Source organism: Lepisma saccharinum, chromosome 15, assembly GCF_977018435.1.
Source record: "Lepisma saccharinum chromosome 15, izLepSacc3.1, whole genome shotgun sequence".
NCBI classification, from domain to species: Eukaryota; Metazoa; Arthropoda; class Insecta; order Zygentoma; family Lepismatidae; genus Lepisma; species Lepisma saccharinum.
In genome coordinates this window covers 56,448-128,536 of record NC_139243.1, presented here as the reverse complement: position 1 = coordinate 128,536, position 72,089 = coordinate 56,448, and the positions used below count along the sequence as shown (strand labels likewise).

The window sequence follows — 72,089 nt, the reverse complement described above, 5'->3', positions numbered from 1 at the left end:
GGCTGTAGTATCTTGTTCTGTGAAAGTTTTTAAAGGCATTAGAATATGCTTAGTTGAAAGTCTTAACCTATCTTCATGCACTTTCTTCACATGTCACAACTTCAAGTCTCTTTACCACTTTAAGTTCCTTGTCTTCTTGTACTTGACCACTATGTCTCTTGATTACATTTTTACGAGCAAAGAAAATTACACAGAAATTTTGTAGCTTCTACATAGATAGTATAATTATGAAAATCAATACATGATTTAATAAGATATTATATAAAAAATTGTTGGCTAGTTTTAAAATAAAAATTGAAAAATTACCGATACACATATTAAAATAAGAAAATTCCCTTTATTTTTTATTATTGTTATTATTATTTTATTTTTCATGCACCCTTCTCTTCAACTTTATCTCATCATTTTTAGCTTATTTCATATTTCATTACTGGGCTCAAGGCTTTATCAACACAAGTCTATTCCACTAACACACTTCATAGGTTAGACAGTATTTGCTGCACGGGCATTCAGCCCCTTACATGTGCATACTTAAAACTATAATGGCCACTATGGGCAAACCTTCTGCTCTATGGCAGGAATTATGTCTGCATCATAGGCACCGTCATTATGCTATGTAAAGCATAGTCCTCCTTGGGCAAATTAAAATTAACACAACCCTTATAACAATACCATCCTTGTTATGTGTTGTTGGCAAGTGTATGTGGTAGATGTATTTATTCTGTGTCTTATACCTCACATTAAGTAAAATTATGCAACTTGAGCCACTTAAGATGCAAAAATTTAAATATTCTCGTTATCAACATAAAAACAAACAGTGAATACTTATTATGGAGATCTAGCCTCCATTTTCTCCTGATCAAAGTTAAATGGTGCATGAAACTAGTTATTATAAACACATAATCCTTATTTTACTATACAGACCCAACTTATTTTCTTCATCATACATCACTGGCCGTTCCATGCCTTGGTTGGTCTGGTGTGTCTAGCCTATCAAATATCAACTATAATAAATCAAAATACACATTTAGATAAAAGTAGATAATCAGATAATAATCCATTGATATTAACATTTTCCTGTAAATATTGACAAACAAATGACAAAAAAAAAACCAAAGAAAACTACTTCTTCTTCCAAGTAAATAAAAAGATTACATGGCACTATAATTGTGCTAATTATCCTTAGTAAACAAAATTATAAGTTTCACCACTAACTAGACATTAATAAAACGATAAGGTGACTTACTGAGTCACGTGTATGCATCTATAGATTTGCACCTGATTACACAAGTTTACAAGAATTAAGATTACAAAATGATAAAAACATAAAATTTAAACACACAAGAACAATAGAGGATATGATTGTTTAAATATAATAAAGAAGTTAATACGAGCAAATGTATGAGATTATTACAAACAGATGACTTAACGCCACCTTCTGTTAGTTACATCATAAAACTAACTCAAAAGATTAAAATACATTTATATTACAAGTGTACGCATGTGTACGAATCTTTACTTTTCGGTCGAGTGTAATTGTTGTCTTACTTATTGTTAAGCAATTGTTGCAATGTGTTAGCCCCGCAGGGCTATTTTACGAGGACTACGTAGTTAGGCCCTAACTTCTAGCAGCCAAATGTCGACCTGTCACGTGGCTGATAGAATCCAGGAACCGAACACGTCCAAACCCAACCCGCATGTATATATAAAAGAGTCCCCCCCTTGAATACGACAGCAAGATTATATGTTGATAAAAAAAAATCCCTTAAAGCCTAAAGAAGGCAAAGTGTAAAATAAAATATGTTCCGCGCATGAAAACTGTCGAATTCCGCAATGATTAAGTCTAATCCATATTTAAAATCATATTTAGCTCACGCTGCCATAGCGTCTTATGAGCTGTTGGGAGGACAGGTGACACGCGGTGTGCTCCAGTCTTCCTCTTCCTAACTCCTTAACTTCCACACCAAAAAATATCTTTCCAAGTTACCCGGGGTATGTCAAAAGTATTCCAAAATGGTGGCAAAAATAAATTTTGGGTTCTAGTCTCCTTTGAGAATAGAAATTTTTGATCTTTGAGGTTCTCTATAGTAAGAAATTAACCCTAGGGAGATATATAAAATGAAGAAGTTGGTCTCCCTTTTCATTATAAGTTTTTATTTATCATCAGGTCATCCGTCGCATTCAGCATGTACAGGTAAGCACGCTTGCTGAGAAAAATATTCAAGTTGATGGTTGCAAAAACATTTATAATGAATTGTTACCTAGTAACTATTATACTGTATGATTACACAAGTCACAGGTATGCTGGTTAAATCAGTACATCGAAGAAAGGTGATTTCGGAAAATATTTCCTCGGAACGTCAAAAATTTTCAAAAAAATTAGCTGGCAACACAGATTTTCACTAACTTTAAATGGTAGTTGGTTGCAAAACTTCTTGAACACTTATATTAAATAATTAAACAAGTTTGAAGTAGATATTATGAAATAAAAGTAAAAATTTTACATAAATTCGAAGTTTCTCGGTTTACGAGCCTCCAATACGACACCTTCGTATAAAAACTGGATAATTAAAAATAAAATTATGCAAGTCCTGGTTGATATTTTGTAATTTCCTTCAAGGGTAGTCTATTTATGACTCCAGTGATTAGTTTTCATAAAGATCCAACTGTAATTAAGCATTTTATGGTTGATTTAAAGTTAAAGTTCTCCGCAAAAGTACTAGTTCAGACAAAATTTTGATTTTGATGTCACAGTAGCTCAATTTTATGAAACAATACAAGATTAACTCTTTATATTTAAATAATTTATAGTTTAATTGTTATTATTAAGTTCTAAGTGTAAGAATTTGTTTCAAAAATCGTAGCTTTTATGCTGAAAATTCATTTTAAGTGCCTTATTTAACAGCGTAACGCTTTTAAGTTTGGAAAATGAAAGATAAGCCGAGAATATTGTTTTTAAGAACCAATTTTTAGGTTGAAGGAGAAATAAAGAGCAAGATTCTATTTACGCCATCCTGAGAATCAAGTGTAAAAGAGTCTCCCAGCCTCCAGTCCTTTAAGAGGACTTCCCTTTGAAAAGTATGTGTGTTATGTAACATGTGTATCATTAACATCCTGTGGAAAAAGATCTGGTCTCTTACCCTTCAACATCCTGAGGTACAATGTCCTTTTACCTTCGGTACAGTGCCACAGCTTCATGTTTTCCACATGCTGATTGGTTACCATCTGGCCGGTACAGCAGTCCAACAGCGTGAACACGTCAACTCGCTCTTCTTGATAGCAGTAATAAGGACCGGAGAAGGTATTGCAGTATTTCCTGGTTATGGCATCCAATAAGCTACTAAGAAAGTGTGTTTTCAAAAAGATTAAGTTACCTACAGAGACATTTTGCCTTTGGGACAATTGTGCATTTATCCTGGTGTTTCTTTTGTTTCTTTCACCCGCTGTATTAATACTAGCCATGTACAGCTTGTGTTCCCAGTTCATTTCTTCACCAGCTGGCAAGTCAAAGTGTGTTTTTACTGCATTGTCAATGGGATAATTTAATTGAAGCTCTATGGGTGCAAAACCAGTGGAATGGTTGACACTTCCATTCAACAAGTTAACAACTTTGGTGACATGCTCTGGCCAAGCATTATGCGCGCCTTCACAGACCACTCGCATAAGCCGGTTCAAATCTTTGTGTATCCTCTCTACTAGGTTACTGCTCGGTTTGTATACCGGGGTGTAAGCAACCTTTATGCCTAGAGAGGCTAACGACTGTACATATTTATTTGCCTTGAACTGGACTCCATTGTCACTTACTATTAAATTTGGGATCCCGAAATGTAAAAAATAGACATCAATTAGCTTCCGTAGTATGCTGTCGGTAGTACTGTTACGTAATGTGTAAGCGGTTAGAAACCTAGTTTTTGCATTTTGAATAGTTAGTAAGAATCTTTCACCTCTCTTACCCCTCGGTAATGGGCCCTGAATATCTATGAACAAAACAATATCTCTACCTTCCATACTGTGCATTAATAGCGTTTGTCTAGGTGGATGTGTGTTATCTTTTAGTACTTTGACATGTAATGCAGTCTGCAACATAAGATCTGACATCTTTCCTCATATTTCTCCAATTATACAGTTTTAAAATTCTTCTCATCATTTTATCTACTCTATAAATGTATTAGAATATCTTGGTAGTCTAAAACACTACTGGTACCAATAATTCTGGTATGCAAAGTTTCTATTCGTTCAAAAAAAAATTATAATCATAGTGGTTGCTATGCCATCTTGCAAAAATTTTGTAAAGTACAGCTAATTTGTGATTTAATTTAGCTTTTGTTTTGTAAACAACTCAAAAACTGTATGTTGATAAGAAGTATGGGGTGTTTCTGCTGTTCCGCAGCTACGAAGTTACTGAAAAAAAAAAATAATTTTGGAAGAAATTGTTCATTATTTACACTCATATTGGTGTAATAAGTGTGTACATTGCACAGTCATCATAAAAATCTGGCCTCTTACCTTCTGGTACATTTGTGTACTTTACATCTCTTCTTTTTTCTGTTACCCTTCCATACTTGAAATATTTTATGCATGTTGGGTGTTGTCTGGCCTACATGGTTACGGAACGAGGCGGAAACGTTGTGCCGTCCTTTACCTCTGACATTACGCAGAGACGTACAGGTGTTTCTCAATGCTACATTAGTTTCGTCTACTAGAATGCTAAAAAGATATGCTTTAGTGTCTTGGCTACAGTTAAGATTCATGAATGGTTTCATACTTTCATTGCTGGTTAGGTTAATGCTAGCTTTGGACCATTTACTGCCCTTGACCAGTTGCTTGCTGGCAGGCAAATTAAAGAGGGGTTCCATTAATTCATTCACGTACTTGCTTCCTTGAGCTATCATTAATGTAGATGCATTATTCTTGCCATTATTCTCTACTTTCCCCCTTATTCCCCTTCTCTCATTAATCTTCAAACTTTCAAAGCTACGCAGCCTACTCTTAACCTTCCCATTACGGTACATCCATCCTATTTCACCATACTCAATTAGCCTTAATTCATCAGCAATAATCTTCTTAAAGTGGGTCATATCCCCCCTTACTCCTAGCTCAAAAGTTCTCTATTACTAATAGCAAACTTATGCTTCTCAGCTCTATTGAAATCCTTAACAATAGCATTATCCTGATTAGACCTAACTTCTGCCTGCTGTACCTCACTAACAATTAATTCATCATTTTCTCCCTCTGACTTCTCTACTCTTTTCTCTAACTGGTCTACTTTCCCTCTTGTTGCTTCACATTTCTTTATTTGTGCCTCAATCCTAGCATTAGTGTCCTCCCTGTATTTCTCTATCCTATTTCCCAATTCCTCATTTAATGAGTCTATTCTTTGGCTCAAACTTGCTTCTAACTTCCCAAATGTAACTTTCAATGCTTCTTTTAAGGTAGCTCTAATTGCTTCTATTGTCACTGCCATAATTGCAGTTACAATTTCACTTTATTTAGTTATGTAGCAAATCTATCTCTGCCCCCTGGCATTTAAAAACAAACAATAGAAATTTGTAAAGCATGGTCGTCTATTTATTTATCATTCTTCATTTTCATGGTAGCGATTAAGTTATCTCGCCCTCAAAATTAGCTTTTAGCTCCATAGTTCCCCTTTACTTGTACTTTCACTTTTTACATATGTGCTTTTCAATAATATTGTCAACTCGTTGTTTCCACTCTGTTAACTTATGCTACTCGGAAGTTAGTTCACTCGCGAGGCATGCAACTACTATTGTAGTGTCCTGATTTCTTTTAAAATTTAGGGCAAATTTAGAATTTTAGCAGTACATAACAAATGACAACTTGGCTTTGTAAACAAGTCCCTGTTCGGGAAAAGCCATTTATAACGAATGATTAAAATTTAAATAATAAAGAGAGGCGTTTAGGGTTCGATCCTAGGCTACGTTACTTATAAGGCATGGATGTTCTAATGTAAGGGGAAATCAAAATGTACGAACAGAATTTGAATTAGATATGATTAGAAACGTACATTGCGTGAACGGTCACTGGTTCGGCCATTGGAGGAGGACGATGATGTTCCTTCTACAATGGTCTTCGTTTACAAGCCAAATGTTGTTCTTACATGTAGGAATCAAAAAATTGAAAATTCAGAAATCAGAACACTGAAACATGTTACGACATAATATTTTAATACATCACTGTAGAAATACTTACAAACTCTGTTCGCTCACCTACGCAAGACAAAACACTCCCGGACCCATAATGCACAGGGTCAAACAAGTTAGCAGCGCAGACCGCTGATGGTCGGCGATATACGTACATAAACGCTATGTCTCCAGCACCATACCTAACCAGTTAAGTTAAAGAAGTTGAAATCACAAAGCTAGGAATTTAATCATGGTCTAGAGAGAGAAAACAGTTTCTCTCTGACCTACAAAGGTGCTGAAAAACAAAGTTTCTATCTGAAACTTTTAACTGTGAATGAATGTTCTAAGACTGTCTCTCTAAAATGTGAATGTCGAACTCTCTATCGCACTGCCTAATCGAACTGCGTCTATCGAACTGTCTCTATCGAACTGCGTATCCAACTGCGTCTGTTAAGTTCTTACTTCCTCTTTTCTCTTCGTTCTCGGAAGAATTGTTCCTCTTCTCTATTGGTCGTTGAACTTTTTGCTCCGCCCACACGTGGTCACTTCTGCATGTAGGGGCGATAATCGTAACACACGGGGGTGATAAGGGTGAGAATCCCTTAACATAAAAACACAATAGCACCTTGTTTGAGAGCTGATCTCGAGAAAGAAAAGTATTTTGTTCTAATCAATTTTAATGCTCACAACTCAATCTTTATTGCTCGCAACTGGGACACTTCGTTAAAGTTATGCCTTCCTTGTCTGCCAAAATCCCATCGAAGCGACGACATACTAAGAGAAATGTTCTGGCAGGGTTGGAGTTCAAAATTCCGTACTAATCACTCTTGTCACTGAGCTGTCTATGAGCCGAGACTAGCGGGCGGTGGTCGGAATTTATGCGTCTCGTGGAGAACACCATGTGTAGGGCGATTGTCTAGAATCCGAGCCTGGACACCTGCAAGGTCTCACGAGAACAGACGTTCCTTGTTGAAAACGGGGAAGAAAGTTTTTAAATTTTAAATGCCTGAAGTTCCAGGTGATTAACTCCTTCTCGGCCGAAATTATCTTGACGTGAACCAGAGTTTAGATGAATTTGTACGGGACAGATATGGGAGTTTATTGCCGGACACACTGTTTCCTTCACCTTGAAGTAGAGGCGGTGATATATGGGAGGCTTCATGGGAACGAACGCTCGGCGAGGCAGCTGGGTTTCTTCTCAGAGAGCAGAAAATTAAGATCTTGGGGGAAAGCGTAGAAAGACCGATGGGGATTTGTAATTGGCACATCGGTTATACATCCCCCTGCTCCCGAATAAAATTTTCTGAACTGTAGGGAAGCAAATTTTTCAGCTAGCTGTTGCGTTGCCTCCTGCAGGACTTCTGATGTATCTTGCTTCACGATGTTAACTTAGGTCAGAATATAACCCTAGCACCCGTAGACTTAAGTGCTCGGGTCATATCTGCCTATTATGGGCAAGTCTGCCTGTCTCTTTCGTCTTCCCATTGCTGTAGTTCTCTTCTGCTGCTTCTCCTCCTGCCTGGATTGGCTCTGGGCAAGTCAGTTGTGCCCTTGCTGCTTCATTCGGGGTACATGGCATCTTCTTCCTTCTAACTGCTGACTGGTGTCGAGTGGCTCAGGAATACGGTCGGTAATAATGGTGGGATGCCCTCATTGCATAGTCATCTTGGAGTAGTAGCCTGTCCTGGCCTTCTCTTCTGCCATCTGGTCTGCTTGGCTGGAGCTCCCGTATCGGCTGGAGAAATGTGTCCGGAGTCTCCTTGGTGCCTCTTCTCCTGCCATCTCTTTGGCTGTAGTATCTTGTTCTGTGAAAGTTTTTAAAGGCATTAGAATATGCTTAGTTGAAAGTCTTAACCTATCTTCATGCACTTTCTTCACATGTCACAACTTCAAGTCTCTTTACCACTTTAAGTTCCTTGTCTTCTTGTACTTGACCACTATGTCTCTTGATTACATTTTTACGAGCAAAGAAAATTACACAGAAATTTTGTAGCTTCTACATAGATAGTATAATTATGAAAATCAATACATGATTTAATAAGATATTATATAAAAAATTGTTGGCTAGTTTTAAAATAAAAATTGAAAAATTACCGATACACATATTAAAATAAGAAAATTCCCTTTATTTTTTATTATTATTATTATTATTTTTTTTTTCATGCACCCTTCTCTTCAACTTTATCTCATCATTTTTAGCTTATTTCATATTTCATTACTGGGCTCAAGGCTTTATCAACACAAGTCTATTCCACTAACACACTTCATAGGTTAGACAGTATTTGCTGCACGGGCATTCAGCCCCTTACATGTGCATACTTAAAACTATAATGGCCACTATGGGCAAACCTTCTGCTCTATGGCAGGAATTATGTCTGCATCATAGGCACCGTCATTATGCTATGTAAAGCATAGGCTTCCTTGGGCAAATTAAAATTAACACAACCCTTATAACAATACCATCCTTGTTATGTGTTGTTGGCAAGTGTATGTGGTAGATGTATTTATTCTGTGTCTTATACCTCACATTAAGTAAAATTATGCAACTTGAGCCACTTAAGATGCAAAAATTTAAATATTCTCGTTATCAACATAAAAACAAACAGTGAATACTTATTATGGAGATCTAGCCTCCATTTTCTCCTGATCAAAGTTAAATGGTGCATGAAACTAGTTATTATAAACACATAATCCTTATTTTACTATACAGACCCAACTTATTTTCTTCATCATACATCACTGGCCGTTCCATGCCTTGGTTGGTCTGGTGTGTCTAGCCTATCAAATATCAACTATAATAAATCAAAATACACATTTAGATAAAAGTAGATAATCAGATAATAATCCATTGATATTAACATTTTCCTGTAAATATTGACAAACAAATGACAAAAAAAACCCAAAGAAAACTACTTCTTCTTCCAAGTAAATAAAAAGATTACATGGCACTATAATTGTGCTAATTATCCTTAGTAAACAAAATTATAAGTTTCACCACTAACTAGACATTAATAAAACGATAAGGTGACTTACTGAGTCACGTGTATGCATTTATAGAGTTGCACCTGATTACACAAGTTTACAAGAATTAAGATTACAAAATGATAAAAACATAAAATTTAAACACACAAGAACAATAGAGGATATGATTGTTTAAATATAATAAAGAAGTTAATACGAGCAAATGTATGAGATTATTACAAACAGATGACTTAACGCCACCTTCTGTTAGTTACATCATAAAACTAACTCAAAAGATTAAAATACATTTATATTACAAGTGTACGCATGTGTACGAATCTTTGCTTTTCGGTCGAGTGTAATTGTTGTCATACTTATTGTTAAGCAATTGTTGCAATGTGTTAGCCCCGCAGGGCTATTTTACGAGGACTACGTAGTTAGGCCCTAACTTCTAGCAGCCAAATGTCGACCTGTCACGTGGCTGATAGAATCCAGGAACCGAACACGTCCAAACCCAACCCGCATGTATATATAAAAGAGTCCCCCCCTTGAATACGACAGCAAGATTATATGTTGATAAAAAAAAATCCCTTAAAGCCTAAAGAAGGCAAAGTGTAAAATAAAATATGTTCCGCGCATGAAAACTGTCGAATTCCGCAATGATTAAGTCTAATCCATATTTAAAATCATATTTAGCTCACGCTGCCATAGCGTCTTATGAGCTGTTGGGAGGACAGGTGACACGCGGTGTGCTCCAGTCTTCCTCTTCCTAACTCCTTAACTTCCACACCAAAAAATATCTTTCCAAGTTACCCGGGGTATGTCAAAAGTATTCCAAAATGGTGGCAAAAATAAATTTTGGGTTCTAGTCTCCTTTGAGAATAGAAATTTTTGATCTTTGAGGTTCTCTATAGTAAGAAATTAACCCTAGGGAGATATATAAAATGAAGAAGTTGGTCTCCCTTTTCATTATAAGTTTTTATTTATCATCAGGTCATCCGTCGCATTCAGCATGTACAGGTAAGCACGCTTGCTGAGAAAAATATTCAAGTTGATGGTTGCAAAAACATTTATAATGAATTGTTACCTAGTAACTATTATACTGTATGATTACACAAGTCACAGGTATGCTGGTTAAATCAGTACATCGAAGAAAGGTGATTTCGGAAAATATTTCCTCGGAACGTCAAAAATTTTCAAAAAAATTAGCTGGCAACACAGATTTTCACTAACTTTAAATGGTAGTTGGTTGCAAAACTTCTTGAACACTTATATTAAATAATTAAACAAGTTTGAAGTAGATATTATGAAATAAAAGTAAAAATTTTACATAAATTCGAAGTTTCTCGGTTTAGAGCCTCCGATACGACACCTTCGTATAAAAACTGGATAATTAAAAATAAAATTATGCAAGTCCTGGTTGATATTTTGTAATTTCCTTCAAGGGTAGTCTATTTATGACTCCAGTGATTAGTTTTCATAAAGATCCAACTGTAATTAAGCATTTTATGGTTGATTTAAAGTTAAAGTTCTCCGCAAAAGTACTAGTTCAGACAAAATTTTGATTTTGATGTCACAGTAGCTCAATTTTATGAAACAATACAAGATTAACTCTTTATATTTAAATAATTTATAGTTTAATTGTTATTATTAAGTTCTAAGTGTAAGAATTTGTTACAAAAATCGTAGCTTTTATGCTGAAAATTCATTTTAAGTGCCTTATTTAACAGCGTAACGCTTTTAAGTTTGGAAAATGAAAGATAAGCCGAATATTGTTTTTAAGAACCAATTTTTAGGTTGAAGGAGAAATAAAGAGCAAGATTCTATTTACGCCATCCTGAGAATCAAGTGTAAAAGAGTCTCCCAGCCTCCAGTCCTTTAAGAGGACTTCCCTTTGAAAAGTATGTGTGTTATGTAACATGTGTATCATTAACATCCTGTGGAAAAAGATCTGGTCTCTTACCCTTCAACATCCTGAGGTACAATGTCCTTTTACCTTCGGTACAGTGCCACAGCTTCATGTTTTCCACATGCTGATTGGTTACCATCTGGCCGGTACAGCAGTCCAACAGCGTGAACACGTCAACTCGCTCTTCTTGATAGCAGTAATAAGGACCGGAGAAGGTATTGCAGTATTTCCTGGTTATGGCATCCAATAAGCTACTAAGAAAGTGTGTTTTCAAAAAGATTAAGTTACCTACAGAGACATTTTGCCTTTGGGACAATTGTGCATTTATCCTGGTGTTTCTTTTGTTTCTTTCACCCGCTGTATTAATACTAGCCATGTACAGCTTGTGTTCCCAGTTCATTTCTTCACCAGCTGGCAAGTCAAAGTGTGTTTTTACTGCATTGTCAATGGGATAATTTAATTGAAGCTCTATGGGTGCAAAACCAGTGGAATGGTTGACACTTCCATTCAACAAGTTAACAACTTTGGTGACATGCTCTGGCCAAGCATTATGCGCGCCTTCACAGACCACTCGCATAAGCCGGTTCAAATCTTTGTGTATCCTCTCTACTAGGTTACTGCTCGGTTTGTATACCGGGGTGTAAGCAACCTTTATGCCTAGAGAGGCTAACGACTGTACATATTTATTTGCCTTGAACTGGACTCCATTGTCACTTACTATTAAATTTGGGATCCCGAAATGTAAAAAATAGACATCAATTAGCTTCCGTAGTATGCTGTCGGTAGTACTGTTACGTAATGTGTAAGCGGTTAGAAACCAATTTTTTGCATTTTGAATAGTTAGTAAGAATCTTTCACCTCTCTTACCCCTCGGTAATGGGCCCTGAATATCTATGAACAAAACAATATCTCTACCTTCCATACTGTGCATTAATAGCGTTTGTCTAGGTGGATGTGTGTTATCTTTTAGTACTTTGACATGTAATGCAGTCTGCAACATAAGATCTGACATCTTTCCTCATATTTCTCCAATTATACAGTTTTAAAATTCTTCTCATCATTTTATCTACTCTATAAATGTATTAGAATATCTTGGTAGTCTAAAACACTACTGGTACCAATAATTCTGGTATGCAAAGTTTCTATTCGTTCAAAAAAAAATTATAATCATAGTGGTTGCTATGCCATCTTGCAAAAATTTTGTAAAGTACAGCTAATTTGTGATTTAATTTAGCTTTTGTTTTGTAAACAACTCAAAAACTGTATGTTGATAAGAAGTATGGGGTGTTTCTGCTGTTCCGCAGCTACGAAGTTACTGAAAAAAAAATTAATTTTGGAAGAAATTGTTCATTATTTACACTCATATTGGTGTAATAAGTGTGTACATTGCACAGTCATCATAAAAATCTGGCCTCTTACCTTCTGGTACATTTGTGTACTTTACATCTCTTCTTTTTTCTGTTACCCTTCCATACTTGAAATATTTTATGCATGTTGGGTGTTGTCTGGCCTACATGGTTACGGAACGAGGCGGAAACGTTGTGCCGTCCTTTACCTCTGACATTACGCAGAGACGTACAGGTGTTTCTCAATGCTACATTAGTTTCGTCTACTAGAATGCTAAAAAGATATGCTTTAGTGTCTTGGCTACAGTTAAGATTCATGAATGGTTTCATACTTTCATTGCTGGTTAGGTTAATGCTAGCTTTGGACCATTTACTGCCCTTGACCAGTTGCTTGCTGGCAGGCAAATTAAAGAGGGGTTCCATTAATTCATTCACGTACTTGCTACCTTGAGCTATCATTAATGTAGATGCATTATTCTTGCCATTATTCTCTACTTTCCCCCTTATTCCCCTTCTCTCATTAATCTTCAAACTTTCAAAGCTACGCAGCCTACTCTTAACCTTCCCATTACGGTACATCCATCCTATTTCACCATACTCAATTAGCCTTAATTCATCAGCAATAATCTTCTTAAAGTGGGTCATATCCCCCCTTACTCCTAGCTCAAAAGTTCTCTATTACTAATAGCAAACTTATGCTTCTCAGCTCTATTGAAATCCTTAACAATAGCATTATCCTGATTAGGCCTAACTTCTGCCTGCTGTACCTCACTAACAATTAATTCATCATTTTCTCCCTCTGACTTCTCTACTCTTTTCTCACACTGGTCTACTTTCCCTCTTGTTGCTTCACATTTCTTTATTTGTGCCTCAATCCTAGCATTAGTGTCCTCCCTGTATTTCTCTATCCTATTTCCCAATTCCTCATTTAATGAGTCTATTCTTTGGCTCAAACTTGCTTCTAACTTCCCAAATGTAACTTTCAATGCTTCTTTTAAGGTAGCTCTAATTGCTTCTATTGTCACTGCCATAATTGCAGTTACAATTTCACTTTATTTAGTTATGTAGCAAATCTATCTCTGCCCCCTGGCATTTAAAAACAAACAATAGAAATTTGTAAAGCATGGTCGTCTATTTATTTATCATTCTTCATTTTCATGGTAGCGATTAAGTTATCTCGCCCTCAAAATTAGCTTTTAGCTCCATAGTTCCCCTTTACTTGTACTTTCACTTTTTACATATGTGCTTTTCAATAATATTGTCAACTCGTTGTTTCCACTCTGTTAACTTATGCTACTCGGAAGTTAGTTCACTCGCGAGGCATGCAACTACTATTGTAGTGTCCTGATTTCTTTTAAAATTTAGGGCAAATTTAGAATTTTAGCAGTACATAACAAATGACAACTTGGCTTTGTAAACAAGTCCCTGTTCGGGAAAAGCCATTTATAACGAATGATTAAAATTTAAATAATAAAGAGAGGCGTTTAGGGTTCGATCCTAGGCTACGTTACTTATAAGGCATGGATGTTCTAATGTAAGGGGAAATCAAAATGTACGAACAGAATTTGAATTAGATATGATTAGAAACGTACATTGCGTGAACGGTCACTGGTTCGGCCATTGGAGGAGGACGATGATGTTCCTTCTACAATGGTCTTCGTTTACAAGCCAAATGTTGTTCTTACATGTAGGAATCAAAAAATTGAAAATTCAGAAATCAGAACACTGAAACATGTTACGACATAATATTTTAATACATCACTGTAGAAATACTTACAAACTCTGGTCGCTCACCTACGCAAGACAAAACACTCCCGGACCCATAATGCACAGGGTCAAACAAGTTAGCAGCGCAGACCGCTGATGGTCGGCGATATACGTACATAAACGCTATGTCTCCAGCACCATACCTAACCAGTTAAGTTAAAGAAGTTGAAATCACAAAGCTAGGAATTTAATCATGGTCTAGAGAGAGAAAACAGTTTCTCTCTGACCTACAAAGGTGCTGAAAAACAAAGTTTCTATCTGAAACTTTTAACTGTGAATGAATGTTATAAGACTGTCTCTCTAAAATGTGAATGTCGAACTCTCTATCGCACTGCCTAATCGAACTGCGTCTATCGAACTGTCTCTATCGAACTGCGTATCCAACTGCGTCTGTTAAGTTCTTACTTCCTCTTTTCTCTTCGTTCTCGGAAGAATTGTTCCTCTTCTCTATTGGTCGTTGAACTTTTTGCTCCGCCCACACGTGGTCACTTCTGCATGTAGGGGCGATAATCGTAACACACGGGGGTGATAAGGGTGAGAATCCCTTAACATAAAAACACAATAGCACCTTGTTTGAGAGCTGATCTCGAGAAAGAAAAGTATTTTGTTCTAATCAATTTTAATGCTCACAACTCAATCTTTATTGCTCGCAACTGGGACACTTCGTTAAAGTTATGCCTTCCTTGTCTGCCAAAATCCCATCGAAGCGACGACATACTAAGAGAAATGTTCTGGCAGGGTTGGAGTTCAAAATTCCGTACTAATCACTCTTGTCACTGAGCTGTCTATGAGCCGAGACTAGCGGGCGGTGGTCGGAATTTATGCGTCTCGTGGAGAACACCATGTGTAGGGCGATTGTCTAGAATCCGAGCCTGGACACCTGCAAGGTCTCACGAGAACAGACGTTCCTTGTTGAAAACGGGGAAGAAAGTTTTTAAATTTTAAATGCCTGAAGTTCCAGGTGATTAACTCCTTCTCGGCCGAAATTATCTTGACGTGAACCAGAGTTTAGATGAATTTGTACGGGACAGATATGGGAGTTTATTGCCGGACACACTGTTTCCTTCACCTTGAAGTAGGGGCGGTGATATATGGGAGGCTTCATGGGAACGAACGCTCGGCGAGGCAGCTGGGTTTCTTCTCAGAGAGCAGAAAATTAAGATCTTGGGGGAAAGCGTAGAAAGACCGATGGGGATTTGTAATTGGCACATCGGTTATACATCCCCCTGCTCCCGAATAAAATTTTCTGAACTGTAGGGAAGCAAATTTTTCAGCTAGCTGTTGCGTTGCCTCCTGCAGGACTTCTGATGTATCTTGCTTCACGATGTTAACTTAGGTCAGAATATAACCCTAGCACCCGTAGACTTAAGTGCTCGGGTCATATCTGCCTATTATGGGCAAGTCTGCCTGTCTCTTTCGTCTTCCCATTGCTGTAGTTCTCTTCTGCTGCTTCTCCTCCTGCCTGGATTGGCTCTGGGCAAGTCAGTTGTGCCCTTGCTGCTTCATTTGGGGTCCATGGCATCTTCTTCCTTCTAACTGCTGACTGGTGTCGAGTGGCTCAGGAATACGGTCGGTAATAATGGTGGGATGCCCTCATTGCATAGTCATCTTGGAGTAGTAGCCTGTCCTGGCCTTCTCTTCTGCCATCTGGTCTGCTTGGCTGGAGCTCCCGTATCGGCTGGAGAAATGTGTCCGGAGTCTCCTTGGTGCCTCTTCTCCTGCCATCTCTTTGGCTGTAGTATCTTGTTCTGTGAAAGTTTTTAAAGGCATTAGAATATGCTTAGTTGAAAGTCTTAACCTATCTTCATGCACTTTCTTCACATGTCACAACTTCAAGTCTCTTTACCACTTTAAGTTCCTTGTCTTCTTGTACTTGACCACTATGTCTCTTGATTACATTTTTACGAGCAAAGAAAATTACACAGAAATTTTGTAGCTTCTACATAGATAGTATAATTATGAAAATCAATACATGATTTAATAAGATATTATATAAAAAATTGTTGGCTAGTTTTAAAATAAAAATTGAAAAATTACCGATACACATATTAAAATAAGAAAATTCCCTTTATTTTTTATTATTATTATTATTATTATTTTTTTCATGCACCCTTCTCTTCAACTTTATCTCATCATTTTTAGCTTATTTCATATTTCATTACTGGGCTCAAGGCTTTATCAACACAAGTCTATTCCACTAACACACTTCATAGGTTAGACAGTATTTGCTGCACGGGCATTCAGCCCCTTACATGTGCATACTTAAAACTATAATGGCCACTATGGGCAAACCTTCTGCTCTATGGCAGGAATTATGTCTGCATCATAGGCACCGTCATTATGCTATGTAAAGCATAGGCTTCCTTGGGCAAATTAAAATTAACACAACCCTTATAACAATACCATCCTTGTTATGTGTTGTTGGCAAGTGTATGTGGTAGATGTATTTATTCTGTGTCTTATACCTCACATTAAGTAAAATTATGCAACTTGAGCCACTTAAGATGCAAAAATTTAAATATTCTCGTTATCAACATAAAAACAAACAGTGAATACTTATTATGGAGATCTAGCCTCCATTTTCTCCTGATCAAAGTTAAATGGTGCATGAAACTAGTTATTATAAACACATAATCCTTATTTTACTATACAGACCCAACTTATTTTCTTCATCATACATCACTGGCCGTTCCATGCCTTGGTTGGTCTGGTGTGTCTAGCCTATCAAATATCAACTATAATAAATCAAAATACACATTTAGATAAAAGTAGATAATCAGATAATAATCCATTGATATTAACATTTTCCTGTAAATATTGACAAACAAATGACAAAAAAAAACCAAAGAAAACTACTTCTTCTTCCAAGTAAATAAAAAGATTACATGGCACTATAATTGTGCTAATTATCCTTAGTAAACAAAATTATAAGTTTCACCACTAACTAGACATTAATAAAACGATAAGGTGACTTACTGAGTCACGTGTATGCATTTATAGAGTTGCACCTGATTACACAAGTTTACAAGAATTAAGATTACAAAATGATAAAAACATAAAATTTAAACACACAAGAACAATAGAGGATATGATTGTTTAAATATAATAAAGAAGTTAATACGAGCAAATGTATGAGATTATTACAAACAGATGACTTAACGCCACCTTCTGTTAGTTACATCATAAAACTAACTCAAAAGATTAAAATACATTTATATTACAAGTGTACGCATGTGTACGAATCTTTGCTTTTCGGTCGAGTGTAATTGTTGTCTTACTTATTGTTAAGCAATTGTTGCAATGTGTTAGCCCCGCAGGGCTATTTTACGAGGACTACGTAGTTAGGCCCTAACTTCTAGCAGCCAAATGTCGACCTGTGACGTGGCTGATAGAATCCAGGAACCGAACACGTCCAAACCCAACCCGCATGTATATATAAAAGAGTCCCCCCCTTGAATCCGACAGCAAGATTATATGTTGATAAAAAAAAATCCCTTAAAGCCTAAAGAAGGCAAAGTGTAAAATAAAATATGCTCCGCGCATGAAAACTGTCGAATTCCGCAATGATTAAGTCTAATCCATATTTAAAATCATATTTAGCTCACGCTGCCATAGGGTCTTATGAGCTGTTGGGAGGACAGGTGACACGCGGTGTGCTCCAGTCTTCCTCTTCCTAACTCCTTAACTTCCACACCAAAAAATATCTTTCCAAGTTACCCGGGGTATGTCAAAAGTATTCCAAAATGGTGGCAAAAATAAATTTTGGGTTCTAGTCTCCTTTGAGAATAGAAATTTTTGATCTTTGAGGTTCTCTATAGTAAGAAATTAACCCTAGGGAGATATATAAAATGAAGAAGTTGGTCTCCCTTTTCATTATAAGTTTTTATTTATCATCAGGTCATCCGTCGCATTCAGCATGTACAGGTAAGCACGCTTGCTGAGAAAAATATTCAAGTTGATGGTTGCAAAAACATTTATAATGAATTGTTACCTAGTAACTATTATACTGTATGATTACACAAGTCACAGGTATGCTGGTTAAATCAGTACATCGAAGAAAGGTGATTTCGGAAAATATTTCCTCGGAACGTCAAAAATTTTCAAAAAAATTAGCTGGCAACACAGATTTTCACTAACTTTAAATGGTAGTTGGTTGCAAAACTTCTTGAACACTTATATTAAATAATTAAACACGTTTGAAGTAGATATTATGAAATAAAAGTAAAAATTTTACATAAATTCGAAGTTTCTCAGTTTACGAGCCTCCAATACGACACCTTCGTATAAAAACTGGATAATTAAAAATAAAATTATGCAAGTCCTGGTTGATATTTTGTAATTTCCTTCAAGGGTAGTCTATTTATGACTCCAGTGATTAGTTTTCATAAAGATCCAACTGTAATTAAGCATTTTATGGTTGATTTAAAGTTAAAGTTCTCCGCAAAAGTACTAGTTCAGACAAAATTTTGATTTTGATGTCACAGTAGCTCAATTTTATGAAACAATACAAGATTAACTCTTTATATTTAAATAATTTATAGTTTAATTGTTATTATTAAGTTCTAAGTGTAAGAATTTGTTACAAAAATCGTAGCTTTTATGCTGAAAATTCATTTTAAGTGCCTTATTTAACAGCGTAACGCTTTTAAGTTTGGAAAATGAAAGATAAGCCGAATATTGTTTTTAAGAACCAATTTTTAGGTTGAAGGAGAAATAAAGAGCAAGATTCTATTTACGCCATCCTGAGAATCAAGTGTAAAAGAGTCTCCCAGCCTCCAGTCCTTTAAGAGGACTTCCCTTTGAAAAGTATGTGTGTTATGTAACATGTGTATCATTAACATCCTGTGGAAAAAGATCTGGTCTCTTACCCTTCAACATCCTGAGGTACAATGTCCTTTTACCTTCGGTACAGTGCCACAGCTTCATGTTTTCCACATGCTGATTGGTTACCATCTGGCCGGTACAGCAGTCCAACAGCGTGAACACGTCAACTCACTCTTCTTGATAGCAGTAATAAGGACCGGAGAAGGTATTGCAGTATTTCCTGGTTATGGCATCCAATAAGCTACTAAGAAAGTGTGTTTTCAAAAAGATTAAGTTACCTACAGAGACATTTTGCCTTTGGGACAATTGTGCATTTATCCTGGTGTTTCTTTTGTTTCTTTCACCCGCTGTATTAATACTAGCCATGTACAGCTTGTGTTCCCAGTTCATTTCTTCACCAGCTGGCAAGTCAAAGTGTGTTTTTACTGCATTGTCAATGGGATAATTTAATTGAAGCTCTATGGGTGCAAAACCAGTGGAATGGTTGACACTTCCATTCAACAAGTTAACAACTTTGGTGACATGCTCTGGCCAAGCATTATGCGCGCCTTCACAGACCACTCGCATAAGCCGGTTCAAATCTTTGTGTATCCTCTCTACTAGGTTACTGCTCGGTTTGTATACCGGGGTGTAAGCAACCTTTATGCCTAGAGAGGCTAACGACTGTACATATTTATTTGCCTTGAACTGGACTCCATTGTCACTTACTATTAAATTTGGGATCCCGAAATGTAAAAAATAGACATCAATTAGCTTCCGTAGTATGCTGTCGGTAGTACTGTTACGTAATGTGTAAGCGGTTAGAAACCAATTTTTTGCATTTTGAATAGTTAGTAAGAATCTTTCACCTCTCTTACCCCTCGGTAATGGGCCCTGAATATCTATGAACAAAACAATATCTCTACCTTCCATACTGTGCATTAATAGCGTTTGTCTAGGTGGATGTGTGTTATCTTTTAGTACTTTGACATGTAATGCAGTCTGCAACATAAGATCTGACATCTTTCCTCATATTTCTCCAATTATACAGTTTTAAAATTCTTCTCATCATTTTATCTACTCTATAAATGTATTAGAATATCTTGGTAGTCTAAAACACTACTGGTACCAATAATTCTGGTATGCAAAGTTTCTATTCGTTCAAAAAAAATTATAATCATAGTGGTTGCTATGCCATCTTGCAAAAATTTTGTAAAGTACAGCTAATTTGTGATTTAATTTAGCTTTTGTTTTGTAAACAACTCAAAAACTGTATGTTGATAAGAAGTATGGGGTGTTTCTGCTGTTCCGCAGCTACGAAGTTACTGAAAAAAAAAATTAATTTTGGAAGAAATTGTTCATTATTTACACTCATATTGGTGTAATAAGTGTGTACATTGCACAGTCATCATAAAAATCTGGCCTCTTACCTTCTGGTACATTTGTGTACTTTACATCTCTTCTTTTTTCTGTTACCCTTCCATACTTGAAATATTTTATGCATGTTGGGTGTTGTCTGGCCTACATGGTTACGGAACGAGGCGGAAACGTTGTGCCGTCCTTTACCTCTGACATTACGCAGAGACGTACAGGTGTTTCTCAATGCTACATTAGTTTCGTCTACTAGAATGCTAAAAAGATATGCTTTAGTGTCTTGGCTACAGTTAAGATTCATGAATGGTTTCATACTTTCATTGCTGGTTAGGTTAATGCTAGCTTTGGACCATTTACTGCCCTTGACCAGTTCCTTGCTGGCAGGCAAATTAAAGAGGGGTTCCATTAATTCATTCACGTACTTGCTACCTTGAGCTATCATTAATGTAGATGCATTATTCTTGCCATTATTCTCTACTTTCCCCCTTATTCCCCTTCTCTCATTAATCTTCAAACTTTCAAAGCTACGCAGCCTACTCCTAACCTTCCCATTACGGTACATCCATCCTATTTCACCATACTCAATTAGCCTTAATTCATCAGCAATAATCTTCTTAAAGTGGGTCATATCCCCCCTTACTCCTAGCTCAAAAGTTCTCTATTACTAATAGCAAACTTATGCTTCTCAGCTCTATTGAAATCCTTAACAATAGCATTATCCTGATTAGGCCTAACTTCTGCCTGCTGTACCTCACTAACAATTAATTCATCATTTTCTCCCTCTGACTTCTCTACTCTTTTCTCTAACTGGTCTACTTTCCCTCTTGTTGCTTCACATTTCTTTATTTGTGCCTCAATCCTAGCATTAGTGTCCTCCCTGTATTTCTCTATCCTATTTCCCAATTCCTCATTTAATGAGTCTATTCTTTGGCTCAAACTTGCTTCTAACTTCCCAAATGTAACTTTCAATGCTTCTTTTAAGGTAGCTCTAATTGCTTCTATTGTCACTGCCATAATTGCAGTTACAATTTCACTTTATTTAGTTATGTAGCAAATCTATCTCTGCCCCCTGGCATTTAAAAACAAACAATAGAAATTTGTAAAGCATGGTCGTCTATTTATTTATCATTCTTCATTTTCATGGTAGCGATTAAGTTATCTCGCCCTCAAAATTAGCTTTTAGCTCCATAGTTCCCCTTTACTTGTACTTTCACTTTTTACATATGTGCTTTTCAATAATATTGTCAACTCGTTGTTTCCACTCTGTTAACTTATGCTACTCGGAAGTTAGTTCACTCGCGAGGCATGCAACTACTATTGTAGTGTCCTGATTTCTTTTAAAATTTAGGGCAAATTTAGAATTTTAGCAGTACATAACAAATGACAACTTGGCTTTGTAAACAAGTCCCTGTTCGGGAAAAGCCATTTATAACGAATGATTAAAATTTAAATAATAAAGAGAGGCGTTTAGGGTTCGATCCTAGGCTACGTTACTTATAAGGCATGGATGTTCTAATGTAAGGGGAAATCAAAATGTACGAACAGAATTTGAATTAGATATGATTAGAAACGTACATTGCGTGAACGGTCACTGGTTCGGCCATTGGAGGAGGACGATGATGTTCCTTCTACAATGGTCTTCGTTTACAAGCCAAATGTTGTTCTTACATGTAGGAATCAAAAAATTGAAAATTCAGAAATCAGAACACTGAAACATGTTACGACATAATATTTTAATACATCACTGTAGAAATACTTACAAACTCTGGTCGCTCACCTACGCAAGACAAAACACTCCCGGACCCATAATGCACCGGGTCAAACAAGTTAGCAGCGCAGATCGCTGATGGTCGGCGATATACGTACATAAACGCTATGTCTCCAGCACCATACCTAACCAGTTAAGTTAAAGAAGTTGAAATCACAAAGCTAGGAATTTAATCATGGTCTAGAGAGAGAAAACAGTTTCTCTCTGACCTACAAAGGTGCTGAAAAACAAAGTTTCTATCTGAAACTTTTAACTGTGAATGAATGTTCTAAGACTGTCTCTCTAAAATGTGAATGTCGAACTCTCTATCGCACTGCCTAATCGAACTGCGTCTATCGAACTGTCTCTATCGAACTGCGTATCCAACTGCGTCTGTTAAGTTCTTACTTCCTCTTTTCTCTTCGTTCTCGGAAGAATTGTTCCTCTTCTCTATTGGTCGTTGAACTTTTTGCTCCGCCCACACGTGGTCACTTCTGCATGTAGGGGCGATAATCGTAACACACGGGGGTGATAAGGGTGAGAATCCCTTAACATAAAAACACAATAGCACCTTGTTTGAGAGCTGATCTCGAGAAAGAAAAGTATTTTGTTCTAATCAATTTTAATGCTCACAACTCAATCTTTATTGCTCGCAACTGGGACACTTCGTTAAAGTTATGCCTTCCTTGTCTGCCAAAATCCCATCGAAGCGACGACATACTAAGAGAAATGTTCTGGCAGGGTTGGAGTTCAAAATTCCGTACTAATCACTCTTGTCACTGAGCTGTCTATGAGCCGAGACTAGCGGGCGGTGGTCGGAATTTATGCGTCTCGTGGAGAACACCATGTGTAGGGCGATTGTCTAGAATCTGAGCCTGGCCACCTGCAAGGTCTCACGAGAACAGACGTTCCTTGTTGAAAACGGGGAAGAAAGTTTTTAAATTTTAAATGCCTGAAGTTCCAGGTGATTAACTCCTTCTCGGACGAAATTATCTTGACGTGAACCAGAGTTTAGATGAATTTGTACGGGACAGATATGGGAGTTTATTGCCGGACACACTGTTTCCTTCACCTTGAAGTAGGGGCGGTGATATATGGGAGGCTTCATGGGAACGAACGCTCGGCGAGGCAGCTGGGTTTCTTCTCAGAGAGCAGAAAATTAAGATCTTGGGGGAAAGCGTAGAAAGACCGATGGGGATTTGTAATTGGCACATCGGTTATAACTTCTTACCTTTCAGCGACATCTCGTCCTTATGCGACCTCTTCTCCTTATTCCACCTCTTTTCTTTATTCAACCTCTTGACCTTATGCAACCTCTTGTCCTTATGCGACCTCTTCTCCTTATTCAATGTTTTGTACTTATGCGACCTCTTGCCCTTATGCGACATTCTTATTCAACCTCTTGCCCTTATGCGACCTCTTGTCCTTATGAAACCTCGTGCCCTTAAGCGAACTCTTTGTCATTAAGCGACCTCTTGTCATTATGTAAACTTGTTGTTTTACGCGACCTCTTGTCCATATGTGACCTCTTCTCCTTATTCAACCTCTTCTCCTTATTAAACCTCTTGTCCATATTCAACCTCTTGTCTTTATGCGACCTCTTCTCCTTATTCAAAGTCTTGTACTTATGCGACCTCTTGTCCTTATACGACGCCCTTATTCAACCTCTTGACCTTATGCGACCTCTTGCCCATACGCGACCTCTTGACCTTATGCGACCTCTTGCCCATAAGCGACTTCTCCCTTACGCAACCTTTTGCCCTTAAGCGACCTCTTGTACTTATGCGACCTCTTGTCCCTATGCAACCTCTTTTTGTTATGCGATCTCTTGTCCTTTTGCTACCTCTTGGCCTTAAGCGAACTCTTTTTCTTTAAGGGACCTCTTGTCCTTATGCAACTTCTTGTCCTTATGCTAACTTTTGCACTGAAGCGACCTCCTCCCCTTATGCGACCTCTTGCCTTAAGCGAACTCATTGTCTTTAAGCGACCTCTTGTTCTTATGCGACCTCTTGTCCTTATGCGACATTTTGCCCTTAACGAACTCCTTGTCTTTAAGCGACATATTGTCCTGATGCAACTTCTTGTCTTAAGAGACCTCTTGTCCTTATGCGACCTTTTGCCCTGAACTGACCTCCACTCCTTATGCGACCTCTTGCCCTTAAGCGAACTCATTGTCTTCAAGCAACCTTTTGCCCTTGTGTAACTCCTTGTATTCATGCGATCTTTTGCCCAGAAGCGACTTCCTCAAATTATGCGACCTCTTGCCCTTAAGCAACCTCTTGTCTTTATGCAACCTCGTGCCCTTAAGCGAACATTTTGTCTTTAAGTCACTACTTGTCCTTATGCAACATCTTGTCCTTATGCGACCATTTGCCCTGAAGCGACCTCCTCTCCTTATGCGACCTTTTGCCCTTAAGAGACATCTTGCCCTGATGCGACATCTTGTCTTTTTGCAACCTCGTGCCTTTAAGCGAACTCATTGTCTTTAAGCGATTTCTTGCCCTTATGCGACATCTTGCCCTTATGCGACCTCTTGTCCTTATGCGATCTCCTGACCTTAGCGAACTCATTTTCTTTAAGTGACCTCTTGTCCTTATGCAACTTCTTGTCTTAAGAGACTTCTTGTCCTTATGCGACCTTTTTTCCCTGAACTGACCTCCTCTCCTTATGCGACCTCTTGCCCTGAAGTGACCTCTTGTCTTTATTCGAACTCTCTCCCTGAAGTGACCTTGCTCTTAAGCGACCTCTATCCCTGAAGTGACCTCTAGCAATTATGCGACCTCTTTCCGTTAAGCGACCTCTTCTTCTTATTCGTCTTCTTGTCCTGGTGTGACCCCTTGTCCTTATGTGACCTCTTGCCCTTAAGCGACCTCTTGTCTTTATGTAACCTTTTGCCCTTAAGCGACCTCTTTTCCTTATTCGACCTATTACCCTTAAGGGACCTTTTGTCTATATTCCAACTTCTTCCCGAAGTGACCTCTCGTCCTTATGCAACTTCTTGCCATTAACCGACCTCTTGTCCTTATGGGACATTATGTCCTGAAGCGACCCCTTTTCGTTATGCGACGTCTTCTCCTTATTCAACCTCTTCTCCTTATTCAACCTCTTGTCCTTATGCGACCTCTTGTCTTTATGCGAACTCTTCTTCTTATTCAAAGTGTTGTACTTATGCGACCTGTTGTCGTTATGCGACCCCTCATTCAACCTCTTGTCCTTATTCGACCTCATGCCCTTAAGCGAACTCTTTGTCTCTACGCCACTTCTTGTCCTTATGCAACGTCTTGTCCTTATGCGACCTTTTGCCCTGAAGCGACCTCCTCCCCTTATGCGACCTCTTGCCTTTGAGCGAACTCATTGACTTTAAGCGACCTCTTGCCCTTATGCGACCTCTTGTCTTTATGAGATCTCTTGCCCTTAGCGAACTCTTTTCCTTATGCAACTTCTTGTCTTACGAGACCTCTTGTGCTTATGCGACCTTTTTCCTGAAGCGACTTCCTCCCCTTGTGCGACCTCTTGCCCTTAAGCGAACTCATTGTCTTTAAGCGACCTCTTGCCCTTATGCGACCTCTAGTCCTTATGCGATCTATTGCCCTTAGCGAACTCATTTTCTTTAAGTGACCTCTTGTCCTTATGCAACTTCTTGTTTTAAGTGACATTTGTCCTTATGCAACCATTTGCCCGGAACTGACCTCCTCTCCTTATGCGACCTCTAGCCCTTAAGCGAACTCATTCTCTTTCAGCGACCTTTTGCCCTTGTGTAACGCCTTGTATTTATGCGACCTTTTACCCTGAAGCGACCTCCTCTAATTATGCGACCTCTTGCCCCTAAGCGACCTCTTGTATTTATGCAACCTCGTGCCCTTAAGCTAATTCTTGACTTTAAGCCACCTCTTGTCCTGATGCAACTTCTTGTCCTTATGCGACCTTTTGCCCTGAAGCGACCTCCTCTCCTTATGCGACCTTTTGCCCTTAAGAGACATCTTGCCGTGATGCGACATCTTGTCTTTTTGAAACCTCGTGCCCTTAAGCGAACTCTTTGTCTCTAAGCCACCTCTTGCCCTTATGCAACTTCTTGTCTTTAAGCGATCTCTTGCCCTTATGCGACCTCTTGTTCTTATGCGACCTCTTTTACTTATACGACCTCTTGCCCTTAGCGAACTCTTTGTCTTTAAGCGACCTCTTGTCCTGATGCAACTTCTTGTCTTAAGAGACCTCTTGTCTCTATGCGACCTTTTGCCCTGAACTGACCTCCTCTCCTTATGCGACCTCTTGACCTTAAGCGAACTCATTGTCTTTAGGCGACCTTTTGCCCTTGTGTAACTCCTTGTACGTATGCGTTCTTTTGCCCTGAGGCGACCTCCTCTAATTATGCGACCTCTTTTCCTTATACGACAGCTTGACCTTAGCGAACTCTTTGTCTTTAAGCGACCTCTTGTCCTGATGCAACTTCTTGTCTTAAGAGACCTCTTGTCTCTATGCGACCTTTTGCCCTGAAGCGACCTCCTCTCCTTATGCGACCTTTTGCCCTTAAGAGACATCTTGCTCTGATGCGACATCTTGTCTTTTTTCAACCTCGTGCCCTTAAACGAACTCTTTGTCTCTAAGCCACCTCTTGTCCTTATGCAACTTCTTGTCTTTAAGCGATCTCTTGCCCTTATGCGACCTCTTGTTCTTATGCGACCTCTTTTCCTTATACGACCTCTTGCCCTTAGCGAACTCTTTGTCTTTAAGCGACCTCTTGCCCTGATGCAACTTCTTGTCTTCAGAGACCTCTTGTCTCTATGCGACCTTTTGCCCTGAACTGACCTCCTCTAATTATGCGACCTCTTGCCCTTAAGCGACCTCTTGTATTTATGCAACCTCGTGCCCTTAAGCGAATTCTTGACTTTAAGCCACCTCTTGTCTTGATGCAACTTCTTGTCCTTATGCGACCTTTTGCCCTGAAGCGACCTCCTCTCCTTATGCGAACTTTTGCCCTTAAGAGACAACTTGCCCTGATGCGACATCTTGTCTTTTTGCAACCTCGTGCCATTAAGCGAACTCTTTGTCTCTAATCCAACTCTTGTCCTTATGCAACTTCTTGTCTTTAAGCGATCTCTTGCCCTGATGCGACATCTTGTCTTTATGCAACCTCGTGCCCTTAAGCAAACTCTTGGTCTTTAAGCCACCTCTTTTCCTGATGCAACTTCTTGTCCTTATGCGACCTTTTGCCCTGAAGCGACTTCTTGCCTTTCAGCGACATCTCGTCCTTATGCGACCTCTTCTCCTTATTCCACCTCTTTTCCTTATTCAACCTCTTGTCCTTATGCAACCTCTTCTCCTTATTCAATGTCTTGTACTTATGCGACCTCTTGCCCTTATGCGACATTCTTATTCAACCTCTTGCGGTTATGCGACCTCTTGTCCTTATGAAACCTCGTGCCCTTAAGCGAACTCTTTGTCTTTAAGCGACCTCTTGTCATTATGTAAACTTGCTGTTTTACGCGACCTCTTGTCCATATGTGACCTCTTCTCCTTATTCAACCTCTTCTCCTTATTAAACCTCTTGTCCTTATTCAACCTCTTGTCTTTATGCGACCTCTTCTCCTTATTCAAAGTCTTGTACTTATGCGACCTCTTGTCCTTATACGACGTCCTTATTCAACCTCTTGACCTTATGCGACCTCTTGCCCATACGCGACCTCTTGTCCTTATGCGACCTCTTGCCCATAAGCGACTTCTCCCTTACGCAACCTCTTGCCTTTAAGCGACCTCTTGTCCTTATGCGACCTCTTGTCCTTATGCGACCTCTTTTTGTTATGCTACCTCTTATCCTTTTGCTACCTATTGGCCTTAAGCTACCTCCTCTCCTTATGGGACCTTTTGCCCTTAAGAGACATCTTGCCCTGATGCGACATCTTGTCTTTTTGCAACCTCGTGCCGTTAAGCGAACTCATTGTCTTTAAGCGATTTCTTGTCCTTATTCAACCTCTTGTCCTTATGCGACCTCTTGCCCATACGCGACCTCTTGTCCTTATGCGACCACTTGCCCATAAGCGACTTCTCCCTTACGCAACCTCTTGCCCTTAAGCGACCTCTTGCACTTATGCGACCTCTTGTCCTTATGCGACCTCTTGTTCTTATGTGACCTCTTGTCCTTATGCGACATTTTGCCCTTAGCGAACTCTTTGTCTTTAAGCGACCTCTTGTCCTGATGCAACTTCTTGTCTTAAGAGACCTCTTGTCCTTATGCGACCTTTTGCCCTCAACTGACCTCAAATCCTTATGCGACCTGTTGCCCTTAAGCGAACTCATTGTCTTCAAGCGACCGTTTGCCCTTGTGTAACTCCTTGTATTCATGCGATCTTTTGCCCTGAAGCGACTTCCTCAAATTATGCGACCTCTGCCCCTTAAGCGACCTCTTGTATTTATGCAACCTCGTGCCCTTAAGCGAATTCTTGACTTTAAGCCACCTCTTGTCCTGATGCAACTTCTTGTCCTTATGCGACCTTTTGCCCTAAAGCGACCTCCTCTCCTTATGCGACCTTTTGCCCTTAAGAGACATCTTGCCCTGATGCGACATCTTGTCTTTTTGCAACCTCGTGCCCTTAAGCGAACTCTTTGTCTCTAAGCCAACTCTTGTCCTTATGCAACTTCTTGTCTTTAAGCGATCTCTTGCCCTGATGCGACATCTTGTCTTTATGCAACCTCTTGCCCTTAAGCAAACTCTTGGTCTTTAAGCCACCTCTTGTCCTGATGCAACTTCTTGTCCTTATGCGACCTTTTGCCCTGAAGCGACTTCTTGCCTTTCAACGACATCTCGTCCTTATGCGACCTCTTCTCCTTATTCCATCTCTTTTCCTTATGCAACCTCTTGTCCTTATGCGACCTCTTCTCCTTATTCAATGTCTTGTACTTATGCGACCTCTTGCCCTTATGCGACATTCTTATTCAACCTCTTGCCCTTATGCGACCTCTTGTCCTTATGAAACCTCGTGCCCTTAAGCGAAGTCTTTGTCTTTAAGCGACCTCTTGTCATTATGTAAACTTGTTGTTTAACGCAACCTCTTGTCCATATGTGACCTCTTCTCCTTATTCAACCTCTTCTCCTTATTAAACCTCTTGTCCTTATTCAACCTCTTGTCTTTATGCGACGTCTTCTCCTTATTCAAAGTCTTGTACTTATGCAACCTCTTGTACTCATACGACGCCCTTATTCAACCTCTTGACCTTATGCGACCTCTTGCCCATACGCGACCTCTTGTCCTTATGCGACCTCTTGCCCATATGCGACTTCTCCCTTACGCAACCTCTTGCCCTTAAGCGACCTCTTGCACTTATGCGACCTCTTGTCCTTATGCGACCTCTTGTCCTTTTGCTACCTCTTGGCCTTAAGCGAACTTTTTTCTTTAAGGGAACTCTTGTCCTTATGCAAACTTCTTGTCGTTATGCGAACTTTTGCCCTGAAGCGAGCTCCTCCCCTCATGCGACCTCTTGCCTTTAAGCGAACTCATTGTCTTTAAGCGACCTCTTGTCTTTATGAGATCTCTTGCCCTTAGCGAACTCATTTTCTTTAAGCGACCTCTTGTCCTTATGCAACTACATGTCTTACGAGACCTCTTGTGCTTATGCGACCTTTTCCCTGAAGCGACCTCCTCCCCTTGTGCGACCTTTTGCCTTTAAGCGAACTCATTGTCTTTAAGCGACCTCTTGTCCTTATGCGACCTCTTGTTCTTATGCGAACTCTTGTCCTTATACGACCTTTTGCCCTTAGCGAGCTATTTGTCTTTAAGCGACCTCTTGTCCTGATGCAACTTCTTGTCTCACAAGACCTCTTGTCCTTATGCAACTTTTTGCCCTGAACTGACCTCCACTCCTTATGCGACCTCTTGCCCTTAAGCGAACTCATTGTCTTTAAGCGACTTTTTGCCCTTGTGTAATTCCTTGTATTTATGCGACCTTTTGCCCTGACGCTACCTCCTCAAATTATGCAACATCTTGCCCTTAAGCGACCTCTTGTCTCTATGCAACCTCGTGCCCTTAAGCGAACTTTTTGTTTCTAAGCCACCTCTTGTCCTCATCCAACATCTTGTCCTTTTGCGACCTTTTGCCCTGAAGCGACCTCCTCTCCTTATGCGACCTTTTGCCGTTAAGATACATCTTGCCCCGATGCGACATCTCGTCTTTTTGCAACCTCGTGCCCTTAAGCGAACTCTTTGTCTCTAAGCCAACTCTTGTCCTTATGCAACTTCTTGTCTTTAAGCGATCTCTTGCCCTGATGCGACATCTTGTCTTTATGCAACCTCGTGCCCTTAAGCAAACTCTTGGTCTTTAAGCCACCTCTTGTCCTGATGCAACTTCTTGTCCTTATGCGACCTTTTGCCCTGAAGCGACTTCTTGCCTTTCAGCGACATCTCGTCCTTATGCGACCTTTGCCCTTATGCGCCCTCTTGCCTTTAACGACCTTCTCCCCTTATGCGACCTCTTGCCCTTGAGCGAACTCATTGTCTTTAAGCGACCTCTTGCCCTTATGCGACCTCTTGTTCTTATACGACCTCCTTTCCTTATATGACCTCTTGCCCTTACGAACCCTTTGTCTTTAAGCCACCTCTTGTCCTGGTGCAACTTCTTGTCCTTATGCAACCTTTTGCCCTGCAGCGACCTCCTCTCCTTATGCGACCTCTTGACCTTAAGCGTACTCTTTGTCTTTAAGCCTCCTCTTGTCCTGATGCAACTTCTTGTCCTTATGCGACTTTTTACCCTGAAGCGACCTCTTGCCTTTCAGCGACATCTCGTCCTTATGCGACCTCTTTTCCCTATTCCACCTCTTTTCGTTATTCAACCTCTTGTCCTTTTGCGATATCTTGTCTTTATGCGACCTCTTCTCCTTATTCAAAGTCTTGTACTTTTGCGACCCCTTGCCCTTGTGCGACACTCTTATTCAACCTCTTGTCTTTATGCGACCTCTTGATCTTAAGCTACCTCTTGTCTTTATGCGACCTCTTGCCCTTAAGCAACCTCTGCCCTTATGCGACATCTTGTCTTTATGCGACCTCTTTACCTTATTCAAACTCCTCTCCTTATTCAACCTCTTGCCCTTAAGCAGCATTTTGTCTATATTCGAACTCCTTTCCCGAAGTGACCTCTCGTCCTTATGCTACCTCCTTTCCTTATTGAAACTCCTCTCCTTATTCAACCTCTTGTCCTTATGCTACCTCTTGTCTTTATGCGACGTCTTCTTCTTATTCAACGTCTTGTACTTATGTGACCTCTTGTATTTATGCGATCCCCTTATTCAACCTCTTGTAATTATGCGACCTCTTGACCTTAAGTGACGTCTTGTCCTTATGCGACCTCTTGTATTTAAGCGACCTCTGCCCTTATGCGACCTCTTTAACTTAAGCGACCTCTTGCCCTTTAGCGACCTCTTGTCCTTATGCGACCTCTTCTTCTTATGCGACTTCTTGTTCTGGTGTGACTTCTTGTCCTTATGTGACCTCTTGCCCTTAAGCGACCTCTTGTCCTTATGGGATATTATGTCCTAAAGGGACCTCTTTTCCTTATGCGACCTCTTGTCTTTATGGGACCACTTCTTCTTATTCAAAGTCTCGTACTTATGCGACTTCTTTTCCTTATGCGACCCCCTCATTCAACCTCTTGTCCTTATTGGACCTCTTGCCATTAAGCGACTTCTTGCCCTTATGCGACCTCATGTCCTTATGCGATCTCTTGCCCTGAGCGAACTCATTTCCTTAAGCGAACTCTTTTTCTTTAAGGGACCTCTTGTCCTTATGCAACTTCTTGTCCTTATGCTAACTTTTGCCCTGAAGCGACCTCCTCCCCTTATGCGACCTCTTGCCTTAAGCGAACTCATTGTCTTTAAGCGACCTCTTGTCCTTATGCGACCTCTTGTTCTTATGCGACCTCTTGTCCTTATGCGACATTTTGCCCTTAGCGAACTCTTTGTCTTTAAGCGACCTCTTGTCCTGTTGCAACTTCTTGTCTTAAGAGACCTCTTGTCCTTATGCGACCTTTTGCCCTGAACTGACCTCCACTCCTTATGCGACCTCTTGCTCTTAAGCGAACTCATTTTCTTCAAGCGACCTTTTGCCCTTGTGTAACTCCTTGTATTCATGCGATCTTTTGCCCTGAAGCGACTTCCTCAAATTATGCGACCTCTTGCCCTTAAGCAACCTCTTGTCTTTATGCAACCTCGTGCCCTTAAGCGAACTTTTTGTCTTTAAGTCACTACTTGTCCTTATGCAACATCTTGTCCTTATGCAACATCTTGTCCTTATGCGACCATTTGCCCTGAAGCGACCTCCTCTCCTTATGCGACCTTTTGCCCTTAAGAGACATCTTGCCCTGATGCGACATCTTGTCTTTTTGCAACCTCGTGCCGTTAAGAGAACTCATTGTCTTTAAACGATTTCTTGTCCTTATGCGACATCTTGCCCTTATGCGACCTCTTGTCCTTAGGCGATCTCCTGACCTTAGCGAACTCATTTTCTTTAAGTGACCTCTTGTCCTTATGCAACTTCTTGTCTTAAGAGACTTCTTGTCCTTATGCGACATTTTGCCCTGAACTGACCTTCTCTCCTTATGCGACCTCTTGCCCTGAAGTGACCTCTTGTCTTTATTCGAACTCTCTCCCTGAAGTGACCTTGCTCTTAAGCGACCTCTATCCCTGAAGTGACCTCTAGCAATTATGCGACCCCTTTCCGTTAAGCGACCTCTTCTTCTTATGCGTCTTCTTGTCCTGGTGTGACCTCTTGTCCTTATGTGACCTCTTGCCCTTAAGCTACCTCTTGTCTTTATGTAACCTTTTGCCCTTAAGCGACCTCTTGTCCTTATTCGACCTCTTACCCTTAAGGGACCTTTTGTCTATATTAAAACTTCTTCCCGAAGTGACCGCTCGTCCTTATGCAACTTCTTGCCATTAACCGACCTCTTGTCCTTATGGGACATTATGTCCTGAAGCGACCTCTTTTCCTTATGCGACGTCTTCTCCTTATTCAACCTCTTCTCCTTATTCAACCTCTTGTATTTATGCCACCTCTTGTCTTTATGCGAACTCTTCTTCTTATTCAAAGTGTTGTACTTATGCGACCTCTTGTCGTTATGCGACCCCTCATTCAACCTCTTGTCCTTATTCGACCTCATGCCCTTAAGCGAACTCTTTGTCTCTACGCCACTTCTTGTCCTTATGCAACGTCTTGTCCTTATGCGACCTTTTGCCCTGAAGCGACCTCCTCCCCTTATGCGACCTCTTGCCTTTAAGCGAACTCATTGTCTTTAAGCGACCTCTTGCCCTTATGCGACCTCTTGTCTTTATGAGATCTCTTGCCCTTAGCGAACTCATTTTCTTTAAGCGACCTCTTGTCCTTATGCAACTACATGTCTTACGAGACCTCTTGTGTTTATGCGACTTTTCTCTGAAGCGACCTCCTCCCCTTGTGCGACCTTTTGCCTTTAAGCGAACTCATTGTCTTTAAGCGACCTCTTGTCCTTATGCGACCTCTTGTTCTTATGCGAACTCTTGTCCTTATACGACCTTTTGCCCTTAGCGAGCTCTTTGTCTTTAAGCGACCTCTTGTCCTGATGCAACTTCTTCTCTCACAAGACCTCTTGTCCTTATGCGACTTTTTGCCCTGAACTGACCTCCACTCCTTATGCGACCTCTTGCCCTTAAGCGAACTCATTGTCTTTAAGCGACCTTTTGCCCTTGTGTAATTCCTTGTATTTATGCGACCTTTTGCCTTGACGCTACCTCCTCAAATTATGCAACCTCTTGCCCTTAAGGGACCTCTTGTCTCTATGCAACCTCGTGCCCTTAAGCGAACTTTTTGTTTCTAAGCCACCTCTTGTCCTCATGCAACATCTTGTCCTTTTGCGACCTTTTGCCCTGAAGCGACCTCCTCTCCTTATGCGACCTTTTGCCGTTAAGAGACATCTTGCCCTGATGCGACATCTTGTCTTTTTGCAACCTCGTGCCCTTAAGCGAACTCTTTGTCTCTAAGCTAACTCTTGTCCTTATGCAACTTCTTGTCTTTAAGCGATCTCTTGCCCTGATGCGACATCTTGTCTTTATGCAACCTCGTGCCCTTAAGCAAACTCTTGGTCTTTAAGCCACCTCTTGTCCTGATGCAACTTCTTGTCCTTATCCGACCTTTTGCCCTGAAGCGACTTCTTGCCTTTCAGCGACATCTCGTCCTTATGCGAATTCTTCTCCTTATTCCACCTCTTTTCCTTATTCAACCTCTTGTCCTTATGCAACCTCTTGTCCTTATGCGACTTCTTCTCCTTATTCAATGTCTTGTACTTATGCGACCTCTTGCTCTTATGCGACATTCTTATTCAACCTCTTGCCCTTATGCGACCTCTTGTCCTTATGAAACCTCGTGCCCTTAAGCGAACTCTTTGTCTTTAAGCGACCTCTTGTCATTATGTAAACTTGTTGTTTTACGCGACCTCTTCTCCATATGTGACCTCTTCTCCTTATTCAACCTCTTCTCCACATTAAACCTCTTGTCCTTATTCAACCTCTTGTCTTTATGCGACCTCTTCTCCTTATTCAAAGTCTTGTACTTATGCGACCTCTTGTCCTTATACGACGTCCTTATTCAACCTCTTGACCTTATGCGACCTCTTGCCCATACGCGACCTCTTGTCCTTATGCGACCACTTGCCCATAAGCGACTTCTCCCTTACGCAACCTCTTGCCCTTAAGCGACCTCTTGCACTTATGCGACCTCTTGTCCTTATGCGACCTCTTGTTCTTATGCGACCTCTTGTCCTTATGCGACATTTTGCCCTTAGCGAACTCTTTGTCTTTAAGCGACCTCTTGTCCTGATGCAACTTCTTGTCTTAAGAGGTCTCTTGTCCTTATGCGACCTTTTGCCCTGAACTGACCTCCAATCCTTATGCGACCTCTTGCCCTTAAGCGAACTCATTGTCTTCAAGCGACCTTTTGCCCTTGTGTAACTCCTTGTATTCATGCGATCTTTTGCCCTGAAGCGACTTCCTCAAATTATGCGACCTCTTGCCCTTAAGCGACCTCTTGTATTTATGCAACCTCGTGCCCTTAAGCGAATTCTTGACTTTAAGCCACCTCTTGTCCTGATGGAACTTCTTGTCCTTATGCGACCTTTTGCCCTAAAGCGACCTCCTCTCCTTATGTGACCTTTTGCCCTTAAGAGACATCTTGCCCTGATGCGACATCTTGTCTTTTTGCAACCTCGTGCCCTTAAGCGAACTCTTTGTCTCTAAGCCAACTCTTGTCCTTATGCAACTTCTTGTCTTTAAGCGATCTCTTGCCCTTATGCGATCTCTTGCCCTTAAGCGATCTCTTGCCCTGATGCGACATCTTGTCTTTATGCAACCTCTTGCCCTTAAGCAAACTCTTGGTCTTTAAGCCACCTCTTGTCCTGATGCAACTTCTTGTCCTTATGCGACCTTTTGCCCTGAAGCGACTTCTTGCCTTTCAGCGACATCTCGTCCTTATGCGACCTCTTCTCCTTATTCCACCTCTTTTCCTTATGCAACCTCTTGTCCTTATGCGACCTCTTCTCCTTATTCAATGTCTTGTACTTATGCGACCTTTTGCCCTTATGCGACATTCTTATTCAACCTCTTGCCCTTATGCGACCTCTTGTCCTTATGAAACCTCGTGCCCTTAAGCGAACTCTTTGTCTTTAAGCGACCTCTTGTCATTATGTAAACTTGTTATTTTACGCAACCTCTTGTCCATATGTGACCTCTTCTCCTTATTCAACCTCTTCTCCTTATTAAACCTCTTGTCCTTATTCAACCTCTTGTCTTTATGCGACCTCTTCTCCTTATTCAAAGTCTTGTACTTATGCGACCTCTTGTACTCATACGACGCCCTTATTCAACCTCTTGACCTTATGCAACCTCTTGCCCATACGCGACCTCTTGTCCTTATGCGACCTCTTGCCCATAAGCGACTTCTCCCTTACGCAACCTCTTGCCCTTAAGCGACCTCTTGCACTTATGCGACCTCTTGTCCTTATGCGACCTCTGTTTGTTATGCGACCTCTTGTCCTTTTGCTACCTCTTGGCCTTAAGGGAAATTTTTTCTTTAAGGGAACTCTTGTCCTTATGCAAACTTCTTGTCCTTATGCAAACTTTTGCCCTGAAGCGAGCTCCTCCCCTTATGCGACTTGTTGCCTTAAGCGAACTCATTCTCTTTAAGCGACCTCTTGTCCTTATGCGACCTCTTGTTCTTATGCGACCTCTTGTCCTTATGCGACATTTTGCCCTTAGCGAACTCTTTGTCTTTAAGCGACCTCTTGTCCTGATGCAACTTCTTGTCTTAAGAGACCTCTTGTCCTTATGCGACCTTTTGCCCTGAACTGACCTCCACTCCTTATGCGCTCTCTTGCCCTTAAGCGAACTCATTGTCTTCAAGCGACCTTTTGCCCTTGTGTAACTCCTTGTATTCATGCGATCTTTTGCCCTGAAGCGACTTCCTCAAATTATGCGACCTCTTGCCCTTAAGCAACGTCTTGTCTTTATGCAACCTCATGCCCTTAAGCGAACTTTTTGTCTTTAAGTCACTACTTGTCCTTATTCAACATCTTGTCCTTATGCGGCCTCTTCTTCTTAAGCGACTTCTTGTCCTGGTGTGACTTCTTGTCCTTATGTGACCTCTTGCCCTTAAGCGACCTCTTGTCCTTATTGGACATTATGTCCTAAAGAGTCCTCTTTTCCTTATTTGACCTCTTCTCCTTATTCAACCTCTTCTTCTTATTAAACCTCTTGTCCTCATGCAACATCTTGTCCTTATGCGACATTTGCCCTGAAGCGACCTCCTCTCCTTATGCGACCTTTTGCCCTTAAGAGACATCTTGCCCTGATGCGACATCTTGTCTTTTTGCAACCTCGTGCCCTTAAGCGAACTCTTTGTCTCTAAGCCAAATCTTGTCCTTATGCAACTTCTTGTCTTTAAGCGATCTCTTGCCCTGATGCGACATCTTGTCTTTATGCAACCTCGTGCCCTTAAGCAAACTCTTGGTCTTTAAGCCACATCTTGTTCTGATGCAACTTCTTGTCCTTATGCGAACCTTTTGCCATGAAGCGACTTCTTGCCTTTCAGCGACATTTCGTCCTTATGCGATCTCTTCTCCTTATTCCACCTCTTTTCCTTATTCAACCTCTTGTCCTTATGCAACCTCTTGTCCTTATGCGACCTCTTCTCCTTAATCAATATCTTGTACTTATGCGACCTCTTGTCTTTATGCGACCTCTTTTTCTTATTCAAAGTCTCGTACTTATGTGACCCCTTGTCCTTATGCGACCACTTCATTCAACCTCTTGTCCTTATTCGACCTCTTGCCCTTAAGCGACCCCTTGTCTTTATGCAACTTCTTGTCTTAAGAGACCTCTTGTCCTTATGCGAATTTTGCCCTAAAGCCACCAACCCTCCTTAAGCGACCTCTTGACCTTAAGCGAACTCATTGTCTTTAAGCGACATCTTTCCCTTCTGTAACTCCTTGTCCTTATGCGACCTTTTGCCCTGAAGCGACCTCCTCTCCTTATGCGACCTCTTGCCCTTAAGAGACATCTTGCCCTGATGCGACATCTAGTCTCTTTGAAACTTCGTGCCCTTAAGCAAAATCTTTGTCTCTAACCCACCTCTTGTCCTTATGCAAATTCTTGTCCTTACGCGACCTTTTGACCTGAAGCGACCTCCTCTCCTTATGTAACCTCTTGCCCTTAAGAGACATCTTGCCCTGATGCGACATCTTGTCTTTTTGACACCTCGTGCCGTTAAGCGAACTCATTGTCTTTAAACGATTTCTTGTCCTTATGCGACATCTTGCCCTTATGCGACCTCTTGTCCTTATGCGATCTCCTGACCTTAGCGAACTCATTTTCTTTAAGTGACCTCTTGTCCTTATGCAACTTCTTGTCTTAAGAGACTTCTTGTCCTTATGCGACCTTTTGCCCAGAACTGACCTCCTCTCCTTATGCGACATCTTGCCCTGAAGTGACCTCTTGTCTTTATTCGAACTCTCTCCCTGAAGTGACCTTGCTCTTAAGCGACCTCTATCCCTGAAGTGACCTCTAGCAATTATGCGACCTCTTTCCGTTAAGCGACCTCTTCTTCTTATGGGTCTTCTTGTCCTGGTGTGACCTCTTGTCCTTATGTGACCTCTTGCCCTTAAGCGACCTCTTGTCTTTATGTAACCTTTTGCCCTTAAGCGACCTCTTGTCCTTATTCGACCTCTTACCCTTAAGGGACCTTTTGTCTATATTCCAACTTCTTCCCGAAGTGACCTCTCGTCCTTATGCAACTTCTTGCCATTAACCGACCTCTTGTCCTTATGGGACATTATGTCCTGAAGCGACCTAATTTCCTTATGCGACGTCTTCTCCTTATTCAACCTCTTCTCCTTATTCAACCTCTTGTACTTATGCGACCTCTTGTCTTTATGCGAACTCTTCTTCTTATTCAAAGTGTTGTACTTATGCGACCTCTTGTCGTTATGCGACCCCTCATTCAACCTCTTGTCCTTATTCGACCTCATGCCCTTAAGCGAACTCTTTGTCTCTACGCCACTTCTTGTCCTTATGCAACGTCTTGTCCTTATGCGACCTTTTGCCCTGAAGCGACCTCCTCCCCTTATGCGACCTCTTGCCTTTAAGCGAACTCATTGTCTTTAAGCGACCTCTTGCCCTTATGCGACCTCTTGTCTTTATGAGATCTCTTGCCCTTAGCGAACTCATTTTCTTTAAGCGACCTCTTGTCCTTATGCAACTTCTTGTCTTACGAGACCTCTTTTGCTTATGCGACCTTTTCTCTGTAGCGACCACCTCCCCTTGTGCGACCTCTTGCCCTTAAGCGAACTGATTGTCTTTAAGCGACCTCTTGTCCTTATGCGACCTCTTGTTCTTATACGAACTCTTGTCCTTATACGACCTTTTGCCCTTAGCGAACTCTTTGTCTTTAAGCGACCTCTTGTCCTGATGCAACTTCTTCTCTCACAAGACCTCTTGTCCTTATGCGACTTTTTGCCCTGAACTGACCTCCACCCCTTATGCGACCTCTTGCCCTTAATCGAACTCATTGTCTTTAAGCGACCTTTTGCCCTTGTGTAATTCCTTGTATTTATGCGACCTTTTGCCCTGACGCTACCTCCTCAAATTATACAACCTCTTGCCCTTAAGCGACCTCTTGTCTCTATGGAACATCGTGCCCTTAAGCGAACTTTTTGTTTCTAAACCACCTCTTGTCCTCATGCAACATCTTGTCCTTATGCGACCTTTTGCCCTGAAGCGACCTCCTCTCCTTATGCGACCTTTTGCCCTTAAGAGACATCTTGCCCTGATGCGACATCTTGTATTTTTGCAACCTCTTGCCCTTAAGCGAACTCTTTGTCTCTAAGCCAAATCTTGTCCTTATGCAACTTCTTGTCTTTAAGCGATCTCTTGCCCTGATGCGACATCTTGTCTTTATGCAACCTCGTGCCCTTAAGCAAACTCTTGGTCTTTAAGCCACCTCTTGTCCTGATGCAACTTCTTGTCCTTATGCGAACCTTTTGCCATGAAGCGACTTCTTGCCTTTCAGCGACATCTCGTCCTTATGCGACCTCTTCTCCTTATTCCACCTATTTTCCTTATTCAACCTCTTGTCCTTATGCAACCTCTTGTCCTTATGCGACCTCTTCTCCTTAATCAATATCTTGTACTTATGCGACCTCTTGCCCTTATGCGACATTCTTTTTCAACCTCTTGCCATTATGCGACCTCTTGTTCTTATGATACCTCGTGCCCTTAAGCGAACTCTTTGTCTTTAAGCAACCTCTTGTCATTATGTAAACTTCTTGTTTTACCCGACCTCTTGTCCATATGTGACCTCTTCTCCTTATTCAACCTCTTCTCCTTATTCAACCTCTTCTCCTTATTAAACCTCTTGTCCTTATTCAACCTCTTGTCTTTATGCGACCTCTTCTCCTTATTCAAAGTCTTGTACTTATGCGACCTCTTGTCCTTATACGACGCCCTTATTCAACCTCTTGACCTTATGCGACCTCTTGCCCATACGCGACCTCTTGACCTTATGCGACCTCTTGCCCATAAGCGACTTCTCTCTTACGCAACCTCTTGCCCTTAAGCGACCTCTTGCACTTATGCGACCTCTTGTCCTTATGCGACCTCTTTTTGTTATGCGACCTCTTGTCCTTTTCTACCTCTTGGCGTTAAGCGAACTCTTTTTCTTTAAGGGACCTCTTGTCCTTATGCAACTTCTTGTCCTTATGCGAACTTTGCCCTGAAGCGACCTCCTCCCCTTATGCGACCTCTTGCCTTAAGCGAACTCATTGTCTTTAAGCGACCTCTTGTCCTTATGCGACCTCTTGTTCTTATGCAACCTCTTGTCCTTATGCGACATTTTGCCCTTAGCGAACTCTTTGTCTTTAAGCGACCTCATGTCCTAATGCAACTTCTTGTCTTAAGAGACCTCTTGTCCTTATGGGACCTTTTGCCCTGAACTGACCTCCACACCTTATGCAACCTCTTGCCCTTAAGCGAACTCATTGTCTTCAAGCGACCTTTTGCTCTTGTGTAACTCCTTGTATTCATGCGATCTTTTGACCTGAAGCGACTTCCTCAAATTATGCAACCTCTTGCCCTTAAGCAACCTCTTGTCTTTATGCAACCTCGTGCCCTTAAGCGAACTTTTTGTCTATAAGTCACTACTTGTCCTTATGCAACATCTTGTCCTTATGCGACCATTTGCCCTGAAGCGACCTCCTCTCCTTATGCGACCTTTTGCCCTTAAGAGACTTCTTGCCCTGATGCGACATCTTGTCTTTTTGCAACCTCGTGCCGTTAAGCAAACTCATTGTCTTTAAGCGATTTCTTGTCCTTATGGGACATCTTGCCCTAATGCGACCTCTTGTCCTTATGCGATCTCCTGACCTTAGCGAACTCATTTTCTTTAAGTGACCTCTTGTCCTTATGCATCTTCTTGTCTTAAGAGACTTCTTGTCCTTATGCGACCTTTTGCCCTGAACTGACCTCCTCTCCTTATGCGACCTCTTGCCCTGAAGTGACCTCTTGTCTTTATTCGAACTCTCTCCCTGAAGTGACCTTGCTCTTAAGCGACCTCTATCCCTGAAGTGACCTCTAGCAATTATGCGACCTCTTTCCGTTAAGCGACCTCTTCTTCTTATGCGTCTTCTTGTCCTGGTGTGACCCCTTGTCCTTATGTGACCTCTTGCCCTTAAGCGACCTCTTGTCTTTATGTAACCTTTTGCCCTTAAGCGACCTCTTGTCCTTATTCGACCTCTTAGCTTTAAGGGACCTTTTGTCTATATTCCAACTTCTTCCCGAAGTGACCTCTCGTCCTTATGCAACTTCTTGCCATTAACCGTTCTCTTGTCCTTATGGGACATTATGTCCTGAAGCGACCTCTTTTCCTTATGCGACGTCTTCTCCTTATTCAACCTCTTATCCTTATTCAACCTCTTGTCCTTATACGACCTCTTGTCTTTATGCGAACTCTTCTTCTTATTCAAAGTGTTGTACTTATGCGACCTCTTGTCGTTATGCGACCCCTCATTCAACCTCTTGTCCTTATTCGACCTCGTGCCCTTAAGCGAACTCTTTGTCTCTACGCCACTTCTTGTCCTTATGCAACGTCTTGTCCTTATGCGACCTTCTGCCCTGAAGCGACCTCCTCCCCTTATGCGACCTCTTGCCTTTAAGCGAACTCATTGACTTTAAGCGACCTCTTGCCCTTGTGTAACTTTTAGTGCTTATGCGACCTTTTGCCCTGAAGCGACCTAATCTCCTTTTGCGACCTCTTGCCTTGAAGTGATCTCTTGTCTTTATTCGAACTCTCGCTCTTAAGCGACCTCTATCTTTGAAGTGACCTCTTGCTCTTATGCGACCTCTTGCCCTTAAGCAACCTCTTCTTCTTAACGACTTCTTGTCCTGGTGTGACTTCTTGTCCTTATGTGACCTCTTGCCCTTAAGCGACCTCTTGTCCGTATGGGACATTATGTCCTAAAGAGTCCTCTTTTCCTTATTTGACCTCTTCTCCTTACTCAACCTCTTCTTCTTATTAAACCTCTTGTCCTTATGCGACCTCTTGTCTTTATGCGACCTCTTTTTCTTATTCAAAGTCTCGTACTTATGTGACCCCTTGTCCTTATGCGACCACTTCATTCAACCTCTTGTCCTTATTCGACCTCTTGCCCGTAAGCGACCCCTTGTCTTTATGCAACTTCTTGTCTTAAGAGACCTCTTGTCCTTATGCGAATTTTGCCCTAAAGCGACCAACCCTCCTTAAGCGACCTCTTGACCTTAAGCGAACTCATTGTCTTTAAGCGTCATCTTTCCCTTCTGTAACTCCTTGTCCTTATGCGACCTTTTGCCCTGAAGCGACCTCCTCTCCTTATGCGACCTCTTGCCCTTAAGAGACATCTTGCCCTGATGCGACATCTAGTCTTTTTGAAACTTCGTGCCCTTAAGCAAAATCTTTGTCTCTAACCCACCTCTTGTCCTTATGCAAATTCTTGTCCTTACGCGACCTTTTGACCTGAAGCGACCTCCTCTCCTTATGGAACCTCTTGCCCTTAAGAGACATCTTGCCCTGATGCGACATCTTGTCTTTTTGCAACCTCGTGCCGTTAAGCGAACTCATTGTCTTTAAACGATTTCTTGTCCTTATGCGACATCTTGCCCTTATGCGACCTCTTGTCCTTATGCGATCTCCTGACCTTAGCGAACTCATTTTCTTTAAGTGACCTCTTGTCCTTATGCAACTTCTTGTCTTAAGAGACTTCTTGTCCTTATGCGACCTTTTGCCCTGAACTGACCTCCTCTCCTTATGCGACATCTTGCCCTGAAGTGACCTCTTGTCTTTATTCGAACTCTCTCCCTGAGGTGACCTTGCTCTTAAGCGACCTCTATCCCTGAAGTGACCTCTAGCAATTATGCACCCTCTTTCCGTTAAGCGACCTCTTCTTCTTATGCGTCTTCTTGTCCTGGTGTGACCTCTTGTCCTTATGTGACCTCTTGCCCTTAAGCGACCTCTTGTCTTTATGTAACCTTTTGCCCTTAAGCGACCTCTTGTCCTTATTCGACCTCTTACCCTTAAGGGACCTTTTGTCTATATTCCAACTTCTTCCCGAAGTGACCTCTCGTCCTTATGCAACTTCTTGCCATTAACCGACCTTTTGTCCTTATGGGACATTATGTCCCGAAGCGACCTCTTTTCATTATGCGACGTCTTCTCCTTATTCAACCTCTTCTCCTTATTCAACCTCTTGTACTTATGCGACCTCTTGTCTTTATGCGAACTCTTCTTCTTATTCAAAGTGTTGTACTTATGCGACCTCTTGTCGTTATGCGACCCCTCATTCAACCTCTTGTCCTTATTCGACCTCGTGCCCTTAAGCGAACTCTTTGTCTCTACGCCACTTCTTGTCCTTATGCAACGTCTTGTCCTTATGCGACCTTTTACCCTGAAGCGACCTCCTCCCCTTATGCGACCTCTTGCCTTTAAGCGAACTCATTGTCTTTAAGCGACCTCTTGCCCTTATCCGACCTCTTGTCTTTATGAGATCTCTTGCCCTTAGCGAACTCATTTTCTTTAAGCGACCTCTTGTCCTTATGCAACTTCTTGTCTTACGAGACCTCTTGTGCTTATGCGACCTTTTCTCTGTAGCGACCTCCTCCCCTTGTGCGACCTCTTGCCCTTAAGCGAACTGATTGTCTTTAAGCGACCTCTTGTCCTTATGCGACCTCTTGTTCTTATGCGAACTCTTGTCCTTATACGACCTTTTGCCCTTAGCGAACTCTTTGTCTTTAAGCGACCTCTTGTCCTGATGCAACTTCTTCTCTCACAAGACCTCTTGTCCTTATGCGACTTTTTGCCCTGAACTGACCTCCACTCCTTATGCGACCTCTTGCCCTTAAGCGAACTCATTGTCTTTAAGCGACTTTTTGCCCTTGTGTAATTCCTTGTATTTATGCGACCTTTTGCCCTGACGCTACCTCCTCAAATTATGCAACCTCTTGCCCTTAAGCGACCTCTTGTCTCTATGCAACCTCGTGCCCTTAAGCGAACTTTTTGTTTCTAAGCCACCTCTTGTCCTCATCCAACATCTTGTCCTTTTGCGACCTTTTGCCCTGAAGCGACCTCCTCTCCTTATGCGACCTCTTTCCGTTAAGCGACCTCTTCTTCTTATGCGTCTTCTTGTCCTGGTGTGACCTCTTGTCCTTATGTGACCTCTTGCCCTTAAGCGACCTCTTGTCTTTATGTAACCTTTTGCCCTTAAGCGACCTCTTGTCCTTATTCGACCTCTTACCCTTAAGGGACCTTTTGTCTATATTACAACTTCTTCCCGAAGTGACCTCTCGTCCTTATGCAACTTCTTGCCATTAACCGACCTCTTCTCCTTATGGGACATTATGTCCTGAAGCGACCTCTTTTCATTATGCGACGTCTTCTCCTTATTCAACCTCTTCTCCTTATTCAACCTCTTGTCCTTATGCGACCTCTTGTCTTTATGCGAACTCTTCCTCTTATTCAAAGTTTTGTACTTATGCGACCTCTTGTCGTTATGCGACCCCTCATTCAACCTCTTGTCCTTATTCGACCTCGTGCCCTTAAGCGAACTCTTTGTCTCTACGCCACTTCTTGTCCTTATGCAACGTCTTGTCCTTATGCGACCTTTTGCCTTGAAGCGACCTCCTCCCCTTATGCGACCTCTTGCCTTTAAGCGAACTCATTGTCTTTAAGCGACCTCTTGCCCTTATCCGACCTCTTGTCTTTATGAGATCTCTTGCCCTTAGCGAACTCATTTTCTTTAAGAGACCTCTTATCCTTATGCAACTTCTTGTCTTACGAGACCTCTTGTGCTTATGCGACCTTTTCTCTGTAGCGACCTCCTCCCCTTGTTCGACCTCTTGCCCTTTGGCGAACTGATTGTCTTTAAGCGACCTCTTGTCCTTATTCGACCTCTTGTTCTTATGCGAACTCTTGTCCGTAGACGACCTTTTGCCCTTAAGCAAAATCTTTGTCTCTAACCCACCTCTTGTCCTTATGCAAATTCTTGTCCTTACGCGACCTTTTGACCTGAAGCGACCTCCTCTCCTTATGGAACCTCTTGCCCTTAAGAGACATCTTGCCCTGATGCGACATCTTGTCTTTTTGCAACCTCGTGCCGTTAAGCGAACTCATTGTCTTTAAACGATTTCTTGTCCTTATGCGACATCTTGCCCTTATGCGACCTCTTGTCCTTATGCGATCTCCTGACCTTAGCGAACTCATTTTCTTTAAGTGACCTCTTGTCCTTATGCAACTTCTTGTCTTAAGAGACTTCTTGTCCTTATGCGACCTTTTGCCCTGAACTGACCTCCTCTCCTTATGCGACCTCTTGCCCTGAAGTGACCTCTTGTCTTTATTCGAACTCTCTCCCTGAGGTGACCTTGCTCTTAAGCGACCTCTATCCCTGAAGTGACCTCTAGCAATTATGCGACCTCTTTCCGTTAAGCGACCTCTTCTTCTTATGCGTCTTCTTGTCCTGGTGTGACCTCTTGTCCTTATGTGACCTCTTGCCCTTAAGCGACCTCTTGTCTTTATGTAACCTTTTGCCCTTAAGCGACCTCTTGTCCTTATTCGACCTCTTACCCTTAAGGGACCTTTTGTCTATATTCCAACTTCTTCCCGAAGTGACCTCTCGTCCTTATGCAACTTCTTGCCATTAACCGACCTCTTGTCCTTATGGGACATTATGTCCTGAAGCGACCTCTTTTCCTTATGCGACGTCTTCTCCTTATTCAACCTCTTCTCCTTATTCAACCTCTTGTACTTATGCGACCTCTTGTCTTTATGCGAACTCTTCTTCTTATTCAAAGTGTTGTACTTATGCGACCTCTTGTCGTTATGCGACCCCTCATTCAACCTCTTGTCCTTATTCGACCTCGTGCCCTTAAGCGAACTCTTTGTCTCTACGCCACTTCTTGTCCTTATGCAACGTCTTGTCCTTATGCGACCTTTTGCCCTGAAGCGACCTCCTCCCCTTATGCGACCTCTTGCCTTTAAGCGAACTCATTGTCTTTAAGCGACCTCTTGCCCTTATCCGACCTCTTGTCTTTATGAGATCTCTTGCCCTTAGCGAACTCATTTTCTTTAAGAGACCTCTTGTCCTTATGCAACTTCTTGTCTTACGAGACCTCTTGTGCTTATGCGACCTTTTCTCTGTAGCGACCTCCTCCCCTTGTGCGACCTCTTGCCCTTAAGCGAACTGATTGTCTTTAAGCGACCTCTTGTCCTTATGCAACCTCTTGTTCTTATGCGAACTCTTGTCCGTATACGACCTTTTGCCCTTAGCGAACTCTTTGTCTTTAAGCGACCTCTTGTCCTGATGCAACTTCTTCTCTCACAAGACCTCTTGTCCTTATGCGACTTTTTGCCCTGAACTGACCTCCACTCCTTATGCGACGTCTTGCCCTTAAGCGAACTCATTGTCTTTAAGCGACCTTTTGCCCTTGTGTATTTCCTTGTATTTATGCGACCTTTTGCCCTGACGCTACCTCCTCAAATTATGCAACCTCTTGCCCTTAAGCGACCTCTTGTATTTATGCAACCTCGTGCCCTTAAGCGAATTCGTGACTTTAAGCCACCTCTTGTCCTGATGCAACTTTTTGTCCTTATGCGACCTTTTGCCCTAAAGCGACCTTCTCCCCTTATGGGACCTCTTGCCCTGAAGTGACCTCTAGCCTTTATTCGAACTCTCTCCCTGAAGTGACCTTGCTCTTAAGCGACCTCTTGCCTTTCAGCGACATCTCGTCGTTATGCGACCTCTTCTCCTTATTCCACCTCTTTTCCTTATTCAACCTCTTGTCCTTATGCGACATCTTGTCTTTATGCGACCTCTTCTCCTTATTCATAGTCTTGTACTTATGCGAATTCTTTCTTTATGCGATCCTTTTTTTCAACCTCTTGTCCTTATGCGACCTATGCCCTTAAGCGACCTCTGGTCTTTATGCTACCTCTTGCCCTTAAGCAACCTCTGCCCTTATGCGACATCTTGTCTTTATTCGACCTCTTGCACTTATGCAACCTCTTGTCCTTTTGCTACCTCTTGCCCCTATGCGACCTCTTGCACTTATGTGTCCTCTTGTCCTTATGAAACCTCTTGTCCTTATGGAACCTCGTGCCCTTAAGCAACCTCTTGTCCTTATGCGACCTCTTTCCCATACGCGACCTCTTGTCCTTATGCGACCTCTTGCAATTAAGCTATCTCTTGTCCTTTAGCGACCTCTTGTCCTTATGCGACCTCTTGCCCTTATGCGACCTCTTGCCCTTAAGCTATCTCTTGTCCTTTAGGGACCTCTTGTCCTTATTCGACCTCTTGTCCTTATGCGACCTCTTGTCTTTATGCGACCTCTTCTCCTTATTCAAAGTCTTGTACTTATGCGACCTCTTGTCCTTATGCGACCCCCTTATTCAACCTCTTGTCCTTCTGCGACCTCTTGCCCAAACGCGACCTCTTGTCCTCTTGTCCTTATGCGACCTCTTGCCCTTATGGGACTCTTGTTCTTTTCTACCTCTTGCCCATATGCGACCTCTTGCCCCTAATCGACCTCTTGCCCTTTAGCGACCTCTTGTCCTTATGCAACCTCTTGGCCTTAAGAGAAATCTTTGTCCTTAAGGGACCTCTTGTCCTTATGCAACTTTTTGTCTTAAGAAACCTCTTGTCCCTATGCGACCTTTTGCCCTTAAGCGACCTCTTCTCCTTATGCGACCTCTTGACCTTAAGCGAACTCATTGTTTTTAAGCGACCTCTTGCTATTGTGTAACTTCTTGTCCTTTTGCGACCTTTTGCTCTGAAGCGACCTCCTCTCCTTATGCGACTTCTTGCCCTGAAGTGACCTTTTGTCTTTATTCGAACTCTCTCCCTGAAGTAACCTTGCTCTTAAGCGACCTCTTCTTCTTATGCGACTTCTTGTCCTGGTGTGACCTCTTGTCCTTATGTGACCTCTTGCCCTTAAGCGACCTCTTGTCCTTAAGGGAGATTATGTCCTGAAGCGACCTCTTTTCCTTATGCGACGTCTTCTCCTTATTCAACCTCTACTTTTTATTCAACCTCTTGTCCTTATGCGACCTCTTGTCTTTAAGCGACCTCTTCTTCTTATTCAAAGTCTTGTACTTATGCGACCTCTCGTCCTTATGCGACCCCCTCATTCAACCTCTTGTCCTTATTCAACTTCTTGCACTTAAGCGACCACTTGTCCTTATGCAACTTCTTGTCTTAAGAGACCTCTTGTCCTTATGCGACCTTTTGCCCTGAAGCGAACTCCTCTCCTTATGCGACCTCTTGCCCTTAAGAGACATCTTTACCTGATGCGACATCTTGTCTTTTTGCAACCTCGTGCCTTAAGCGAACACTTTGTCTCTAAGCAACCTCTTGTCCATATGCGACCTCTGCCCTTATGCGCCCTCTTGCCTTTAAGCGACCTCTTGCCCTTATGCGACCTCTTGTCCTTATGCGATCTCCTGCCCTTAGCCAACTCATTTTCTTTAAGCGACCTCTTGTCTTTATGCAACTTCTTGTCTTAAGAGACCTCTTGTCCTTATGCGACCCTCTGCCCTGAACTGACCTCCTCTCCTTATGCGACCTCTTGCCCTTAAGCGAACTCATTGTCTTTAAGCGACCTTTGGCTCTTGTGTAACTCCTTGTATTTATGCGACCTTTTGCCCTGAAGCGACCTCCTCTAATTTTGCGACCTCTTGCCCTTAAGCGACTTCTTGTCTATATGCAACCTCGTGCCCTTAAGCGAACTCTTTGTCTTTAAGCCACCTCTAGTCCTTATGCAACTTCTTGTCCTTATGCGACCTTTTGCACTGAAGCGACCTCCTCTTCTTATGCGACCTCTTGCCCTTAAGTGAAGTCATTGTCTTTAAGCGACCTCTTGCCCTTGTGTAACTTCTTGTCCTTATGCGACCTTTTGCTCTGAAGCCACCTTCTCTCCTTATGGGACCTCTTGCCCTGAAGTGACCTCTAGCCTTTATTCGAACACTCTCCCTGAAGTGACCTTGCTCTTAAGCGACCTCTTGCCTTTCAGCGACATCTCGTCCTTATGCGACCTCTTCTCCTTATTCCACCTCTTTTCCTTATTCAACCTCTTGTCCTTATGCGACATCTTGTCTTTATGCGACCTCTTCTCCTTATTCAAAGTCTTGTACTTATGCGAATTCTTTCCTTTATGCGACCCTTTTTTTCAACCTCTTGTCCTTATGCGACCTCTTGCCCTTAAGCGAACTCTTGTCTTTATGCTACCTCTTGCCCTTAAACAACCTCTGCCCTTATGCGATATCTTGTCTTTATTCGACCTCTTGCACTTATGCGACCTCTTGTCCTTTTGCTACCTCTTGCCCCTATGCGACCTCTTGCACTTATGTGTCCTCTTGTCCTTATGAAACCTCGTGCCCTTAAGCGAACTCTTTGTCTTTATGCGACCTCTTGTCATTATGTAAACTTGTTTTGTTAAGCGACCTCTTGTGGCCTCCCCGATGGGGCAGTGGTAGCGTCGTTGCCTTGTAACCAAGGGGTTCCGGGTTCGATATCCGGTGGTGGCACATGGCACAGTGGTTCGGATCTCACTTAAAACTGTAGGTCCAGTCCCGATTAGCCTTTCTGTGCATAAAGTGGACTTAAAAACAACAATTCACTCAATCAATCAATTAAGCCACCTGTTGTCCTTATGCAACCTCTTCTCCTTATTCAAACTCATCTCCTTATTCAACCTCTTGTCCTTATGCGACCTCTTGTCTTTATGCGACCTCTTCTTCTTATTCAAAGTCTTGCACTTATGCGTCCTCTTGTCCTTATGCAATTTCTTGTGTTAAGCGACCTGTTGTCCTTATGCGACCTGTTGCCCTTTTGCGACCTCTTGTCCTTATGAAACCTCGTGCCCTTAAGCGAACTCTTTGTCTTTAAGCGACCTCTTGTCATTATGTAAACTTGTTGTCTTAAGCGACCTCTTGTCCTTATGCGACCTCTTCTCCTTATTCAACTTTATCTCCTTATTCAACCTCTTGTCCTTATGCGACCTCTTGTCTTTATGCGACCTTTTCTCCATATTCAAAGTCTTGTATTTATGCGAAATCTTTTCCTTATGCGACCCCCTTATTCAACCTCTTGTCCTTATGCGACCTCTTGACCTTAAGCGAACTCCCTGTCTTTAAGCGACCTCTTGCCCGTATGGGATTCTTGTCCTTTTCTACCTCTTGTCCTTATGCGACCTTTTGCCCTGATCTGACCTCCACTCCTTATGCGACCTCTTGCCCTTAAGCGAACTCATTGTCTTTAAGCGACCTTTTGCTCTTGTGTAACTCCTTGTATTTATGCGACCTTTTGCCCTGAAGCGACCTCCTGTAATTTTGCGACCTCTTGCCCTTAAGCGACCTCTTGTCTATATGCAACCTCGTGCCCTTAAGCGAACTCTTTGTCTTTAAGCCACCTCTTGTCCTTATGCAACTTCTTGTCCTTATGCGACCTTTTGCACTGAAGCGACCTCCACTCCTTATGCGACCTCTTGCCCTTAAGCGAAGTCATTGTCTTTAAGCGACCTCTTGCCCTTGTGTAACTTCTTGTCCTTATGCGACCTTTTGTTCAGAAGCCACCTTCTCTCCTTATGGGACCTCTTGCCCTGAAGTGACCTCTAGCCTTTATTCGAACTCTCTCCCTGAAGTGACCTTGCTCTTAAGCGACCTCTTGCCTTTCAGCGACATCTCGTCCTTATGCGACCTCTTCTCTTTATTCCACCTCTTTTCCTTATTCAACCTCTTGTCCTTATGCGACATCTTGTCTTTATGCGACCTCTTCTCCTTATTCAAAGTCTTCTACTTATTCGAATTCTTTCCTTTATAGCCCCCCTTTTTTTCAACCTCTTGTCCTTATGCGACCTCTTGCCCTTAAGCGACCTCTTCTTTTTATGCTACCTCTTGCCCTTAAGCAACCTCTGGCCTTATGCGACATCTTGTCTTTATTCGACCTCTTGCACTTACGCGACCTCTTGTCCTTTTGCTACCTCTTGCCCCTATGCGACCTCTTGCACTTATGTGTCCTCTTGTCCTTATGAAACCTCTTGTCCTTATGGAACCTCTGGTCTTAAGCGAACTCTTGTCCTTATGCGACCTCTTGTCCTTATGCGACCTCTTGTATCTATGCAACCTCTTCTCCTTATTCAAAGTCTTGTACTTATGCGACCTCTTGTCCTTATGCAACCCCCTTATTCAACCTCTTGTCCTTATGCGACCTCTTTCCCATACGGGACCTCTTGTCCTTATGCGACCTCTTGCAATTAAGCGATCTCTTGTCCTTTAGCGACCTCTTGTCCTTATGCGACCTCTTGCCCTTATGCGACCTCTTGCCCTTAAGATATATCTTGTCCTTTAGCAACCTCTTGTCCTTATGCGACCTCTTGTCCTTATGCGACCTCTTGTCTTTATGCGACCTCTTCTCCTTATTCAAAGTCTTGTACTTATGCGACCTCTTGTCCTTATGCGACCCCCTTATTCAACCTCTTGTCCTTCTGCGACCTCTTGCCCAAACGCGACCTCTTGCCCGTATGGGACTCTTGTCCTTTTCTACCTCTTGCCCTTATGCGACCTCTTGCACCTAATCGACGTCTTGCCCTTTAACGACCTCTTGTCCTTATGCAACCTCTTGGCCTTAAGAGAAATCTTTGTCTTTAAGGGACCTCTTGTCCTTATGCAACTTCTTGTCTTAAGAAACCTCTTGTCCCTATGCGACCTTTTGCTCTGAAGCGACCTCCTCTCCTTATGCGACCTCTTGCCCTGAAGTGACCTTTTGTCTTTATTCGAACTCTCTCCCTAAAGTGACATTGCTCCTAAGCGACCTCTTCTTCTTATGCGACTTCTTGTCCTGGTGTGACCTCTTGTCCTTATGTGACCTTTTGCCCTGAAGCGACCGCCTCCCCTTATGCGACCTCTTGCCTTAAGCGAACTCATTGTCTTTAAGCGACCTCTTGTCCTTATGCGACCTCTTGTCCTTATGTGACCTTTTGCCCTGAAGCGACCGCCTCCCCTTATGCGACCTCTTGCCTTAAGCGAACTCATTGTCTTTAAGCGAACTCATTGTCCTCAAGCGACTCATTTTTTTAAGTGACCTCTTGTCCTTATGCAACTTCTTGTCTTAAGAGACTTCTTGTCCTTATGCGACCTTTTGCCCTGAACTGACCTCCTCTCCTTATGCGACCTCTTGCCCTGAAGTGACCTCTTGTCCTTATTCGACCTCTTACCCGTAAGGGACCTTTTGTCTATATTCCAACTTCTTCCCGAAATGACCTCTCGTCCTTATGCAACTACTTGCCATTAACCGACCTCTTGTCCTTACGGGACATTGTGTCCTGAAGCGACCTCTTGTCCTTATGCGACCTCTTGTCTTTATGCGAACTCTTCTTCTTATTCAAAGTGTTATACTTATGCGACCTCTTGTCGTTATGCGACCCCTCATTCAACCTCTTGTCCTTATTCGACCTCGTGCCCTTAAGCGAACTCTTTGTCTCTATGCCACTCCTTGTCCTTATGCAACCTCTTGTCCTCATGCGACCTTTTGCCCTGAAGCGACCTCCTCCCCTTATGCGACCTCTTGCCTTTAAGCGAATTCATTGTCTTTAAGCGACCTCTTGTCCTTATGCGACCTCTTGTTCTTATGCGACCTCTTGTTCTAATGCGAACTCTTGTCCTTATACGACCTTTTGCCCTTAGGGAACTCTTTGTCTTTAAACGACCTCTTGTCCTGATGCAACTTCTTGTCTTACAAGACCTCTTGGCCTTATGCGACTTTTTGCCCTGAAGCGACCTCCTGTCCTGATGCGACCTCTTGCCCTTAAGAGACATCTTGCCCTGATGCGACATCTTGTCTTTTTGCAAACTCGTGCCCTTAAGCGAATTCTTTGTCTCTAAGCAACATCTTGTCCATATGCGACCTCTTCCCTTATGCGCCCTTTTGCCTTTAAGCGACCTCTTGCCCTTATGCGACCTCTTGTCCTTATGCGATCTCCTGCCCTTAGCCAACTCATTTTCTTTAAGCGACCTCTTGTCTTTATGCAACTTCTTGTCTTAAGAGACCTCTTGTCCTTATGCGACCCTCTGCCCTGAACTGACCTCCTCTCCTTATGCGACCTCTTGCCCTTAAGCGAACTCATTGTCTTTAAGCGACCTTTTGCTCTTGTGTAACTCCTTGTATTTATGCGACCTTTTGCCCTGAAGCGACCTCCTGTAATTTTGCGACCTCTTGCCCTTAAGCGACCTCTTGTCTATATGCAACCTCGTGCCCTTAAGCGAACTCTTTGTCTTTAAGCCACCTCTTGTCCTTATGCAACTTCTTGTCCTTATGCGACCTTTTGCACTGAAGCGACCTCCACTCCTTATGCGACCTCTTGCCCTTAAGCGAAGTCATTGTCTTTAAGCGACCTCTTGCCCTTGTGTAACTTCTTGTCCTTATGCGACCTTTTGTTCAGAAGCCACCTTCTCTCCTTATGGGACCTCTTGCCCTGAAGTGACCTCTAGCCTTTATTCGAACTCTCTCCCTGAAGTGACCTTGCTCTTAAGCGACCTCTTGCCTTTCAGCGACATCTCGTCCTTATGCGACCTCTTCTCTTTATTCCACCTCTTTTCCTTATTCAACCTCTTGTCCTTATGCGACATCTTGTCTTTATGCGACCTCTTCTCCTTATTCAAAGTCTTCTACTTATTCGAATTCTTTCCTTTATAGCCCCCCTTTTTTTCAACCTCTTGCCCCTATGCGACCTCTTGCACTTATGTGTCCTCTTGTCCTTATGAAACCTCTTGTCCTTATGGAACCTCTGGTCTTAAGCGAACTCTTGTCCTTATGCGACCTCTTGTCCTTATGCGACCTCTTGTATCTATGCAACCTCTTCTCCTTATTCAAAGTCTTGTACTTATGCGACCTCTTGTCCTTATGCAACCCCCTTATTCAACCTCTTGTCCTTATGCGACCTCTTTCCCATACGGGACCTCTTGTCCTTATGCGACCTCTTGCAATTAAGCGATCTCTTGTCCTTTAGCGACCTCTTGTCCTTATGCGACCTCTTGCCCTTATGCGACCTCTTGCCCTTAAGATATATCTTGTCCTTTAGCAACCTCTTGTCCTTATGCGACCTCTTGTCCTTATGCGACCTCTTGTCTTTATGCGACCTCTTCTCCTTATTCAAAGTCTTGTACTTATGCGACCTCTTGTCCTTATGCGACCCCCTTATTCAACCTCTTGTCCTTCTGCGACCTCTTGCCCAAACGCGACCTCTTGCCCGTATGGGACTCTTGTCCTTTTCTACCTCTTGCCCTTATGCGACCTCTTGCACCTAATCGACGTCTTGCCCTTTAACGACCTCTTGTCCTTATGCAACCTCTTGGCCTTAAGAGAAATCTTTGTCTTTAAGGGACCTCTTGTCCTTATGCAACTTCTTGTCTTAAGAAACCTCTTGTCCCTATGCGACCTTTTGCTCTGAAGCGACCTCCTCTCCTTATGCGACCTCTTGCCCTGAAGTGACCTTTTGTCTTTATTCGAACTCTCTCCCTAAAGTGACATTGCTCCTAAGCGACCTCTTCTTCTTATGCGACTTCTTGTCCTGGTGTGACCTCTTGTCCTTATGTGACCTTTTGCCCTGAAGCGACCGCCTCCCCTTATGCGACCTCTTGCCTTAAGCGAACTCATTGTCTTTAAGCGACCTCTTGTCCTTATGCGACCTCTTGTTCTTATGCGACCTCTTGTCCTTATGAAACCTCGTGCCCTTAAGCGAACTATTTGTATTTAAGCCACCTTTTGTCTTTATGCAACATCTTGTCCTTATGCGACCTTTTGCCCTGAAGCGACCTCCTCTCCTTATGCGACCTCTTGCCCTTGTGTAACTTCTTGTCCTTATGCGACCTTTTGATCTGAAGCCACCTCCTCTCCTTATGGGACCTCTTGCCCTGAAGTGACCTCAAGCCTTTATTCGAACTCTCTCCCTGAAGTGACCTTGCTCTTAAGCGACCTCTTGCCTTTCAGCGACATCAATTCCTTATGCGACCTCTTCTCCTTATTCAAAGTCTTGTACTTATGCGAACTCTTTCCTTTATGCGACCCTCTTATTCAACCTCTTGTCCTTAAGCGACCTCTTGTCCTTTTGCTACCTCTTGCCCCTATGCGACCTCTTGAACTTATGCGTCCTCTTGTCCTTATGAAACCTCGTGCCCTGAAGCGAACTCTTTGTTTTTAAGCGTCGTCTTATCATTATGCAACTTCTTGTCTTAAGCGACCTGTTGTCCTTGTGCGACCTGTTGCCCTTTTGCGACCTCTTGTCCTTATGAAACCTCGTGCCCTTAAGCGAACTATTTGTCTTTAAGCGACATCTTGTCATTATGTAAACTTGTTGTGTTAAGCGACCTCTTGTCTTTATGCGACATCTTGTTCTTATGCGAACTCTTCTCCTTATTCAACCTCATCTCCTTATTCAACCTCTTGACCTTATGCGACCTCTTGTCTTTATGCGACCTCTTCTTCTTATTCAAAGTCTTGTACTTATGCGACCTCTTGTCCTTATGGGACCCCCTCATTCAAGCTCTTGTCCTTATTCGACCTCTTGCCTTTTAGCGACCTCTTGTCTTTATGCGACCTCGTGCCCTTAAGCGAACTCTTTGTCTTTAAGCCACCTCTTGTCCTTATGTGACCTCTTCTCCGTATTCCACCTCATCTCCTTATTCAAACTCTTGTCCATATGCGACCTCTAGTCTTTATGCGACCTTTTTTCCTTATTCAAAGTCTTGTATTTATGCGACATCTTTTATTTATGCGACCGCCTTATTCAACATCTTGTCCTTATGCGACCTCTTGCTCTTAAGCGACCACTAGCCCTTATGCGACATCTTGTCTTTATGCGACCTCTTGTCCTTATGAAATCTCGTGCCCTGAAGCGAACTTTTTGTCTTTAAGCGACCTCTTGTCATTATGCAACATCTTGTCTTAAGCTACCTGTTGTCCTTATTCCATCTCTTGCCCTTATGCGACCTATTGTACTTATTAAACCTCGTGCCCTTAAGCAAACTCTTTGTCTTTAAGCGACCTCTTGTCACTATGCAACTTCTTGTCTTAAGCGACATCTTGTCCATATGCGACCTCTAGTCTTTATGCGACCTTTTCTCCTTATTCGAAGTCTTGTACTTATGCGACCTCTTGTCCTTATGCGACCCCCTTATTCAACCTCTTGTCCTTCTGCGACCTCTTGCCCAAACGCGAACTCTTGTCCTTATGCGACCTCTTGCCCTTATGGGACTCTTGTCCTTTTCTACCTCTTGCCCTTATGCGACCTCTTGCCCCTAATCGACCTCTTGCCCTTTAGCGACCTCTTGTCCTTATGCAACCTCTTGGCCTAAAGAGAAATCTTTGTCTTTAACGGTCCTCATGTCCTTATGCAACTTATTGTCTTAAGAAACCTCTTGTCCCTATGCGACCTTTTGCCCTGAAGCGACCTCCTCTCCTTATGCGACCTCTTGACCTTAAGCGACATCTCGTCCTTATCCGACACCCTTATTCAACCTCTTGTCTTTATGCAACCTCTGTCCTTTTGAAATCTCGTGCCCTGAAGCAAACCTTTTGTCTTTAAGCGACCTCTTGTCACTATGCAACTTCTTGTCTTAACGACCTGTTGTCCTTATGCGACCTCTTGCCCTTATGCGACCTCTTGTATCTATGCAACCTCTTCTCCTTATTCAAAGTCTTGTACTTATGCGACCTCTTGTCCTTATGCAACCCCCTTATTCAACCTCTTGTCCTTATGCGACCTCTTTCCCATACGCTACCTCTTGTCCTTATGCGACCTCTTGCAATTAAGCGTTCTCTTGTCCTCTAGCGACCTCTTGTCTTTATGCGACCTCTTGCCCTTATGCGACCTCTTGCCCTTAAGCTATCTCTTGTCCTTTAGCGACCTCTTGTCCTTACGCGACCTCTTGTCCTTACGCGACCTCTTGCCCTTATGCGACCTCTTGTCTTTATGCGACCTCTTCTCCTTATTCAAAGTCTTGTACTTATGCGACCTCTTGTCCTTATGCGACCCCCTTATTCAACCTCTCGTCCTTCTGCGACCTCTTGCCCAAACGCGAACTCTTGTCCTTATGCGACCTCTTGCCCTTATGGGACTCTTGTCCTTTTCTACCCCTTGCCCTTATGCGACCTCTTGCCCCTAATCGACCTCTTGCCCTTTAGCGACCTCTTGTCCTTATGCAACCTCTTGGCCTAAAGAGAAATCTTTGTCTTTAACGGTCCTCATGTCCTTATGCAACTTATTGTCTTAAGAAACCTCTTGTCCCTATGCGACCTTTTGCCCTGAAGCGACCTCCTCTCCTTATGCGACCTCTTGACCTTAAGCGAACTCATTGTTTTTAAGCGACCTCTTGCTATTGTGTAACTTCTTGTCCTTTTGCGACCTTTTGCTCTGAATCGACCTCCTCTCCTTATGCGACCTCTTGCCATGAAGTGACCTTTTGTCTTTATTCGAACTCTCTCCCTGAAGTGACCTTGCTCTTAAGCGACCTCTTCTTCTTATGCGACTTCTTGTCCTGGTGTGACCTCTTGTCCTTATGTGACCTCTTGCCCTTAAGAGACCTCTTTTCCTTAAGGGACATTATGTCCTGAAGCGACCTCTTTTCCTTATGCGACGTCGTCTCCTTATTCAACCTCTTCTTTTTATTCAACCTCTTGTCCTTATGCGACCTCTTGTCTTTATGCGACCTCTTCTTCTTATTCAAAGTCTTGTACTTATGCGACCTCTTGTCCTTATGCGACCCCCTCATTCAACCTCTTGTCCTTATTCAACTTCTTGCACTTAAGCGACCCCTTGTCCTTATGCAACTTCTTGTCTTAAGAGACCTCTTGTTCTTATGCGACCTTTTGCCCTGAAGCGACCTCCTCTCCTTATGCGACCTCTTGCCCTTAAGAGACATCTTGCCCTGATGCGACATCTTGTCTTTTTGCAACCTCGTGCCCTTAAGCAAACTCTTTGTCTCTAAGCAACCTCTTGTCCATATGCGACCTCTGCCCTTATGCGCCCTCTTGCCCTTAAGCGACCTCTTGCCCTTATGCGACCTCTTGTCCTTATGCGATCTCCTGCCCTTAGCCAACTCATTTTCTGTAAGCGACCTCTTGTCTTTATGCAACTTCTTGTCTTAAGATACCTCTTGTCCTTATGCGACCCTCTGCCCTGAACTGACCTCCTCTCCTTATGCGACATATTGCCCTTAAGCGAACTCATTGTCTTTAAGCGACCTTTGGCTCTTGTGTAACTCCTTGTATTTATGCGACCTTTTGCCCTGAAGCGACCTCCTCTAATTTTGCGACCTCTTGCCCTTAAGCGACCTCTTGTCTATATGCAACCTCGTGCCCTTAAGCGAACTCTTTGTCTTTAAGCCACCTCTTGTCCTTATGCAACTTCTTGTCCTTATGCGACCTTTTGCACTGAAGCGTCCTCCTCTCCTTATGCGACCTCTTGCCCTGAAGCGAAGTCATTGTCTTTAAGCGACCTCTTGCCCTTGTGTAACTTCTTGTCCTTATGCGACCTTTTGCTCTGAAGCCACCTTCTCTCCTTATGGGACCTCTTGCCCTGAAGTGACCTCTAGCCTTTATTCGAACTCTCTCCCTGAAGTGACCTTGCTCTTAAGCGACCTCTTGCCTTTCAGCGACATCTCGTCCTTATGCGACCTCTTCTCCTTATTCCACCTCTTTTCCTTATTCAACCTCTTGTCCTTATGCGACATCTTGTCTTTATGCGACCTCTTCTCCTTATTCATAGTCTTGTACTTATGCGAATTCTTTCTTTATGCGATCCTCTTTTTCAACCTCTTGTCCTTATGCGACCTCTTGCCCTTAAGCGAACTCTTGTCTTTATGCTACCTCTTGCCCTTAAACAACCTCTGCCCTTATGCGACATCTTGTCTTTATTCGACCTCTTGCACTTATGCGACCTCTTGTTCTTTTGCTACCTTTTGCCCCTATGCGACCTCTTGCACTTATGTGTCCTCTTGTCCTTATGAAACCTCTTGTCCTTATGGAACCTCGTGCCCTTAAGCAACCTCTTGTCCTTATGCGACCTCTTTCCCATACGCGACCTCTCGTCCTTATGCGACCTCTTGCAATTAAGCGATCTCTTGTCCTTTAGCGACCTCTTGTCCTTATGCGACCTCTTGCCCTTATGCGACCTCTTGCCCTTAAGCTATCTCTTGTCCTTTAGGGACCTCTTGTCCTTATTCGACCTCTTGTCCTTATGCGACCTCTTGTCTTTATGCGACCTCTTCTCCTTATTCAAAGTCTTGTACTTATGCGACCTCTTGGTCCTTATGCGACCCCCTTATTCAACCTCTTGTCCTTCTGCGACCTCTTGCCCAAACGCGACCTCTTGTCCTCTTGTCCTTATGCGACCTCTTGCCCTTATGGGACTCTTGTCCTTTTCCACCTCTTGCCCATATGCGACCTCTTGCCCCTAAACGACCTCTTGCCCTTTAGCTACCTCTTGTCCTTATGCAACCTCTTGGCCTTAAGAGAAATCTTTGTCTTTAAGGGACCTCTTGTCCTTATGCAACTTTTTGTCTTAAGAAACCTCTTATCCCTATGCGACCTTTTGCCCTTAAGCGACCTCTTCTCCTTATGCGACCTCTTGACCTTAAGCGAACTCATTGTTTTTAAGCGACCTCTTGCTATTGTGTAACTTCTTGTCCTTTTGCGACCTTTTGCTCTGAAGCGACCTCCTCTCCTTATGCGACTTCTTACCCTGAAGTGACCTTTTGTCTTTATTCGAACTCTCTCCCTGAAGTGACCTTGCTCTTAAGCGTCCTCTTCTTCTTATGCGACTTCTTGTCCTGGTGTGACCTCTTGTCCTTATGTGACCTCTTGCCCTTAAGCGACCTCTTGTCCTTAAGGGAGATTATGTCCTGAAGCGACCTCTTTTCCTTATGCGACGTCTTCTCCTTATTCAACCTCTTCTTTTTATTCAACCTCTTGTCCTTATGCGACCTCTTGTCTTAATGCGACCTCTTCTTCTTATTCAAAGTCTTGTACTTATGCGACCTCTTGTCCTTATGGGACCCCCTCATTCAACCTCTTGTCCTTATTCGACATCTTGCCTTTAAGCGACCTCTTGTCTTTATGCGACCTCGTGCCCTTAAGCGAACTCTTTGTCTTTAAGCCACCTCTTGTCCTTATGTTACCTCTTCTCCGTATTCCACCTCATCTCCTTATTCAACCTCTTGTCCATATGCGACCTCTAGTCTTTATGCGACCTTTTTTCCTTATTCAAAGTCTTGTATTTATGCGACATCTTTTATTTATGCGACCGCCTTATTCAACATCTTGTCCTTATGCGACCTCTTGCTCTTAAGAGACCACTAGCCCTTATGCGACATCTTGTCTTTATGCGACCTCTTGTCCTTATGAAATCTCGTGCCCTGATGCGAACTTTAAGTCTTTAAGCGACCTCTTGTCATTATGCAACATCTTGTCTTAAGCTACCTGTTGTCCTTATGCGATCTCTTGCCCTTATGCGACCTATTGTACTTATTAAACCTCGTGCCCTTAAGCAAACTCTTTGTCTTTAAGCGACCTCTTGTCACTATGCAACTTCTTGTCTTAAGCGACATCTTGTCCATATGCTACCTCTAGTCTTTATGCGACCTTTTCTCCTTATTCGAAGTCTTGTAATTAGGCGACATCTCGTCCTTATCCGACACCCTTATTCAACCTCTTGTCTTTATGCAACCTCTTGACCTTAAGCAACACCTTGTCTTTATGCGACCTCTTGCCCTTAAGCGACCACAAGCCCTTATGCGACATCTTGTCTTTATGCGACCTCGTGCCCTTATGCGACCTCTGTCCTTTTGAAATCTCGTGCCCTGAAGCAAACCTTTTGTCTTTAAGCGACCTCTTGTCACTATGCAACTTCTTGTCTTAACGACCTGTTGTCCTTATGCGACCTCTTGCCCTTATGCAACTTCTTGTCCTTATGGAACTTGGGGCCCTTAAGCAAACTCTTTTCCTTAAGCGACCTCTTGTCACTATGCAACTTCTTGTCTTAAGCGAACTCTTGTCCTTATGCGACCTCTTGCCCTTATGCGACCTCTTGCCCTTATGCGACCTCTTGTATCTATGCAACCTCTTCTCCTTATTCAAAGTCTTGTACTTATGCGACCTCTTGTACTTATGCAACCCCCTTATTTAACCTCTTGTCCTTATGCGACCTCTTTCCCATACGCGACCTCTTGTCCTTATGCGACCTCTTGCAATTAAGCGATCTCTTGTCCTTTAGCGACCTCTTGTTTTTATGCGACCTCTTGCCCTTATGCGACCTCTTGCCCTTAAGCTATCTCTTGTCCTTTAGCGACCTCTTGTCCTTACGCGACCTCTTGTCCTTACGCGACCTCTTCTCCTTATTCAAAGTCTTGTACTTATGCGAACCTCTTGTCCTTATGCGACCCCCTTATTCAACCTCTTGTCCTTCTGCGACCTCTTGCCCAAACGCGACCTCTTGCCCTTATGCGACCTCTTGTCTTTATGCGACTTCTTCTCCTTATTCAAAGTCTTGTCCTTTTCTACCTCTTGCCCTTATGCGACCTCTTGCCCCTAATCGACCTCTTGCCCTTTAGCGACCTCTTGTCCTAATGCAACCTCTTGGCCTTAAGAGAAATCTTTGTCTTTAAGGGACCTCTTGTCCTTATACAACTTATTGTCTTAAGAAACCTCTTGTCCCTATGCGACCTTTTGCCCTGAATCGACCTCCTCTCCTTATGCGGCCTCTTGACCTTAAGCGAACTCATTGTTTTTAAGCGACCTCTTGCTATTGTGTAACTTCTTGTCCTTTTGCGACCTTTTGCTCTGAAGCGACCTCCTCTCCTTATGCGACCTCTTGCCATGAAGTGACCTTTTGTCTTTATTCGAACTCTCTCCCTGAAGTGACCTTGCTCTTAAGCGACCTCTTCTTCTTATGCGACTTCTTGTCCTGGTGTGACCTCTTGTCCTTATGTGACCTCTTGCCCTTAAGAGACCTCTTGTCCTTAAGGGAGATTATGTCCTGAAGCGACCTCTTTTCCTTATGCGACGTCGTCTCCTTATTCAACCTCTTCTTTTTATTCAACCCCTTGTCCTTATGCGACCTCTTGTCTTTATGCGACCTCTTCTTCTTATTCAAAGTCTTGTACTTATGCGACCCCCTCATTCAACCTCTTGTCCTTATTCAACCTCTTGCACTTAAACGACGCCTTGTCCTTATGCAACTTCTTGTCTTAAGAGACCTCTTGTCCTTATGTGACCTTTTGCCCTGAAGCGACCTCCTCTCCTTATGCGACCTCTTGCCCTTAAGAGACATCTTGCCCTGATGCGACATCTTGTCTTTTTGCAACCTCGTGCCCTTAAGGGAACTCTAAGCAACCTCTTGTCCATATGCGACCTCTGCCCTTATGCGCTTTCTTGCCCTTAAGCGACCTCTTGCCCTTATGCGACCTCTTGTCCTTATGCGATCTCCTGCCCTTAGCCAACTCATTTTCTTTAAGCGACCTCTTGTCTTTATGCAACTTCTTGTCTTAAGATACCTCTTGTCCTTATGCGACCCTCTGCCCTGAACTGACCTACTCTCCTTATACGACCTATTGCCCTTAAGCGAACTCATTGTCTTTAAGCGACCTTTGGCTCTTGTGTAACTCCTTGTATTAATGCGACCTTTTGCCCTGAAGCGACCTCCTCTAATTTTGCGACCTCTTGCCCTTAAGCGACCTCTTGTCTATATGCAACCTCGTGCCCTTAAGCGAACTCTTTGTCTTTAAGCCACCTCTTGTCCTTATGCAACTTCTTGTCCTTATGCGACCTTTTGCACTGAAGCGACCTCCTCTCCTTATGCGACCTCTTGCCCTTAAGCGAAGTCATTGTCTTTAAGCGACCTCTTGCCCTTGTGTAACTTCTTGTCCTTATGCGACCTTTTGCTCTGAAGCCACCTTCTCTCCTTATGGGACCTCTTGCCCTGAAGTGACCTCTAGCCTTTATTCGAACTCTCTCCCTGAAGTGACCTTGCTCTTAAGCGACCTCTTGCCTTTCAGCGACATCTCGTCCTTATGCGACCTCTTCTCCTTATTCCACCTTTTTTCCTTATTCAACCTCTTGTCCTTATGCGACATCTTGTCTTTATGCGACCTCTTCTCCTTATTCATAGTCTTGTACTTATGCGAATTCTTTCTTTATGCGATCCTCTTTTTCAACCTCTTGTCCTTATGCGACCTATGCCCTTAAGCGACCTCTGGTCTTTATGCTACCTCTTGCCCTTAAGCAACCTCTGCCCTTATGCGACATCTTGTCTTTATTCGACCTCTTGCACTTATGCAACCTCTTGTCCTTTTGCTACCTCTTGCCCCTATGCGACCTCTTGCACTTATGTGTCCTCTTGTCCTTATGAAACCTCTTGTCCTTATGGAACCTCTTGTCCTTATGCGACCTCTTTCCCATACGCGACCTCTTGTCCTTATGCGACCTCTTGCAATTAAGCTATCTCTTGTCCTTTAGCGACCTCTTGTCCTTATGCGACCTCTTGCCCTTATGCGACCTCTTGCCCTTAAGCTATCTCTTGTCCTTTAGGGACCTCTTGTCCTTATTCGACCTCTTGTCCTTATGCGACCTCTTGTCTTTATGCGACCTCTTCTCCTTATTCAAAGTCTTGTACTTATGCGACCTCTTGTGTTTATTCGAACTCTCTCCCTGAAGTGACCTTGCTCTTAGGCGACCTCTTCTTCTTATGCGACTTCTTGTCCTGGTGTGACCTCTTGTCCTTATGTGACCTCTTGCCCTTAAGCGACCTCTTGTCCTTAAGGGAGATTATGTCCTGAAGCGACCTCTTTTCCTTATGCGACGTCTTCTCCTTATTCAACCTCTTCTTTTTATTCAACCTCTTGTCCTTATGCGACCTCTTGTCTTTATGCGACCTCTTCTTCTTATTCAAAGTCTTGTACTTATGCGACCTCTTGTCCTTATGCGACCCCCTCATTCAACCTCTTGTCCTTATTCAACTTCTTGCACTTAAGCGACCCCTTGTCCTTATGCAACTTCTTGTCTTAAGAGACCTCTTGTCCTTATGCGACCTTTTGCCCTGAAGCGACCTCCTCTCCTTATGCGACCTCTTGCCCTTAAGAGACATCTTGCCCTGATGCGACATCTTGTCTTTTTGCAACCTCGTGCCTTAAGCGAACACTTTGTCTCTAAGCAACCTCTTGTCCATATGCGACCTCTGCCCTTATGCGCCCTCTTGCCTTTAAGCGACCTCTTGCCCTTATCCGACCTCTTGTCCTTATGCGATCTCCTGCCCTTAGCCAACTCATTTTCTTTAAGCGACCTCTTGTCTTTATGCAACTTCTTGTCTTAAGAGACCTCTTGTCCTTATGCGACCCTCTGCCCTGAACTGACCTCCTCTCCTTATGCGACCTCTTGCCCTTAAGCGAACTCATTGTCTTTAAGCGACCTTTGGCTCTTGTGTAACTCCTTGTATTTATGCGACCTTTTGCCCTGAAGCGACCTCCTCTCCTTATGCGACCTCTTGCCCTTAAGCGAAGTCATTGTCTTTAAGCGACCTCTTGCCCTTGTGTAACTTCTTGTCCTTATGCGACCTTTTGCTCTGAAGCCACCTTCTCTCCTTATGGGACCTCTTGCCCTGAAGTGACCTCTAGCCTTTATTCGAACTCTCTCCCTGAAGTGACCTTGCTCTTAAGCGACCTCTTGCCTTTCAGCGACATCTCGTCCTTATGCGACCTCTTCTCCTTATTCCACCTCTTTTCCTTATTCAACCTCTTGTCCTTATGCGACATCTTGTCTTTATGCGACCTCTTCTCCTTATTCAAAGTCTTGTACTTATGCGAATTCTTTCCTTTATGCGACCCTTTTTTTCAACCTCTTGTCCTTATGCGACCTCTTGCACTTAAGCGAACTCTTGTCTTTATGCTACCTCTTGCCCTTAAACAACCTCTGCCCTTATGCGACATCTTGTCTTTATTCGACCTCTTGCACTTATGTGTCCTCTTGTCCTTATGAAACCTCGTGCCCTTAAGCGAACTCTTTGTCTTTATGCGACCTCTTGTCATTACCAACAAGATGGCGAGTATGTGATAGGTGAATAAGGTGTGTGCTCCGATGAAATTCTATTTTAATACTACAACAGGCAACTGAAGACTATATATTGCTGAGACTTGTTATGTAAGTATACTAAGTTTATTGACATTTACTTAAAAGTCAATATAAGTGCATATTCAATGAGCTATGAACGTAAAACTTGATTTTTTCGTTGAACTGTTTTGATAAACAAACATTCACTTGTTATCAGTGTTGCCAATTCATTTGCATCGGAGTTCACAGACTATCACCTCCTTGTGCTTTAGTGGGTGCTCAGTTACTGTCCATATAGACATTTACTGTGCTGTGTGTTTGTTCTAATAATACGTAAAGAATGAGCAATTGTGGTGAGTGTAATAAACCAGTTCCTCGGAATGATGTTAACGCCAAAATAGAATGTACTGACTGTTCCAAGCTATGGCATATTAAATGTGTGAACATTAATGAAACCGATCTGGAGTTTTATAAATCTGAAAATCGACCATGGAGATGTAAATCATGCAACTCTAAAAAAAGACGATCTATGCATTCTGAAGAACCTTTAGTAGAAGGTGTTCCCTCTTTGCAAAACATTTTCGATTCCGTGAAAGAGTTAAAGGAAGAACTTATTAATGTTAAAAAAACAACTAAGGAGACGGAAATTTAACTTGGTAAATCATTAGAAATGTTACATGTAAAAATGGATGATAATTCTAGTCTAATAAAATCCCAGTCGGACAAAATCAATGCCTGCCTCGCCCACATCGAAGAACTGAAAAACGAGAATACCGAGTTGAAACAAGAATTAAAAAACACTAAGGTTCAACTTGATGAATTGGAACAATATAGCTGAAGGAATGCATTGGAAATTATTGGTATTCCAGGAAAATCTAACGAAAATGTTTATCAAACTGTTATGGATGTTGGTAGGGCTCTTCATTTGGAAATTAAAGAGGAAATGATAGACGTATGTCATAGGCTTAAGAATTCTAGCAATCATAATTCTCCGGGTATAATTGTAAAGTTTGTAAGAAGAGTGGATAAGGATAAAATGATTGAAAAACGCAAGGTAAAAAGAAATTTAAATACAAATCATCTGGGGTTTACGAATAATCAGCCAATTATATTAATCATAGCCTTACTCCATATAGAAAAACTATTTTCGGCCAAGCTAGGAAATTACAAAGAGAAAAAAACTATGCCTATCTTTGGATTGATAATTCTGGTTCTATTCGTTTAAGAAAGACCCCAAATGACAGGCAAGTTTTTGTAATAAAAACTGAAACAGATATACAAAATATTATGTAATCATGGTGAGTTGAGTCATGGATTATAATGAATCACATAATGAATTGAATTTATACTATCAAAATGTAAGAGGTATTAATACTAAGCTTAATGATGTATATCTAAGTATTCTAAATGAAAACTATGATGTAATTGTTTTTACAGAAACTTGGCTTTCCAATGTTATTAACAACTGTGAATTTATTGATACTCGCTATGCTGTATTTAGGCAAGATCGGTTACATAGAAGAGGTGGTGGCGCATTAATTGCAGTAAAGAGTACTCTGAGGACCAAGAACATTGAAATAACTATAGAAAATATTCAGATTGTTTGTGTTAAGATAATAACTAGTGTTTCTTCCATTATAGTGGTTACAGTTTATTTCCCACCTAATACTAAATTACAAATTTACAATATGTTTTTTACCAGAATGGAAGAGCTATGTAATATACATTCTTGTGGTTTGATTATTGTAGGAGATTTTAATATTCCAGAAATTGTAGATTCTAATTACGACTTAGAAAATGGTTGTCCTCTTTCCTTAACATTATTTAGATTTTTAAATTTACTGGAATTACAAAGTATAAATAATGTAAAAAATAACAACGGAAAAACGTTGGATTTGGTACTAACCAACTTGTCTAACAATGTCGAGGTTAATCATAACTCCTTCCCTCTTCTAAGCTCTGATGCTCATCATCCTCCCTTATTACTTCAAGTCCACCGCTTTTATGACAAAACTATTCATAATGTTAAGTCAAGTTCTATTTATACATATGATTACCGTAATGCCAATTTTTTCAATATATATAGAAATCTTGATCAAACTGATTGGCATCCTTTAACATTATTTAAGAATCCCAACGTAGCATTGGACTACTTTTATGAAATTTTAGATAAAATTATTGGTACTAATGTACCCATAAGGAAGCGTAATAAGAGAAAATCGTACCCGCCTTGGTTTACACTGGATATTATAAGATTACTTAAATATAAAGAGTATTATAGACATAGACGTAAATTGTCAGAATATAACCAGAAGAAATTTGTTGAATTACGCAGAAAATCAAAATCTATGATAACCAAAGCTTACAAGATTTTCATAAGGAATTCTGAAGAATCCATAAAAAATAATCCTAGGTCTTTTTGGAGTTATATTAAAGGTAAAAAGAAATCAACTAATAATCAGTGTAGTTTAACCTATAATGGAGTATCACTTGACAATAACAAAGATATAGCTAATGGTTTTGCGCAATTCTTTAAGAGCGTTTTTAATGATTCTATTCCAACTTACTCAATTCCCAGTGAAGTACCTATGATAGTAAATCAACCATTAGTATTAGATAGTATTACTGAATCTGAATGTAAAACTTCTATTAGAAAACTGAAATCGAAGAAAGCTAGTGGTCCAGATAGCATACCCGTTTACATATTTAAAGGATGTACTGATTGCTTATTGTTTCCTCTATGCACCATATTTAATTTGATTATAACCACCCAAATTTTCCCCGATAGGTGGAAAATAAGTAAAGTAACTCCTATACCAAAATCTGGTAACGCCAAGGAAATCATCAATTATAGGCCTATATCTTTAATTTCAACACCAGCAAAAATTTTTGAACACATTTTATATAATAGAATTTGTTATCATGTTAAACCGTATATAACTCACCATCAGCATGGTTTTATATCCAAAAGATCAACCTTAACTAATCTTATCTCATTTACCCAATTTTTGGCAGACTCATTTAACAATGGTTACTCTGTTGATACTATTTATACAGATTTTGCTAAAGCTTTTGATAAGTTAGATCATGATATATTAATATATAAGTTAGCAAATTTCGGTTTTTCGTTTCCATTATTAAAATTAATAGCATCGTATTTAAAAAATAGGAAATTCTATGTCACCTACAATTTTGAATCATCCCCTTTATATAATGTTACATCTGGTGTTCCGCAAGGCTCAAACTTGGGTCCCTTACTTTTTATAATATTTATTAATGATTTATCCTCTGTTATAAAAAATTCTAATTATCTGCTATATGCTGATGACCTAAAAATATTTAAATCCATTACAAATATAAGTGATTTAGCGCAATTACAGAAAGATATAAACAATTGCTTTCAGTGGAGTGTCACCAATAGGTTAGATTTTAATATAAGTAAATGCAGAACTATTACGTTTAGCAGACATAACTTATCTTATACTCATAACTATACTATGAATGGAATAGTTTTAAATAGAGTTAAACTTATAAAGGATTTGGGACTTTTACTCGACTCAAGGCTTACTTACAGAGAGCACGTACAAACATTAGTATCGGATGCATTTAGAATTTTAGGCTTTATATTTAGAACTACCAGAGAAATTAATAATATTCAAGCTATTGCTTCAATATACAATTCGATATTAAGAAGTAAGTTAGAGTATGTTAGTGTCATCTGGGATCCTTATTTTCAATGCTACCGTGATTTAATTGAAAATGTTCAGAATAAGTTCGTAAGATATCGTGTCATTCTATAGAATGAAGGGATCTGAACCAGTTAATTGATGGGGTGATGTAAACTACTCATCATTCATCCTCTTGATGAGACCACTCGTCATTGACATGACGAGTTATTGCTTGGCATGCGAAAGGTACAAATTACACAAAGGAATTAAACTACTGAAAAGACAATGGCAACTCGTTGGATTTTGTGAACCGTTGAACCTGTATCATGGCTGGGTGTAGGATAATTACCTGTCTAACTGAAGTCTCTGAGCTGAATGAAAATAGCGAAGTCCTCTGTAAGCTTCTAACTTGTTGACCAAAGCGTGCTTCCACTATCGACCTCCTGTCTTGCTGACCTCCTCTCTCTACCAACTCAATTCCCAAAGTCCAGCCTCTTCCCAGCTTGTCTCACCTCTATATTCCCTGGCCATCGAGCTCTTCCTCGATGCCGAATCGCCGAATCGTGTTTATTATAATTGCTACCATGCAAACCGCTGACACCAAACCCAGAAGTGTTACCTATTTCCTGAATGCTCAGGAAGTTTGCATGGCACAACACAATGCATTGTAAACATGCCTAAGAGGCTTGAGACAGCTGAGAAAAACAAGTGAATGCCCTGGTCAACATGAAGCGTTCAGAGAGACTTAATAAAATAAACATACAATCTTAGGGATTGTTACGTTCGCGCCTCCTAGGAAAAATTTTCTCCTTTGAAAATTTAAAAGTCAAATCGCAAAGCTTGACATGACTCAGGTTCGCCAATTCCATATATTTTCTTAAAAAACCCAAATATACAAAAGAAATACACCATAACTGTCTGTTGTTTACTGCATCCTGAAGGAAAGAAATTTTTCATTCCCTAAACTTTATAATGAATAATACCCTTAATACTAACAAATTCGTATGTTTATACGATGTAAAAAACAATAATATATACTATTATAAGACTAGAAATCACAAAAGTTCATGTCGTTAAGCGAGAAAACTCTTAATGTATCACATGTGCGTGTACGTAATATGTATTATGTATAATTGCTCATCAACCTGCTCCTAGTCAAGAGTCTGTGATACCTCGCCACGCGGTAACGACTCTGTGTGTTCCGCGAGGCCAACGGCTGGAGCGTCTTGCAAGATTGAACGGAATTCACAATGTTTATTTATATTGCCCCTCGATATGGACTCTTCAAATAAATAGAAAAACCTTAAAAAGGTGCACAAGTAAGTACACGTAAGTAAGCATGTAAAACATTGTCACTTCTCACTGTTTTGTCCGTGTGAAAACCTGATCATATCAAAGTGCGTATGTTTTACAAACTACGTAGCACTGCACTCCTAACATCGCCAAATATATAAACTTGCATGGCTGTGTTGCACATTCCAATGTATTATTATACAATATTCAAATGCATGTAGTGAGTTACACTGAAAACTGTCGCTGGTAAAACTTAATTATAGCGTTCAATTTTCTTTTCTACGTTTAAACTGTACACTGTATACATATATATGGCTTGGTGAATACCTTTGTATGACTGCACACAAAATTAATAATCTTCCAAATGACAAAACTATGTGCTTGAATTTAAATATCAAATAAATGTTCTGCGAACAAATGTGTCGCTTTCAATATTCCATATTGGTGAGAAGAGGGAAAAAAAATAACAATAATACCTGCATGCGACAAACATATGCATAAAATATTGTCACTAAAGCATGCTTTCTAAAATGTTCGAAAGTGCTGGAATTATGTTTTTTATTGCTTGCATGTCCGTTTATTATCCAAAGTGCAAAATTTCATCGTAAAAAAAATTATGCACTAGTTGCACTGGTCAATTGACACCACTGGTGCTTGTCGCTTCCTTGTAGTATGATGTAAACTTGCATGCATATAAAACTAGTTCTTATGCATGACACAAAACTGAAAATGTATATAAGGACTATGGAAAAATACTGTTTCCCATAATGCATGTGAAATGACCAAATAGATACACATGATAGGAGCTCGCATGTGTATGTGTAGAAACACTGTAGCACAATTCTGTAATTATTGTTTGTGACCAGAACTGCTGTTTGTAGAAAGTACGTTTTCTATGCTTCTTCTTCTTTCTGGATTGCTTGTCGTCTTGACTGCATGGGGCAATGTAAAAAAATGTGGTAAATTACCCGTAGAACTTGGGAGATAGGGAAAAATTGTTGTTCGAACTGCAAACAGTGTGGAGGAAAATTGTATCTAGCTCCATCACTAGGTGTTGTTGATAATGTGTAGTCCGCTATACTGGACTACATACTATGGTTGACTACATCCTTCCTGTAAAAGGTAGTCTCCGTGCAGTAATAAGTAGAAATGTCTGCATGTCTCCCTCGTAAAATGGTGGTGACGAGTCTCTTCTTGAAATAGTACTTAAAATGTCTGCATGTCACCCTCGTAGAATGATACTCAGTCTTTCTGCCTGGTAATAGACTGCCTGCGGATGTCCGTCATGAAAAATGCCCATGGATGGTGTAGGCATTGCTTGTCCATGGTGCTCCGTATAGACAGGTTAGGTTAAAAGGAAAAATTATGACAAAGAAAGGAAATTGCAATAGGATGGGTATATATAATTCAAGTATGCATGTACACAAAACCAACTAATTTCCACTGCCTTTTCTTTAAAATCAAATTAAATTGTCTCATCAACATAAAATAAATTAAATAAATAAATAAAATAATTGCCATAACTCTTTGAAAATAAATAAGGAAAATTTAAATAAAATATCCAACTGTAATTAAAATATTAATGTCCATGATTAATGTGTTGCCTTAACCTATTAATTATTACTGCGCTGCTCTGAATTAATCTGTTTAGAAAGCTGATGATGCTTATAAAAATAATATCCTAGGGTTGCGGTTAATAACACATTCCAAATAACAAAAACTAATATAGACATGGGCAAAGGGTTTAAAACTAATTCTTGAAATGAAATGTTCTTACTAATTGATTGATTAAGTTGCTTTAAAGCAAGTTCAAGCGAAGTCCATTGGGGAATAGTGAAATCAGATAAATTCTTGGGAATATTAGGTAATAACTCAATTTCCTGCATTTTGACTTGTTCGAAAGCTAAAATT

At 41.7% G+C, this 72,089-nt stretch overlaps 1 pseudogene; it reads left to right on the top strand.

Moving 5' to 3' along the window:
* Nucleotides 1-52,643: 52,643 nt before the first annotated feature.
* On the top strand, nucleotides 52,644-54,000 carry LOC145999728 (uncharacterized; annotated as a pseudogene).
* Nucleotides 54,001-72,089: the final 18,089 nt, after the last annotated feature.